General features: G+C 42.0%; 3 long non-coding RNA genes across 3 annotated transcripts; all 3 read left to right on the forward strand.

Annotated features, from left to right (window-relative positions):
* Positions 1 to 1,460: 1,460 nt before the first annotated feature.
* LOC148324963 (uncharacterized) lies at positions 1,461 to 56,349 on the forward strand. The gene is made up of 5 exons (XR_015846262.1): positions 1,461 to 1,546; positions 4,756 to 4,874; positions 50,187 to 50,292; positions 55,058 to 55,222; positions 56,226 to 56,349. It is a non-coding gene; the product is annotated as an uncharacterized LOC148324963 (long non-coding RNA).
* LOC148324964 (uncharacterized) lies at positions 24,255 to 25,215 on the forward strand. Its single transcript, XR_015846336.1, has 2 exons — positions 24,255 to 24,322; positions 24,854 to 25,215. It is a non-coding gene; the product is annotated as an uncharacterized LOC148324964 (long non-coding RNA).
* On the forward strand, positions 31,447 to 32,943 carry LOC148324965 (uncharacterized). Its single transcript, XR_015846349.1, has 2 exons — positions 31,447 to 32,050; positions 32,582 to 32,943. It is a non-coding gene; the product is annotated as an uncharacterized LOC148324965 (long non-coding RNA).
* Positions 56,350 to 72,089: the final 15,740 nt, after the last annotated feature.

A 72,089-nucleotide genomic window follows, 5' to 3' on the forward strand; every position in this document is an offset into this window, starting at 1 on the left:
CAGGACCGAATCCGATGTTGTCACTCTGGGGTGTCAAATGCGGGTCACTTCGTAGTTACGCTTTCCTTCGGAGAGTCATCATGACGACTGTGAAACTAAATAAATGGTTTGATCACCTCTTATTGCAGTAGTAAGTAGTAATAACCGATATTTGAAGCCAATATTCATTGGTTGAAAAAAGGGGTAAAATGGTGTCCATATTTTGATTAATACAAACTCGAAAAGTTGCTTGTTTATTAAACAACTTTAGTGATTTACAATATGTTAAAGCTTTGTTTTTTAAATCTTAGAAAATAGACAACTGAGTTTTAAAAGTCAAAAAAAGAGTGCGCAGCGGGCCAATCTGCTTCTGCAGGCAGGGCCACGAGCACACGAGCACAGCAGAAAGCGAGAGAGAGAGAGAGAGAGAGAGAGAGAGTTGTTCTGTTCAATCCAAAATAAACTTAAATAAGGTTTTAATTTATCGGTCTTAATTTTTTTTTAAAAAGGCCGATACGGATAATCAGCGGAATGCCAAATATCGGCCCAGATAATCGGTCTATCGATAATGTCATCTATATACGTTTTGTGTTTTCAAAGTTGTCGAGCATCCTAAATAATGTCGCATTGTATTGGGGTGGGATCCTCGTTACCACCGTATCATATGCAATCAATTAAGGTGAAACTGAATCCTGTCTCGTATTCTTTGCAGGATGCTGGGAGGCCCATTTCCCCGCCCTCGCCGCCCGTTTGTCGCTAAAAGCTCCTTTTAGCGGGCGTAGTGCAGAGTGCTTTTTGCTTTTAGCAGTCTACGGGTTATTCTGGTAATTTTTGTTTGCGTAGCTTGTTGGATCCTTTTCCCCTCCGTTTGTCTTCTGAATATGAGATGGGCGCGCTCTCACGCTGAAGTAAAAAGGTTGGAGCTACGGATGATCCACTCGGCGCCAGTGTGCGTTAACCGCTAAGCGCGCGTGTCGATGGCTGTCTTGATGCCCGGACGCGCTACGCCGCGGCTCCACTTGTTAACAGCGTGTATGTTAATGACTCCACTTAGGAGATGATCGATGTTCTCGCAGCTTTGAAGGAGCAACCGCCGATCGAAGCGCAATATCGCTCACTTCAACTAGTAGACAGTGTCTACTAGACACATAGCCGGCAAGCACACACTCGAGATTTCTTGCACTACCTCGATACGCCAAATATATTCAAGCTGTCAGACCTACTGCACATCCTGTGAACTGCAAAAGATGTTGGTCTCGTTAGGCCACAGATCAACATCAAATAAAGGCAAAAACAACAGACGACTATTTAGGATACAAAACTTTAGGATACAAGACAAGCCCTTGAGATCCAAAATGACCGGTACATATGACATCAAGTAGAACAGCATTTGATAATAGGTGTAATGGTTTAGTTGGTGCAATGTTATGTTTGCATGAAGTTATGTTGAGTTTAGCACCCTCGAGTGGTGAAATGTGTAATGTGCACCAGGTCGAGTTTCGATGACGTCAGTGTTCAATGCTGAAGAATAACACGTACCCAATGTCGTCTTGTCCCACGTACGGCTGTAAGTCACCATTCCTGATAAAATGCATTTTTTCTCCAATCTGCTGTGTTAACAAGATAGGTGTTACGTGCGTTTGCGAAGGCAGATGTTGTTAAATCCATGTTTAAAACGAGTCGTTTCTGATGTTAGCATTTGTTAGCATCGTATGCTAGTGGACTTTATTTTGCTAATTGGGTTAGCTTACCTAAGTTGTATTAACCGTCCTTATTCAGAGTGTATGTTCTATAAGGTAATATTCACGCTCTAAACAACTTAAATACACACTTTGTGTTTTGATTTGTATATTATGTACTACAATAAAGTGTAATTGCACCTCCACTCCACTAGTTGGCAGTGGCGCGCTCCTTGGCTATTGTGCGCAGCAAGTATTAACTCGAGGGTGTTGGTTTGTTTTAACGAAAATTCTATTATTTGTAGTTGTGGCAGAGAGTGGGCTGGGGCGCGAATAGTTTTCTTCTTGCTAGGGGGGCGTAACAGAAAATAATTGAGTAGCACTGGACTATATTATATTATTATATTACTAAATACAGTAGGATATAGGACCACATAGATTACATTGAATTAGGGCTGTGCAATTAATCAAAATTCAATTGCGATTATGATTATTGCACTCAACGATTACAAAAATTGTAAAAAACAATTATATGATAAATATATTTTTAGACATAAAACATTGTTAAAATAGTCCTCATTTTACAATGTCTAATACTATAGTGAGTACACTTGAGTTGAAAATTTGGGCGTTCTATTGAATTGAATTGAATTCTATTCTGTGGCGATTTTGCAGTGGATAGCAAGTCGAATCCAATGCGCTGTGTTTGTTTATATAACGGAACCATTCTAGAATTAATTCACCATTTTTTATTTCAATATAACATGAATTTGATTGGATAAAAATATTTACTTTATATCTCATATGTTTGTAATTTATGTTGGAAGTTTTGAAATTCTGCGTTTGCCGCATGGTCAACTTAAAATGGATGTCAGACACACGCATAGACCGACAGACAGACGGACGGACAAAGAGATGGCACTGCTGTATACATCATCATGATATTTGCTGCGCTCCCATGACTGTCAGCAGACGCGCGTCAACATGCCAAGCACACATCAAAGCATGCGAAACAAGGCGTGTGGAATGAACCTCATGCATGAAACTAACATCCCACGTCCTTGTAGTTGCAAAGACTCACACAGGGACACGAGGGTTTGGTTTATTTACGCAGAACATTCCTTCATCACATCGCTAGATATGCTGTAAAGCAAAATTTTGCTAATTACATTTTAGTATGACTCGAGTGCAGTTACAGGGTTACACGTCAATGCTAATGCTAACGCAAGAGTACATGCTAGCTCTGTTAGCTGCAATGCTACATTGGGCTAAGAACAAATTTTGTCATACCGTAGAGTAAAAAGTAACTTTTGATTTTAATTTTCTAAAAATATGATTAACCAGATTGTGTTGCTCCGTGTAAAATAAATTCAAATTAGAGAGAGAATTTAGCATCAGCACAATTAGCTCATTTCTGTGGAGTCATGTAGCTGACTTTTTTATAAAGCATCGTTTATTTGACATTTAATCGGGGGAGACGTCGTCCAATTCTGGCGCCTACATTTCTCGTCTGTTATGCGTGTGTTTGTTTGATGAGAGCGAGTTGAGAAAAAGGGCAGATCAATATTGCATCAAGTCATTTATTGTGTATTTACAGAATAATGAGCCAGCAATCAACGTAATTAAAGGCTGCATCGTTGTTGGAGTGATTTATTACTTCGCTCTGCGGCAAGAAATGTTTCCGCGGCTCCCGGATGAATTTTTCATGTGTGAGTTGAGGAAGATGAAAGGCCAAGTTGGGACATCAGCGATTTGAGTTTAGATGCTAGCTCACATGCTAGCTGACACACAGAGGTGGCAAAAATAACTCGTATTTGATGGAAGAACTGATACTTGTGGGAAAAAAATACTCAAATAAAAGTAAAAATACTGATTTGAATCCTTTACTCAGGTAAAACGAAAAGTTATTGTTTTCTCTGCAATCCAAAAAAGTCAGGAAAGGAAGGCTAGGCTACGCTAGGCTAGTTGGGAGCATGGTGCTAACTGAGACAAAACGTATAGAGTGGTTTTCGTCAAATGCATTGGTTTGAAGGGTCAAAGTAGGGTTTCAACCTTGAGTTTGAAACAAGGGTTAGGGTTTCAAGCCAGGATTAGGATTTTAAAGTCGGTTTAAAAAAAAAAAAATCCAATTCTTGGTTTTCGAAGTATACATGAGTTACAGGCTTTCAAAAAAGGGCCAGGGCTTCGAAGTAGGGCTTTAAACAAGTATTAAGAGTTAAAACGTATGTTTTCAAGACATGGTTCAATGGTCAGGTTAAGGCTTCAAAGTAGGGTTTTAAAACCGGATTAGGGTTTCAAGCCTTTGTTGGTGGAAATCTTTGATGCGGACTGAACGCACCTCCTCCAGTCGCATCAGAACCCCCCACCCCCCAAACATCAAGAAGCAAACGTTTCAATGTTTTACGAGGGAAGAAGCTGCAGCGCCCCGCAACATGTATACATGCATGATGGCCTTTGCTGTCGCCACGGTGGTGCCGAGGGGCGGGTGGGGGGGGGCAACGTGGACGAGTTGAGGGCGGGGGTCCGACCGCTGTGATCAGGAGCCCGTGCCCATTCTCTTTGAATTGACAATGGCCTCATTTTCATTTTCATGGAGGCAACAAGGGAGTTTGGGTAGGGTGGATGGGGGGGGGGGGGGGCGTTACGGCCTGCTGGAGGCCACGGGGGTTGTCGTCATAAATCAGTTTTTAAAATTTGGACTTCTTGGATTTGAACGTTACCTGGGGATTTATAACTTTTTTTCCTCCAAAAGAGATACAACTTTTTAATTTGGTGCAAAAAATCTATCGTTGATAAATTTACCGAATACTATACATATTTGACTTTTTTTTTTTTTAAATGGAGCTTTATAGTAAATTTTTTTAGCAGTATTTGTAACTTTTTTTTAACATTGAAACTTTCTCCTCATATATATATATACATATATATATATATATATATATATATATATATATATATATATATATATATATATATGAATATGTGTACAAACAAGCGAGTGTGCTGTTTGGAGCTATTGTGATGTGTGTGTGTGGGGGTGTGCGCGTGTGTGTGTGTGTCGAGGTTGTGTTTCACATGCGATTTGCAATTCCGACAGATTTGCTGATCAAAAGGCATCTGGTAAAGTGGCAGCTGTTCAAAGCGACTGGCAGGCAACAAATGTGATGTGACCCGGCCTAGCGCAGTCTCATTAGCCGCTCAAGTCACCAACGACAGGTAGGCCCCGCCTCCCCCGAACCCCCAATCTCTGCGCCCCCCCACCCCCTCCGCCCTCTGTCCCTGCTGAACAATAATTTGTTTGCTTTAGTCGCTGTATTTATTTTAGATTTCTGCATGTGTGTATTGGTTGTGGTGGGGTGGGGGTGTGGGGAGGGGTTGGGGGGGGGTTTGCATTTGGCACACCGCCTTCCTATTTCCTTTTGTCACAAACAGTCGTCATGTTTTCAACGTTCCCAATGCGGCTGGAAATTTGGCATTCGTTATGTGCGAGTTCATCAGGCGCTCTATGGGACAATTGGGCCTCGGAACTTGGAGATTAGTTGAACAGAGTTCAAATGTTGAAGTCAATTATTGTCTACTTATTATATGTAATATTAAAAAAATGTTTCAGTAAAAAAAAAAACATCTTCAGTTTGGTGGAAAAAAAACAAAACAAAACTAATTCACTGCCAGCCCAGGTAAAATTAATGGATTTTTTTTTACGTCCCTATCCGTCAATGGCAGTGAACCTGGAATTGTGTATATTTATTTTTTTAATAATTATTAAAAATGCTTTTTAATTTCAGAATTTCTTTTATCCTTAACTTCTGTTTAACCGACATTTGATTTCGATCTAAAGTTCTTTCTTATTCCTTATTCCATTAACATTGCAAAGTTTAGCGCGCATGCTAGCTGGAACTGCGCCGTTGACGAACCATCGCAATCTTTGCACGTGTTTTTCCCACAAGGCTTTGCGTGACCTTGAACGCACGTCGACCTCCAACGCAGCTTGCTCGGTCGGTGACTTTTGTAGTCTTTTTGTGCTCGGAGGGTCCATGAAATATTTAAAAGCCAAACCCGGCTGCCGCAACCCCTTCCACAGATCTGGTGGCGGTCCGGTCCAGAGTAGCCCCCCCACTCCCGCCCTCGCCCCACCTTCCCAATTCTGGAGGGGGTGAACGCGTGCTGTCAATTGATGTCCAATGGCGAGGCGGTGCATTATACAGCAGTAAGCCGAGCGCTTTGTTTTATTCACAAGCTGTCACGTTGAGAGGAAAGCGGCGCGGGGGGGTGAGGGGGGGTGGCGAGCAATACGGCAATGGTCTGAGAAACAGGTACAAATGAACTATGTATAAAAGCGGCGGTAAGCTACAGCCTCGGGCCAAGCTCGGCGGGCTAGCACGTTGCCCCCCCCCCCCCCCCTCCCGCTGCACCCACCCTCACCCGAAGACTCACGATCAATTCTTGGCTCGCACTCGACAAATGTTTATTTTTGCTCGGCTCGACGCGATGACACGTCGCTTTTGGGCGCTTTGCTCCACTTTTTTACTTTCCGCTGGCCATGCCGACGCCTTCGAGTGGGGTTGGCTCACATAATTTAACAGAAGTTTAATGTCACATAGTTCGAATTTTTAATTTGGAGGGGCGGGGGCTATCATCTTTTAAAACCTTTTGAGATTTTTTCCCAACTATTACAATTTTTTAATTGAGTGAAAGAAAAATCTATTTATCTCAAACTTTTTTCTCATGAAAAGTTGGACTAATCTCAAAAGATCCAATTAAAAAAAGTGACTCAAAAGAAGTTTTTAAAAATAAAAAAAATCTCAAAATATTAAGTGACAATTTCAATTAAAAAATAGATTTTTTTCATTTATTTTATTAATTTATTTAATCCCCCCCAAAAAACCATTTGATGTCCCAAAAAATTGACTTGTCTCCAAATATCATCAAAAAAACCCCAAAATTTTTATCTTGGAAAAACAAACCAGACTTTTCTGCCTCAAGAGATGACGCAGTTTTTTTTTCCAATCTGGAAATAGTATAAATATTTCGTGATTTTTTTTGGACAGATTGCTATTAAAACTTTTTTTCCTCAAAAACTGAATTTCAAAATCATTCGATAACATTTTTTCAAATTTTGATTGTGATTGGCTGGCAACGAGTTCAAGGTGCACCCCGCCTCGTGCCTGAAGACAGCTGGGATAGGCTCCAGTCCACCCGCAACTCTCGTGAGGATAAGCGGCTCAGATAATGGATGGATGAAAGTCTGCCGCCTAAACGGGCTGCTGTGGACATACAACATTAAGCCATGTAATTAAAAGATCTCCAACAATTCATGGATGTACTGACTTGTATGACAAGTGCTCATTTTTCTTCCCTCAATTCCATCCAGTCCGGAGTCAAAATCAGACCCGTCGCAGCTAACAGGCGGAACATATTACATCCCCGTCCCGTTCTGCCGCGTCCAATCGGGAAACATTAGCACCCTCATTAGCATTCATAAGTGCTGATGATGAGCTTTCCGGCGCCGCCATTATTCTCGGTTCCCGAGCCACCCTGGCGAAGGGAATGGCGGGAATTCCGCCTCAATCACCGAGTCCATTACCCCGCATGGATGTGAACCATCTCCGACACAGAGCGCCGTGAACAAATGTCGCGCAAATTGGAAAATGTCGTCCACAAATTCACTTGCAAGCATGAATGAGGGCCTCGAACTACTGGAGGGATGCGTCTGCTTGAGGATATAAATTCAAGTGCACAAACACACACACACACACACACACACACACACACATGCTCACAATGTGAAAACATTTCGATTGGGTGACATAAATGACATTTTATCGGTGTAAGTAATGTGTCGCCAGGGTTAGAATTTCAAACTTTTGCCCGTACATTTCCACCCGTACGTGAACGCACCTTGACAAAATGTAATGCAAATGCCTCGCCACAATTGGTGATTTTTAAAAATCTATTCACAAAATTTAGATTTCGTTTTTACTGTTGCATGACAATTCACTAAAACATTTTTTTTTTAAGTAATGTTCTGTTTTTGTACATTTTTTTGTATTCTTTTACTGTTGAGGAAGCTACATTGACTATTATTATCTTTATTTTAAAGTTTTCCAATACTTTTTTAAAAGGAGCTTTTAAAATATTTCATGGTCTAAAAAAAATACAACCTGTGCTGTCTTTAAATAAATATTCACCACCAAATAAAACTTTCTCCACTGTGAATTCAGGGATTTAATAGCTGGCGTTCAATGATGTCTTAAAAAAAAAATCCATAATACCTTAAAAATTGCACAGTCTTAAAAAATCACAAGATATCTAAAAAGAAAATCATTGAAGTCTTCAAAAACTTGAAACTTGTCTGATCTCTTAAATGCGTTTGAGTTCTTCAAAATATTCTATAATATCTTGAAAACATTCCATGATCTCTTGGAAAAATGTCTTTGAAAAACATTCATGATGTTTTAAAAAAAATAAAATAAATAAACATTCTCAACTCTCGATGGTGTGATTCCATGATGTCCTGAAAATATCTCATCGTATTTTATAAATCCAACATCTTCCATAGCTAAACCATATTCATGTTGAAGAAAAAAGAACTCATGGTCTTAAAACAAACAAACAAAAATATGTATGTCTTCCACGGTGGAAGCGGCGCTTTATTAGTCATGAGTCCTTCCGACCACTGGGGGGCAGTGTGTGACTTCCGATGCCTGTGCCGCTCCAGCCAATGAATGAATCGTGTCCATTTGAAGTGAAATTGGTGTGATCCTCTCATAAGAGCATCATTCACAGCATAATGGCAGCCCATTTCAATACGAATTTAAAATCATGCCCAAGAAATGTTCGCACGCCTGCTCCACACGCATCGGAGGTATTTCACGTCTTACATGCGCCTATGCATTCGGAATCATGCCAATGGACATCAAGATATGTCCGAATAAGGCAGGGACGAGGAAACGGGAAGGTGGGGGAATTAAGGGCCCAGCACCCGCCAAAAGAGGGTGAATTTTGATTAGTCTGAAGGAAAATGCCTTCCATTTCATTGACTGTAATGTTGGTCTGGTCTCATGCAGACACACCATTGTCACCGTTGTTTAAAAAAAAAAAAATGTGGAATGCAGGAGGAAACCGGAGTACCCGGAGAAAACCCGCGCAGGCCCGGGGAGAACATGCAAATTTCACACGAGCAGGCCAGAGTCTGGACTCTGCATTGTGAAGCGGACGTATGTATTCAATGTACACTGAAAACACACATTTACGTTGTCACATCAGCGAGCGCGCGGTTGCCGATGACTTGATCGAACACAAAAGGTGGCGCGCTGCGGTGCGACACAAACAGCTGCCTGCCAGGCTGCCTCGGTTGCCTTGATCAGGCGGCGCCGGCTGGCCGGCCTCCTCTCCTGGGCCGCCCCACCTGCCTCCGCCCGCCGCATCAATAATGCACGCAAGACAAGCATGGCCACCGCAACACAAGGCGGGGGACGCCACAAAGTAAAAACACGCGGCACATGCAATACACGATGTGCTTGCGCAAGGAAAGAAACTGATTGGATCAAGTGTTGTTATTGTAATGGCTTATAGTCCGCAAAATATGGTCATTCGAAGTTTGTTCCTATTACGATGGAACCCATTTACAAAGAACAAAATGGCCGACCAACGTGAGCAAAAAGGCCCAAGCTTACCTGTAAAGAATAAATTTACGATAGCCCGTTTTGGACGGCACATTTTACAGGCAAGAGTGCTTCCTTGACTTCTTGCTCCTCCCTCAACTTACGTTACATTTTTTCAAAATAACTCCTTTTGAATCACGCTTGCATGTGTAGAAGAAGCATTTCCGCCATCGGTGTTCAAATTCCGGGAGTAATTGCGTGTCTGGGCGCTTGCGCGCAAAAAAGTCAACAGGCAGGAGGCGTGCTGGGCGGGTAAATAGGGCGTATTATTTCCTAATGTAACGCCGCTAAGCCCGAGCTGCCGTTTTCTGTCGGAGAGCAAACAGCGAGCGGCGTCCAAATGGCCAAAGTAATTAATGTTGGCGCGCGCCGGCGACATATTAGAATGTTAACAGTGTCGGAGTCGTGTGCCGGCGAATACCGAGTGAGGGCTTTATTACGGCGGGCCCAGACGGGGGGCGACATCCCACCTAATTGGGGACATCACACTTCCCGCTGCTGAGTCTTATCCTACGCTCTTCTTCTTTTTCTCATTTATCCATCCTCTCTCTCTCTCGCTCTCTCTCGTCCTCGCAGTCTCTCTCGCCCCTCATCTCCAGTATCTGCTCTCATTAGCAGTCGACTACAAGACCCCCCCCCCCCCCCCCCCCCCCATCCTCGTCTCCCTTCTCCCGCCTCGTTTTGCATTTCAAGTGGAAGAGAGGGGGAGCTGTCGTACGCCGACATCTGGGCCCGCTATCTTTTTCTTCTCATCCCTCCCAGGAGCGCCGGCGTGTCATTAACGGGATTAATCTGGGCCCTAATTTCCTAATGATGGCTCTTTTAATGCATGTGAACCGGCGCAGTCTCTTGACTCATTAGCCACAATTTGCCCGCCAACATTTATTTTTGCTAATATGATTTTTTTTTTTCCCCCTCCCTCCTCCCCGCCCTGCCCTCCTCCTCCTCCTCCTCTTCGTCAGTAGGCACTAACACCGGGAGAGCAAACACATTTTAATTGTGCTCGGGCGACTCCCAATCAGCACGCACTTAGTATGCACTTCACTTCCTCGTAAACTAGTGAGGGATGAGACAAATATATCACTGGAGATGCCATGTGATTTCTAGCTCTGGGAAAATAAAAGGAAGCCGCTGGCTGCAAAAAAATATTATTTTCTATGATCGTACGTTTTGTACCTTTATGTTTGTGCGAAGTTAATGTAAAATCCCGTGAATAATAGTCATGAGAAGATCCCAAATCGAGTTGGGGAGGTGTGGGAAAAGAGCATCTGCATTTAAAAGCATTTACATTTTCTTGGTGCGTTTTGAATATTTATCCATTCATATTTTTGATTCTGTTCGTAAAGGATTCCAGCAAATCACAAGATCGTATTATAGAGAAAAAACAGCTTTCTCAGCGTGATTTTTTTAATTGTGTGTTATACGCAGGTGTGTGATGTTCATGGGATTGTAATATTTTGTTTTATTCCATCCATGATCTGAGCCGCTTTTCCTCACAAGGGTCGCGGGCATCCTGGCGGCTGTCCCAGCCGTCTTCGGGGCAGCAGACGGGGTGCACCCTGAACTGGTTGCCAGCCAATCGCAGGGCACGCAAAGACGAACCACTCACGCTCCCTCTAGTGGCAAGCACAAGAATGACTCAATTACATTTGAAAATTTTGCATCCAGTGCAGTACTTTTGTTACAAAACAATACAACTTTATTTATATACGTCTAGTTCACTTGCATTTACTTTTTGCAATTATGGGCGATACAATTCACTGTGACTTTCGACACTTAAGATGCAAAATACCGTATTTTCCGGACTATAAGCTGCTACTTTTTTCCTCGAACCGTGCGGCTAATACAATGGTGCAGCTTTTTTGTGGATTTTTCTTTCACCAGTAGGGAAAATACGCTCAATAATTCCCGATTTCTGTTCTGTTTTAATGAGCAAAGTTGTTGCCGCCTTAAAAGGCTCTGTTTTAAGAATCTGTTTACGTACCTATATGTGCAATCACAGTACATAATCGTTCCGTGCATGCAGTAAAAAAAAATATTTCTTAACATAGAAAACTGCGGCTTATAGCCTCGTGCGGCTTGTAGATCATTTTTTTTTTAATGGTAATCACAATACAATTAATGAAGCAATACGATTTCTTTTTATTTTGTGTTGGCTCTCAGTGTATCTAATGAAGTAACTGGTGACCGTCCGTTATATGAAACATTGATGACACGTTTCTTCCAAATCACATGGGAGGCCCCGACCTCATCATGTTTTCCACATGCCAGGGACGCTGGGAGGGCCGGGGTTAAAGTTCAACCGCCACAGCAGCCGCCCAGCATCCTCCTGGGTGACGATCTTTGGGATTTTTTTTTTCCCACGTAATCCAACACGTCGGCCGGGCCGGCCGGGAACCCCGCGGCTGCCTCGGGGCGTGAATACAAGCACACGTTAGCCGGCCACTAAAGCGTGACGCCTTGCCGCAGGCTGCGTACTTGCGTTGGCGTCGCTTTGTTGGGATACGGTAATATTGTTTCGCCGCGCACATCCGCGTCTTTACTTGCTTATGAAAAGCAGAAGTGGCGGTGATCCCCATATCGTGCCTGTTGTGACCAAATGATATTTCAATTGGAATGATTGTAATTGGAACAAATTGTATCGCATTGTTGCAAAAGCTCACACTCACACAATTTGGAGCGTCCAGTCAACCTACCACGCATATTTTTGGAATGTGATGTCTTTGCAATATTTATGTTACTCGAGCTAATTTCTCCATTTTTTTTTTTTTAATATATCATAATTTTTTTCTATATATTTTGCGCAGCATATTTTACGCCAATTATGACGTGTTCCGTTTCAATTATGATGCACTTCCATAAAGTCACAAAGGTTTATCATAAAACACAAAACAGGAAAATTTGTCAACCCAAGCAATTGATTTTGCTTTGAAACTCTACTGGTGTGACTTTGAGTGACATTTCCAGCGCGTTTATCACTTTTCCATTTCAGTGAAGTGCGTTCGCTGCTCTTCCGCTCGTTCGCGACCTTACCTGTATGACTAAATATTCATTAAAAGTCCTTCAAATGCCAGATGGCTAATTGGCTAGCACCTGCGTATTCCGAGATAATTCTGCAATGAACCTGCCTCTGAGAACTGCTATCCCCCCCGCCACAAGCCCCTTGAGCCCCCCCCCCCCCTACGCTTCCACTGCAGAAAGTGCTGGTACAAGTGCGGAAGTGCCGAGTAAATATTGAACGTGGGGACTAAACTCCTGCTGAACACGAGGACGGAGATGAGAAGCTTTCCTAATTAAGACGCACTAATCAGGTTGCCAGACGGGGAGGAGGGGGGGGGGTTTGGGCGCAATCCCCTCCTTCCAACCTCGGTGTCATTTATGATATGAAGCCCCCCCCCCAAGGACCCCCCCCTCCCTGCAACTTGTTGTGCTCCGCTGAGCTAATCCTGTTTTAATATCGCGGCAAATATGCAAATGTCCATTCCAATATCGGCAAACCTGCGCCGGTGGATCCGCTTTTAATTCAACGCAAGTCAAGAGCGCCACCTTGTCACTCAAACGCCACCCTTAGAACAACAATAATGTTTTCCAGTGAGGCCCACCTAATGAAGGATTGGACTTTTTATTTAGGCGTACTTCCAAGGGGAAGAAAAAAAAACAAAAAAACCTCAAGGATCGTTCGGCGTGACCGCGCCACAATGAGACGGCGGCGTTTAGACGATGAATAATGCACGACGAGGCCGCGTCTGCATCTGCATGTCGCAGAGTTAAAGCAAAGTGCTCGAAGGTCTCGAATCTGCGGAAGCGGAGGGGACACATTTCCACTTGGAGGAATATGAGCAGAGCAAGGCAGAAAAAGTTTAACTCTCTGCCAACAAAGTGAAGCTGAAGGATGCTATTAGCAATTAGCCGCTTGAAGCGCTTTGACAAACAGCTCTTGTGTGGCCTCCAATTTATTTCTTGTGTTGGCCTTCAAGGGAGATGTTTTGAGGAGTCAATGCTGCATTGTTTGTCCATTCAGGCTTCTAGCGTGCTAATCACGTTAGCATGTACCATGTAAGTTAGCATGATGCTAATTGCAATGTTTTTGACAACAGTGAATATTTGTTGGCACGGTACAAAACACTTTTTACTCACAAAATATAAGTACTGTATCGCACATCTTTGCGTATGTGTTAACTAGTCAAATAATCCATTTTTTCTTTACAAAACTAGTTATAAAATGTTGCGCTAATCATGCTTGTGCATTCATCGCAAGTCCCATGTCAGCTAGCATGATGCTGATTGCAAATTTTTTATTTCAGAAAAATAGTCTTAATACATGAGAAATAAATGATATTAAATATTTGTCACGAAATAGTGTCCTCCGCTTAGTCTCACATCTAATTGACCTATTTGCATATTTTCTGGGAGGGAACCTATTTTCCGCCATTCAGTAAAATTTGCCATTTTTGTGCACCGGCCAAAGCTATGTAGAATGAAAATTGTCTTTTTAGTGACATTCTTTGGCATCTTGGTCTCAATGAACTCTGTTGAAATGAATTAAGGAACTTGATGTAGTGCTTTGCTGCCATCTTGTGGCATCTTGCTGACAAAGAACTATGTTGAAGTGAGTGGAGGAACTTGATGTGGTATTTTGCCGCCATCTTGTGGCAGCTTGGTGCCGAGGCACTACGTTGAAGAACGCTATGTAGTGTTTTGCTGCCATCTTGTGGCATCTATGGGCATTTTTTAAACTTTCACAGGGGGTGGCAGACTTTTGGTGTTCCCCGTGCGACCATTGTTGTTCAAGTCTCATTTTATTTCACTAAGCGAACATTTATGTTTGTTTCCCTTGAAAACGGTGTCGGAACGTGAGCGCAATTCTAACGTTTTCCCCGACACCCCCTTTCCGGCGTTTGCGGAGAGCGTCACGAGCCACGTCGGGAAGCGACATGAATAGGCATTGGGCGCCGCTTGACAGATGCTAGGAGGTGTTACCTACAGCAGGGGGGTGCGCCGTCGGGCTATGACCCGAGCGCGGCGTCAACGCTGCCTCCCCCGCGGGTGCGAATGAGGTGAAAATGAGGACTGGGTGCGAGCGGCTGAGACCATGTGTTCCACCGTGTTTGTGTGCGACAACAAGCATGTCGTGTGGATGTCATGATGCCTGCCATTTAAAATGGGAAATAATATATTTGTATATTAGTGGTTTGTCATTCATAAATTTGCCTTTTTTACTGATTTTTCAGGGAAACCAACTCTGTAATTGGTTGAAAAAACTCATGTTCGTTTTTTGGTGTCAAGGAAGTGAGTTGAAGAGTTTTATTCAGACTCAGGGCGCGCTTTGCTGTCAACATCTAAAAGTAACCGCAAAAAAGTATTACAATGCTTTTTCCACATTTTATGTTACAAAACGAATTCACTCCATTTTGGAGATTTAACAACGAAATGTAGGAAAAAAGTTAAACGCTGGGAATGCTTTCCGGATGCACTTTAACTTGAGTTGTGGATTTTGGCTATTTTTGTCAGGTCTTGGTTGATAAATAATTCACTCTTATTTTGAAAATCCATCCATCCATTAATTTTCCGAACCGAATCTCTTCACACGTGTTTTGGGCATGTTGGAGTCTTCGGGCGGTAGGCAGGGTACAGCCTAGACTGGTCGCCAGCCAATCGCAGCAGTTTGAAAATGTATTGTTTGATTAGTTGATTTAAATAATATTAATGCTGAGGGGGAGAACATGTTTTTTTCCCCACCGTACTACAATAAAGTGTAATTGCACATCCACTCCACTAGTTGGCAGTAGCGGATTGTTTTCTTCTTGCTAGGCAGGGCATGACATAAAATAATTGAGAAGCACTGGTTTAATGAGACAAATGAATTAACCAGTTTCATGATTTTGAAAAAAAAAAAGAAAAAATAATGCAACAAATGTTATAGGACCCGGCAAACGACGTTGGGGAAAAAAGCTGCTTTAAATAGCATCTCCCTCATTGACTGTTCAATTATTGATTGACAGTAAAAAGCCGCTGGCTTCATTATCATCCGAAAAGTGCTCGGGGCGTGGTGGGGTAATACGTGTAAAAGTGGGCTAACTGCGCTGCACTTGAGTCACAGATGGCTCGCTAAGTAAGTCACCATGGCTGCGAGGAAGAAGACGACGACGACCAAGAAGAAGGGCAGACGGGAGTCGTCGCTATCACACGCGAGCCGGTGTCGGTGCGCCGGCGAAACACGGATCCGCCGCGCGGCGGCTGACGATCTGTTGTTTGCGCTCGAGGGGAGCTCGGAGCAACGTCCCGGCGAGATCCTCCTCCCATCCCTGCTCGTGTGCTAAGACGGACTCTTTTGTCGGAAAATGACTAGCTCGCACGGAATGCAGTAAACGACGATGTCTGATGAACACAAATTGTTCAAAGATGATTTGCGAGAAACAGAAAAAGATTTCACACACCAGGCAGGGAATGAAGCAAACAAAGTTTTTCAAGATGAATTTGCTGCGCGTCACGTTACAAACATACAATTGTTTTTGTTGTCTGGCAAGAAAAAAAACAAGAAATACAGTGTTCGGGGTTTTTTGTACGACATCTTCTTATTCTGCAGTCCATTTTGGGCTGTTTGGCGATCACAAACATAAAATTGTGCATTGCACACCTTGCAAGAAAGAGGAGAAATCGTACAAATCAAACGTAGAATGCGGCAAACAAAAAAATGAAATGAATTGACTTGGACTAAACGTGGAGTCACCTCGTGATCGCAATTTAAAAAAATCTGAATAAGTGGTTTGATTTTCTCTCTTAGGTAAGTGGAATATGCTTAAAGGACTACTTCATTATAAATACATATATAAAAAAGAAAAATAATTAAAAAGTCATTTATGTAGGTCACTTGAAGTGAGTGCATTAAGATCTATGAATTATTCATCAGAATTTGGGCACCTAGAAGGTTGAATCAAAATGGAGGATTTTATAGTCGACATCTTATTATATCACAATATGAGTGTACGACGTCACCGTCATAATGTTGTTGGAGGAAATCGAATTGCATCGTAATTGAAGTGAATCAAACCGCATCAGAGAAGCTTCATCCATATTGGGAATGGCATCATACCGATCATATCGTTGGAGGCGTTAAGAGCATGTTGAAACTGGAGGTAATCGCGTCACATTGGAATGAATCTCAATTACAGACGTAGGGGCGGCACGATGGCCTCACAGCGTAGAGGTTGTGGGTTCAATTCCCGCTCCGGCCTTCGTGAGTGGAGTTTTCATGTTCTCGCAACACAGCAGGGTATCTTTGGAAGTATCGGGAGGATAGAGAACTAGCGTCAATTGGATCGCAGTCACTTTCTAAAAGTGGTGGGCGGTCAAGGCTTTCTCTGCTGGCCTAACATCATCAAGAAATCCTGATCATATTGATGTCATATTTTATCCTAGTGTTGAATTTTTAGGTAAGAGTTTTTATCCAATCAGAATTCAGCTCGCTCGTGTTGCCAGGCAGATTTCACAACACCAAAGGCACGCAATATTTGTCCGATTTAATTGGATTTAATTGCAGATACACTTCCGAGGCCCGCCACTGCTTTCTATGTATCGTGAATGCACAATCTTGAAATTGGCATGAATTGTATTGTTATCGCCGGTGCAAATCCAATCGAATTGTGACTGGAGTGAATCGCATCTTCTATACATTCTTCGAGTGAATCGTAATTGGAGTGAATGATAGCAGAATAAAAATGTTGTCTACGCTGACTTGTTGTGTACGTTGATAATTACCATAAGCCTGCCACAGAACTCCCCCCTACCCCCCCACACCCGATCTGAGGTGGTCCGGGTTAAATTGGGTTGAAAATGAGATTGGATCTAGTAATAGCAGGGAGCTGAACTTGGCTGTGTGCGCGTTAATAGAGTGCGAGCGCGGGAGAATTCGGGTGTTACGCCGCAAATGGGACGCGAGCAGGTGGAGGGTGCTGTCGTGTTCGTGAACAGACATGAAGTCAATTAGGCGGCCGGGCGGGAGTGTGAAGAGCGCAGGAAGAAAGGAAGGAGTAGGGCGGAAGGAAGGCGGGGGGGGCAGCCACCTTTGCCAAAGAGGCTTTACTTAGACCTTTATGAAAATGATTTCTTTCTCAATCTTGGGCCGAATGTGGTGGCTTTTTTTGCCCAAAGGTCACAATCTGGCGTGTTCCTGGTGTGGCCGCAGAGCAAGTGAGGGAGTTGATGACCAGCAGACATTTGGCATTTAGCCAATAATCGACATTTGGCTTTTTTTTTTTTTAACTTTCAAGGCCGATAAATTAAAAACTGGTTTATTTCGGCTCGCCGTAGCACACTTCTCTCTCTCGGCTGTGCTGGTGACCCTGTCTGCAGAAACAGATTGGCCCGCCCACGGGACCATCTGATTGGGTCCTTGTGCAGTGGTTAGCAGCCAATCAGTAAGATGCCTGTTTGCTTTTTCACCTCGAGTCACACGCGCTTCAACAGACTTTGCCGAAATTTGAATAAATGTCAGTCGACTACAACTCACAACTAATATAAAATTATTTGCCGTAGTAAACATTAAAGAGATTTTGTTTTCATTGAACTGTAAGACAGATGAGCCTGGGAGCTCCGTGCACTTTTTGTGAGACTTTTGAAATTAATTTTTCTATTTACTAAGATCTAAAAAAGCTTTTACATGTTGTAAATCGCGAAAGTTTTTAATGAATGTGCTTAAAGTCAATTAAACTAAATTAAGTTTTGGACTTGCTGTTATTCAAAATTTGGACACCAGTTACCCCTTTTTTCAACCAATGAATATCGGCGTCAAATATCGATTATTGGCCTCCACGACTACTAATAATCGGTATCGGGCCTGAAAAAAAGCATATCGGTCGATCACTATTGATTATAATAGCTCCCAAGTGCGTGCGTCTCTGCACCGCCTGGGGGAAGCCAACTGACAAAAAAAAAAAAAAAAAAGAGTGACATAAAGCGATATCAAAGAATGTCTCTTCATCTTTGCTCTCTGCTGCACCTTCTCACTGCATTTTAATTTCAACCGCATCGCTTCTCTTCTCCTAATTGTCACTTATTGCATTTTCATCATTTATTTACTCTTAATTCCAGTCGACTCCCAACGCCCCGCAAACGCGTCTGAACGCGCTCTCTTTGTTGAGAAGCTCTTTGATGCGCGCTTTTCGGCGGCGAGGCGCTCGTTATTAGCGTTTGTTATTATTATTAAAGGTTGAGAGAGAGGTAGCCTATCGTGACAGATTGGCCACCTGTGTGTGCGTCTCCGCGGGGGAGTCGCTTTCAATTAAAGCCCGCTGTCTTGAACAGTGCAAATACGCAATTTAGCTAATTGCTACCGCGGCTCCACGGAGGATGACGGCCAGCGACGGACCTCTTTTCCCGGGCCTTCTCGCTCGCCATTAACTAAGACGGACCCCCACCGCTCGCCCCGGCGGGGACGACACCGTGACACGCTCGTTAATAATACATTAATGAAGGTGGCCGCCCCTTTGATAATGGCGGTGTTGGAAGAGGGCCAGGCAATCACCTCGCTGTTGTAATCCAACCTCGGGTTAAATAAGCTTTTGTTAGCAGGGGAGCCGAGTGAAACATGGAGGTGGCGGGCTTTGGGATTGGGGTGGCGGCATTTGGGGGGCAAAGTGGGGTGGGGCCTTGCCCAAGGAAATGTAAATGACTCTTTTGTCTGGGACGCAGGTGGAAATGTGAAACGGTGAAGAAGCGCCACTTAAAAATTGTTGTCTGCAGGCGTCGTTGTTGTGTGATTGTGGTTGACGGTTGAGGTGGCGTCGGGTGGGGGAGGGGCCGGTTTGATATTTTATGGCAGCGGGGTGTAATATTTGAAGGGAAGAAAAAAAAAATGAGGTTGCATTGATCACCTCTTCTTGATTTAGATTTACTTCATTCCATGACCCAAATTGATTATTAAAAAAAATAGAAATTAATGTATTTATAAAATATGATGAATAGAGACTGCATAAAAAAAAATCATTGCTAACAATTTTAAGATAGCATTAGCACTGTAAACTAGCCGATGTTTGCTGCGGTTGCCGTGTTGGTAACGTGACATATCTCAAACTAAGTCAGTACTTCTCAAATAGCGGGGCGGGCTCCCCTGGGGGTGGCGCGTGTGACCCCGGGAACATGCTTTTTTCCCCCGCTGTACTACAATTAGGTGTAATTACACATCCACACCAGTAGTTGGCAGTGGCGCTCTCCTTGCCCATTGTTCGCAGCAAGCATTAACTCTACGATGTTGGTTTGTTTTGCAACGAAAATTTTATTTATAGTTGCGCTGGAGAGTGGGTGGTGGTGGGGGGGCACAAATTGTTTTCTTTTTGCTAAGAAGAGGGAGCGTAACATAAAATAATTGAGAAGCAACTGCTTTAAGGGCCACTTAAAAAGAAAAAAAAATATCACCAAATTGACCAACATTCAAATACAGCAGTGTCGTCGGCCCAAGTTTTCATAAAAAAACGACGGAGTTTATATTCCTACAAACTATTTCTTGTTAGAAGCTACAATGTACTTTGCACATTCACACTGCACCTAAATGTTAAAATTTGTGACTAAAATAATGTTTCGATTTAAATATTGCACACAAAAGACAACCAAATTGTATCTCATGAAATAATTTGACAAACCTTTCTCATAGATCAAATGTATGGTCATAAAAAATGAAATACAACTGAACTGTATCGACTGTAATTATTACCTGTACCATTGGAGGGAGCCTGCGTACCACCGGTGAGATCAGTTTGAAGTTTTATTTTTTTAGGTCTCGTCACTCTGCTTCTGATTGTTCATCTTATTTATTTTCATTTTCCGACGGTGGATATTTCGCAACAGATTCAGCAAAGCTCAAGATACCACATCAGGGCAAGTGTGGCAATGGAAAACTCATTTTTAAGGACACACGCATGTGCACACAATACAAAAAAAAAATACATACATGTTATGTTGTGCCGTACGATACGACTTTGAGTGAATCGGGATCCATACGTAACAACGTGCAGTGAGATTGTTGCCGCTGGACGTTGACGTTGTTTTTCACGAGCGCCACTGCTGTCTTTTCCCTGCTTTTCAAAGTGTGCAATCAACAAACAAATCCACAATAAAGCAGTCACCGCTTCAATATTTTAAATACCCGCTCTTCTCGCGCCATCACCTCCCCCCCCCCTTGTCCCGTCCCGTCTCACACCGCGTTCACTTGTCGGTTTTGGCAGCCTCTCGCCCGCCGTGTAGAAATATTGCGGGTGATATCAGAAGGAGATTCTAATCACAGGGGTGTTGTGTTAGCGCCGGCACAAAAAAGCAAGAACAAGAGTTTCCCGCCTGTCAGCCCTGGTGCACGCCAGCCTCTGTCAGCCGGCGATACGCCTCCAGACACGTCTGCCGCCGCTTGGCAAAGTGCGGTAAACTTAACAGCGGCCCGGGAACAAAGGGAATGAGAAAGTGACGGGGAAAATAAGACGAGATGCAATGTTTCCTAGAGTCAAATACAGTATGTTGAAGCAGAGCCTTGAGAGGAAGTCTTCAATGTGTGTGTGTGTGTGTGTGTGTGTGTGCGTGCGTGCGCGCGTGCGTCAAGGTAAACACAACCATTAAGTTGCTAACTGGGAGGGAGCACGCGGGGATTTGTCCTTTTGTTTCTCGTCCCAGCACACCTTTTGTTTAGTTTTCCCGCTCGCGCTGTTGCCGCCAATGTTACACATCCCACAGTCAAGCGTTTAATTGGAGCGTCAGCTGACAAAATGCAGCCGAAAGCGCGGCAACGTCAATCCACCAATCACATCAAACGCTGCCAAAACGGCAAACGCCAAATCGGGCTCATATCACTGATTTCAAGACCCGAGCAATTTCCGAAGTCAAACCCAACTCACACCCTGAAACCGAATACTGGCCTTATTTGAAACGATCGGGTACTCGTACAAGCGGCTGATACCAAGCCACCAATACTTAAGGCAAGTTCGCCGGGCCGGATTAAAACGCTTAACGGGCTGTATGTGGCCCCCGGGCCGTAGTTTGCCCACGCCCGGTCTAAATGAACCTAACCTAATTCAAATAAAATGTAGCATCAAATATTTCTCGGAAAACGATTTACATCTTTTTCTTTGAAAAATACTCCTTTTTTCAAACAAAAATATTTTTTTATAGGGAAAAAAATACAAATTTCTCATTCAACATCTGATATTTTTTTCTAATAAAATACTAGTTCTTTTTATAATGTGTTGATGGTTCTTAATAAAATGCTTATTTTGATCCTAATGAAACTCCTTTTCTCTCCAAAAAGTACAATTATGAGATTCTCATCATAAGAATGCATTTTTTATTTTCCTTCAAAAAAGCAAACTTTGCTGAGGAAAAAAAATTCAAATTTACTATTAAAAAAAAAGAAAAAAATCAAATCCGATCTGGCAAGATCTTAGTTCTTGATCCTGTTGGCATCCTTCATTTCCACCGTAGTAAAGACGCCGGCAGCGAAAGACGAGGCGCGTCTGTGATAAATAAGTCAGCGTGCAAATAAAACCAGTGGCGAGTGGATTAAAACCAAAGTCAGTCGCGTCCAATTAGATGGCAAAGAAGCAATGTTCCTTCTAAAGTCGAATAATTCCAAAGTCCCTCATGTTCCCTCCCCCTTGCCCCTCGCTCATCTCCACATGAAAAGAAATTGTCCCAAAGTAAGTTCTTAAAAGAGCTCGAAATCATTAAGTGGGACTTTTCAAAGCGCCGCTGATGGAAAGCCAATGGGAAAGTTCTGCCACTTTAATGTGAAGGAGAAGAAGAAGACGGGGCCCTTTCACACCAAGCGAATATATTGAATGTTTGAAAGAATCACAGAGTGCTTGGCGTCTTTGGTCCTCGTGCCCACTGGGAGCCGGGCGCCAACCAGTCAAACTTTCAACAGCATCCCTTCAAGCCAGACCCCCGCCAGTCCGCTCGCTCACTCGCACCTCCTCGCCGTGCCGCCAAAGCAACACCGACGGGCCCTCCAACCTAAGTTGATTTATTTAGCAGGTCCACTCGGCTCCCCAGTGATGTGATGTGCGCAAAACCCCCACCGGCCCGACCCCCGCCCATTCCTTCCCGTCCATCCTTCGCCGTCGCCGCACCATCGGACCAACAGTCCGAGTGGTGGGAAACATCACACGCCAGCGTACCAAAATCACACACGCACGTTACACTTTTTAACCCCTAAATTAAGAATATTTTTGTGGTATTTTTATTCTCATAAGAAAATGGTTTTCAAGTTCATATTAATCATTTTTCTTAAAATAAATTCAGAACATTTTTATGAGCTGTTTAATGTTTTTCTCTTTTTTTTTATTACGTGGATTTGTTGTCATATTTGTTTATTTTTCTCCTAAAATAAAAACAATGATGTTGAAAAAAATTATTTAAATCTGATTATGCGCTCATTAGGTTAAACATTTTCCAAATATTTCCGCTTGACATTTTTCTTTCCTACAAAAGGTACAATATTTTTTATTTTTAGTTTGCTTTTTTCACAAGACGTTTTTCTTGAAAATGAAAATTGACAATGAAAAAAATATGGCTTCATTGGGTTTTTTTTGTTTTCTTTTTTACTTGAATTTTTTTTTTTTAATAAAATGTTAGTCTTAATATTATTAATTATAATATTTTATTCATTTATAGTAGTATTTTATTTATTTTAATTATAATTTAATAACATGTTATACTTAATAGTTTGTTTTTTTTCTCTATAAAATATTTTGGGGAGGAAAGAACTTAAACATAAACTTAAAAAAACTGAATTTAAAATATGCAAGGATGGAAAATCAAAATCCAAAGTGCAGCTTTTTTTCATGGATAAACTATGAATTTATTTGCATAAAATGAAAAGAGGAGATTTTTCATATCAGGATTTTTTGGGGAGAAAATAATAGATTATTATTTTTCTCTGGAAAATGTCCTTCTTCAAATATTACAAAAACAGCTTATATAGTTTTATATCATGTATATATATATATATATATATATAAATATATATATATATATTTAAGAAACGTCAATTTTACAACAAATACGACTTTTTACTCACTTGCTAAAAAAAACCCCAACTTTTGCCTAAAACCCACAACCCAAAAACCAGACTATCATTTTAAATCAAAATAGACTATTTAAAAAATATTACATAACAAAAACAATAAATAAGACTTCATTACTTTGTTGCTAATTCCAATTGGCAGCGCCTTTCGATACTAAAGCGCCGATCTTCCTGAAGACCTCCCAAATTGTTTGCCTTTCCCCCCCGTCGACGCCCGTTGATCTGTTCGGACAAGGTCGGACCTGAGGTGGTGGGTCCGAGTGGGCGGCGGTGTCGGGTTCAAAAGTCAAAGGTACCGCCTCTGGGATACGGCGGGTCCTGCTTGTCGCGTCAATACTCCTGACAGTCTGGCTAACACCTTCCTGGCGGCCGCGGGGGTTGGCGGGTCCTTGCATGACAGTGGAGGACTTGTTGACCTTGCCGCCGGCCACCAGTGTCGCTAGCGGAGCCGTCCATAGCCGAGTGCCGTCACATTAGCGCTTGAAAGCGCAGCCTTCGCGCCACTTCACTGATGTTTGGACGCTGTCTGGACAGGTTGGTGTAACCCAGTAGAGAAAACACCATTTTATTTTGAAAAAACATTTATTTTGTTAAGAGGAAGTGTATATCTCTCGTCTACTTGATTTCCTGTTTGGAGTGTCATTCATCTGATTATGACTTTCTGATTCGTCAAAGTCAAGTTGTCCCGCCTTCTCGAGACGCTATCTCGAGATTAGCTGTGTATATCGTTCTTTTCCGCCTGGACGCCCAACTGAAAGGTTGCGTGACGATATCAAATGCTAATGTGCCGTTCGGTGAGTGAAATACTTATTGAAGTTGATATAAATGTGACCAATAATAAAATGTTAATTGGGAAATGTTTTATCTCAAGTGTGGATACCAGTGAGAACTGAGGGTCTGTGACAAATCGACCGTGTTCGTACTTGAACGTCGTCTTGGTGAGTCGCCATGCACTTGCTATGGACTGTCGTAAAAACGTTTATGTGAGGCTAACGCTAAGCTAACGTTAAGCTAATGCTAATCGCGAGTGGAAATGTACTGCTTGTTTACAGTGAGAGTTGATTTTACTTGTTTTAAGGTCTTTCTAAAGCAAGGTTTATGTTGACAAACAAATGTATAACTGCTCATTTTGATGTAATATGTGTTAAAAGTGAAATGTTGAATTGACTCAGTTATGTTTGTTATACAATTATTTCTTTATTGAAGTGATTGATATGTAAACCATAAAACATGGTTATTGAGAAATTTGACATATTGAGAAATGTGTTTATTGTTAGCTCATGAGTTCATTTCATGTGTTACAATGACAATTTGGAAAACATGCATGTAAATTAATAACTGTTATAAATGTGATATTTAGATGCAGTATTTATGATAATTGAAAACTATAGAGCTATAGCGACTGATGATACTGGAAAGTGATAATAGACTTATTAGCTGCATACAATAATTTCATTATTGTTATGCAGGCTAGGTTTTTTGTCTTGGCATTAAACCAAGATCCGAAACTGAATGGATTCTCCTTTGATGGAGATGGCGAGCCTGAGCCCAGAACCACATCTGCGATAAAGGAACCACAGTCTTCACCAACTTCTTTGTGAACATCACGTGGTAACACACCTAATTACCACCACGACAAGACTTTTTTCCCCAAGACTACCGGAAAGAACATTGACTGACTTAAACAAAATATTACTGAGCTCAGTAGGACTTTGGGATTATTATTTCTAATTTTTGGGATTTGTGATTTATTTTATGTATATGATGCCGGCTGTGACTTTGTAAATAAATGTTTTGTTTTCCATGTTAATACAGTTATTGTTGTTGCTCATTTCTGCCTCCAGCTATTTCATTCACACACCTATCAATTATCACTATTGTAGCCTTCGAGAATCTAGAGTCTGGTCCAATTTATTAAATATCAAACTAACACTATCTTTAAGTAATCGGGGGTTACAGTAAGTTTTGGCGAGCCAGCCAGGAGTATTTTCTCGTAATACATAAGCTCGAATATATTTCCAAATGGATATTATTGAACAGCAATCTGTTAAAATTCCAAACTCGGTGATTGTCATTGGAATAGCTGGAGATGAGCAATGTGATGAGGTGGTGGAATTCCTTAAACAATATGGGTCAATTGCAAGAGCCATAAAAGTAGATGATGTTAATTCCAAGTATTGCGGTAGCGTAATTGTGGAATACAACTCAGGAGCCGCTGTCGACTCTATTGATCCTTTGCCATTGATACATGTATCGGACAGCGGGGTTAGCTCGAAGATACAGTCTCTTGCGAGTGTTTATACACAAAGTATTGGGAAAAACACAACGAAAGCATATCTTAGTGATATTCAAAACCTTGCCAAGATGAGTGGTAGAGACTATGCAGAAGTCCTGAAAGACATGATGTCAGAGATAAACGATTCAATTAGAGATCTTCCAGAACCATTCGAACAAAATTATTTACCTGACAATCCGCCTGTAACTCTGTCAGTAGAACCACAGCCCTCTGTAGTTGAGAGTAACATTGGAGGTGCACGGCAGACCGTTACTAACCGATCACTTTGCAAGCCAACAATTTCAGAACAAGATTTAAATCCCCCAGAAGTTCAACGTGTTGTAGTTGAACACATAGTAAAAAGAGATGACTTTTCAGGGCCACAATTCTCACAGAAGCTTAGAGCTTTTTCAGGGAAGGATCCTCGTCCTAATTATGAGCCAGATTATGATACTTGGCGCTCTAGTGTAGAACTAGTCATGACTGATCCATCAGTGTCGCAACAGCAACAGACCCGGAAAATCATTGAGAGTCTTCTACCCCCTGCTGCTGATGTCATAAAGCACCTGAACCTCAACAGCTCACCTGCTGAATACCTCCAGTTGTTGGATTCAGCATTCGGAACAGTACAAGATGGAGGAGAACTATTCGCTAAGTTTCTTGACACATATCAAGATACGGGAGAGAAACCATCCTCATATTTGCAACGCCTACAAGGAGCTTTGACGCTCACTGTAAAACGGGGTGGTGCCGCTAGCGATGATTTTGAAAGACTGCTACTCACACAGTTTTGTCGAGGTTGTTGGGATAATTCCCTTTTAATAGACCTCCAGTTAAAACGAAAGAGAACAAATCCCCCAACGTTTGCTGACCTATTGTTCTTGTTGCGCACCGAAGAAGATCAACATGCTACCAAAACTATGCGAATGAGACAGCATCTGGGAAGTGCAAAGCAAAAGGTGACTTCTCATGTGCAAATAGCCGAACCCGTCACTGAAAATGATAGCAACATTGCTACTCTGAATTCAATTACAAAAGAACTTTCAAGCCAAGTTGCAGAAATCCAGAGTCAGCTGGTGAAGCTAACTGCCAAAACACAGAAAAGAAAATCTCGAAATGCAAAGAATGTACCCAAACCGAAACAAGAGAAACTAAAACTGAAAGTGAATACAAAAGAACCCATTGGACAAACCAACAATACTCAAACGAAAGCACCTAAACCGTGGTATTGTTTCCAATGTGGTGAAGATGGCCACATAAAGCCAACCTGTGAAAATGAACCAAATGCCGCTTTAGTGGCAGAGAAGCGGAAATTTTTTAAAGAAAAACAAAGGAAGTGGGAAGCTGAAAACCCGTCAGCTACTACTGCACATTTAAACTAAGTATAGTCTCTGTTGAGGGGCAAATGGAGACTGTTGCCAGACAATCACGTCCCACGAAAGAAAAGCACAACGCTAACCTTAAACAGTCTTTGGCTAAGCAGCAAAAATGCAGCTTGCCAAAAGGCCTAGTTGGTTCAAAATGTACCGCTACTGTTAGCATTTCAGGTGTTAATGTTAACTGTCTTCTTGATTCTGGATCACAAGTGACCACAGTCACAGAGTCGTTTTTCAAACAGAACCTTCCAGAACAAACCCTTTATCCACTCTTTGACCTTTTAGAGGTAGAGGGCGCTGCAGGACAGCCTGTACCTTATTTAGGCTACATAGAAATGACTGTTACCTTTCCAAAAGATATTTTAGGGACAGTGATTGATATACCAACGTTAGCTCTAGTTGTTCCGGATATACACCCAAATAGTCAGACACCATTGTTAGTTGGAATGAATGTTCTTGATGTTCTTTATGAGATTTATTTAGACGTCAAGACTATTGAGCACCTACCTGTTCCTTATGGGTTCAGAGCCCTTCTGAAGACTCTTGAAATCAGACACATACAACACAAAGATGGCAACATTGGGTTTGTCACCCTGGCAGGAAAAACAACTGCTGTTGTCCCAGCTGGTCGCTGTGTCGTCCTGGAGGGATCTGCTAATGTTCACTGCACATCAGTTGATTCATGCGCTATAATTGAACATCCAACTCAATCTTCCCTACCAGGTGGCCTTTGTGTGAAGAGTTGTCTGATAACTCTTTCTTCCCGAGCTCCATACAAAGTTCCTGTTGTGATCACCAACGAGACAGACCAAGATGTGACCATTCCATCTACCTGCGTGATCGGAGAGCTTGGAGCGTTCCGTTGTGTTGTCTCGCAGCATAATGTCACAAATTCGACAGAGCCACCCATGAACAAAGAGGCGTCTCTGACTTTCAACTTTGGAGATTCCCCAATACCCCAGAATTGGAAGGAGAGAATAACCAAACAACTCTCTGATATTCCAGAGGTATTTGCTCACCATGACCTTGATTTTGGGTGTACTAGTAAAGTGAAACACTCCATCAAACTTCTTGATCCAACTCCCTTTAAGCATCGTGCACGCCCATTCACCCCCAAGATCTGGAAGCAGTCCGTAAACACCTTCAAGAACTGCTTTCTGTCGGTGTGATAAGAGAGTCACAGTCACCCTACTCCTCTCCGATTGTCGTGGTGAGGAAGCGGAACAATGACGTCCGTCTATGTATAGACTTCCGCAAACTTAACTTGCAAACAGTTAAGGACTCATATGCCCTTCCAAACCTGGAGGAGACCTTCTCAGCGCTTTCGGGATCCAAATGGTTTACAGTCCTTGATCTCAAATCTGGTTATTACCAGATTGAAGTTGAAGAAGCAGACAAAGAGAAAACCGCATTTGTCACTCCACTTGGGTTCTGGGAATTTAACCGGATGCCCCAAGGTGTAACCAACGCACCAAGCACCTTTCAACGATTAATGGAACGTTGTGTTGGTGACATGAACTTGAAGGAAGTACTTGTATTTTTGGATGATTTAATCATCTTTTCAAGTACTCTTGAGGAACATGAACGACGTCTCATGCGAGTACTTCAACGTCTGAAAGAGTATGGACTGAAATTATCATCCGAAAAATGCAAATTTTGCCAAACAACAGTGCGTTACCTTGGTCATGTAATCTCAGAGAATGGTGTTGAAACAGATCCCGAGAAGATTCAGGCCTTAAAAACCTGGCCAAGACCCACAAACCTCAAAGAGTTGAGGTCCTTTTTAGGATTTTCTGGCTACTATAGACGTTTCATAAAGGGATACTCATCTATAGTGCGCCCACTTAATGACCTGACACGAGGATACCCACCATTCAGCAAAAAGTCCAAAGAAAAAGAATCAAATCATACCTATTATGATCCCAAACTGCCATTTGCCAGCCGATGGACACCTGACTGTCAAAGAGCTTTTGATTCCATCATTGAAAAGCTAACAACAACCCCGATCTTAGGTTTTGCAGACCCAAAGCTACCTTATTTGCTTCATACCGACGCCAGTACGACAGGCTTAGGAGCAGCACTCTATCAAGAGCAGGAAGGTCGGCTTCGGGCCATAGCATTTGCCAGTCGAGGGTTGTCCAGAAGTGAAGCACGCTATCCAGCTCATAAGTTAGAGTTTTTAGCGCTCAAGTGGTCAGTGACAGAAAAGTTTCACGATTATTTGTATGGTGGTAACTTTACTGTGGTGACGGATAGTAATCCACTCACATATATATTAACCTCTGCTAAATTAGATGCAACGGGATACAGATGGCTTGCTGCTTTGTCAAACTACAACTTTAAACTGCAGTATAGAGCAGGCAAACAGAATTGTGATGCTGATGGACTTTCCCGACGTCCTCATGGAGATCTTGTCAATGATGCACAGTCAAGGAAAGAGCAAGAACGAGTGAGCCAGTTTGTCGAACGTCATTTAGCCGACGACGACATGTCAGAGCTTGTTGATACAGAAGTTATGCAAGCAATTTGTCAGAACCATCTCATTAAAGCCAAGAACCCCAATAACTACGGTGATGTCACACTTGTGGAGACATTTACCATCTCAGCAAGTGCAATCCCTGACGCCTACAGTTCCGAAGAATTACATGGTCTGCCAACACTTCCTGCTTTGTCCACCTCTGAAATTAAAGACAGACAAAGAGCTGACTCAACGATCAGTCAAGTGATTGCGCAGATCGAATTTGGTCAAACACCCCCTCCAACCTCCCGGAGGGAATTACCGGATCTTCCTCTCTTACTCAGAGAACTAAATAAATTGGAATTGCATGACGACGTGTTATACAGAAAACGACGAGATGGAGACCAAGTGACTTATCAACTTGTTCTTCCTGAAGAACTCAGATCATCTGCACTTCAGAGTTTACACAATGATATGGGCCACTTGGGTATTGACAGAACCCTTGATCTGATCAGAAGCCGATTCTATTGGCCTCGGATGGCAACAGATGTTGAGCACAAAATAAAAACATGTGATCGCTGTATCCGTAGAAAGAGTCCTCCTGAGAGAGCAGCTCCTTTGGTCAACATCGCCACCATGCGACCGTTAGAGTTGGTTTGCATGGATTTCCTCAGTCTAGAGCCGGACAGCAGTAACACAAGTAACATTCTTGTGATGACCGATCATTTTACTAAATTTGCCCTTGCAGTGCCCACACCAAATCAAAAGTCCAAAACCGTTGCCAAGTGCTTGTGGGACCAGTTTATCGTTCACTACGGCATACCTGAACGTCTTCACAGTGATCAGGGTCCTGATTTTGAGGCAAAACTTATCAAAGAATTGTGTGAAATTTCTGGCATAAAGAAGATACGAACTACTCCATACCATCCACGGGGTAATCCCGTTGAAAGATTTAATCGAACGTTACTCAGTATGCTGGGAACTCTTGAAGACAAACAAAAATCCCATTGGAAAGAGTATGTTATGCCCTTGGTGCACGCATACAATTGCACGCGCAATGATGTGACAGGATATAGTCCATATGAATTGATGTTTGGTAGGAAACCCAGATTGCCAGTCGATCTTGCATTTGGACTACCCTTGAACAAAGATCAGAAGATATCCCATTCACAATACATTCAAAGTCTCAAAACACGACTGGAAGAAAGTTACAAGATAGCTTCAAGAAATGCACAAAAAGTAGCAGATAAAAACAAGGCCAGATTTGATCGTAAAATCTCTGTCTCTGAACTTGAAATCGGGGACAGGGTTTTGGTGAGAAACGTGCGACTGCGTGGCAAGCATAAGCTTGCAGATAAATGGGAAACTGACATTCATGTTGTTGTGAAACGAGCAGGGAACTTACCGGTTTACACAGTCAAACCAGAGTCGAAGCAAGGTCCTTTACGAACCCTACACAGAGACCTTTTGCTTCCGTGCAGTTTTCTTCCTGTTGCCACAGCAGACCGACCTGAACCGACACCTGTTAGTCGTCCAAAAACCCGGCTAACGACTGCAACAGAAATTCCTGATGCTGATGAATCTGATCAACCTGACAACGATGTTATGATTCCATGGATTGATGATTCCCAATGCCAGGAGATTGCCAGATTTACCACTGTGCGTGACTATACGACAACCCCAGATGCAACAAAATCCTTGGATACAACACCAACATTGGACAGAAACTTTCCTGAAAACATTGGAACTGAGAACCTGGATAACGGAAATGGAGATGGGGATGAACCTTTGGAAAATGTTCCAGATGCTATCAACAGTGAAGTTGAAAGTGGAAATTCCCCTCTGACTCCTGACATACCTGAGGAATCCAAATCACCTGCAAGTACTCCTGAGGATTCAGTTGAGGAACAAACTATTGACTTATCCAAGAAACTGAACTATGATGATCCTGTGACCACTCAACCATTGAGGCGATCAGAGAGAGATAGAAGACCGCCAATGAGATTAGACTATCCTAATTTAGGGAATCCCCTAGTGACAGTTGTAAAGTCTTTATTTCACGGTTTAACTTCTGCTTTCACCGACTCTCTAAATAATCCAAATGAACAACATTTGCGAAACATGCATCGGGACATGCATGGTATTTTACAGGGGAGGGTGTAACCCAGTAGAGAAAACACCATTTTATTTTGAAAAAACATTTATTTTGTTAAGAGGAAGTGTATATCTCTCGTCTACTTGATTTCCTGTTTGGAGTGTCATTCATCTGATTATGACTTTCTGATTCGTCAAAGTCAAGTTGTCCCGCCTTCTCGAGACGCTATCTCGAGATTAGCTGTGTATATCGTTCTTTTCCGCCTGGACGCCCAACTGAAAGGTTGCGTGACGATATCTAATGCTAATGTGCCGTTCGGTGAGTGAAATACTTATTGAAGTTGATATAAATGTGACCAATAATAAAATGTTAATTGGGAAATGTTTTATCTCAAGTGTGGATACCAGTGAGAACTGAGGGTCTGTGACAAATCGACCGTGTTCGTACTTGAACGTCGTCTTGGTGAGTCGCCATGCACTTGCTATGGACTGTCGTAAAAACGTTTATGTGAGGCTAACGCTAAGCTAACGTTAAGCTAATGCTAATCGCGAGTGGAAATGTACTGCTTGTTTACAGTGAGAGTTGATTTTACTTGTTTTAAGGTCTTTCTAAAGCAAGGTTTATGTTGACAAACAAATGTATAACTGCTCATTTTGATGTAATATGTGTTAAAAGTGAAATGTTGAATTGACTCAGTTATGTTTGTTATACAATTATTTCTTTATTGAAGTGATTGATATGTAAACCATAAAACATGGTTATTGAGAAATTTGACATATTGAGAAATGTGTTTATTGTTAGCTCATGAGTTCATTTCATGTGTTACAATGACAATTTGGAAAACATGCATGTAAATTAATAACTGTTATAAATGTGATATTTAGATGCAGTATTTATGATAATTGAAAACTATAGAGCTATAGCGACTGATGATACTGGAAAGTGATAATAGACTTATTAGCTGCATACAATAATTTCATTATTGTTATGCAGGCTAGGTTTTTTGTCTTGGCATTAAACCAAGATCCGAAACTGAATGGATTCTCCTTTGATGGAGATGGCGAGCCTGAGCCCAGAACCACATCTGCGATAAAGGAACCACAGTCTTCACCAACTTCTTTGTGAACATCACGTGGTAACACACCTAATTACCACCACGACAAGACTTTTTTCCCCAAGACTACCGGAAAGAACATTGACTGACTTAAACAAAATATTACTGAGCTCAGTAGGACTTTGGGATTATTATTTCTAATTTTTGGGATTTGTGATTTATTTTATGTATATGATGCCGGCTGTGACTTTGTAAATAAATGTTTTGTTTTCCATGTTAATACAGTTATTGTTGTTGCTCATTTCTGCCTCCAGCTATTTCATTCACACACCTATCAATTATCACTATTGTAGCCTTCGAGAATCTAGAGTCTGGTCCAATTTATTAAATATCAAACTAACACTATCTTTAAGTAATCGGGGGTTACATTAGCATCAACTACGTACGGCAATTAGGAGCGCGCTCACGTCAACAATATGGCGGATTTTTTATTTATTTTTTTTACTACAAGCTGCATTTATTTATTTATTTATTTTATTATATTTGTAACATTTTTTTTTTTTAAATGAAACAATTTTCATTATGCCTTATATCGTCCCAAAAAACAAAACCAAATTCTCAAAATATGATGACGTTTGTCCATAGGTATTAAACTCTGGCCCGCGGGCCAAATTTGGCCCACCGTGTAATTATATTTGGCCCGCGAGGCTAAAACAAATGACTACATACCATTTTACATTTTATATGATAATAGTAACAATTTTTCTTGCTAGTCCATGACTTGGGCTTGAATGGTTGATTGAGTTATTATTATTTGTTTATTTATTTTTTAATAATTATTTATTATTACTTATTTTTATTATCAAATACTTTGTATTTGCGTTTGACACCTCTGCCATAAAAGAACAAAATCATTTTCAGACTATCAAAATAACACGTTTTACTTTCTTTATGTTACTAATGTTACTTCCTTTTCCCCAAAAATAATAAATTCATAAAATATTAGAGCTTTAAAAAAAAAATCCACTTTGCGTTTCACTTTTTGCGGCTTCAGTGCGTCCCAGGTTTAACTTTGTGAGCTGATTGGCTGCGCATAATCCGAGCGTCAACCCTTGTCGTAGCCGTCAGTCGCGTCCACATTAATAAACGGCACTTTTGAAACTCAGAACAATATTCAAATGTGCCGTTCAGTCAGTCAGAGTCAAGCTTGCTAGTAAAGAGCTGTGTTCAAAAGCCAAATCGTCATACATCACGGAAGCAAGCCAGAAACAAGGTGAGCGGACGTGTTGGCCTCGGAGGCTTTTGAGACTGACTTCCATCTTCAATGGGACGGAAAAAAAAAGATGCCATCACGGCGAGGGCGGCAAGCTCATCCGTCATTTGCGGAAAAGGTCAAGATTTTGCAGGTGGAAGGCGGCCGTCGCCGGGATTTTTCCGCTGCTGTGAGCAGCTAAGCAGCGCTGGCTTAAAACGCATCTGCCAGTAAACATTTGGCCTTGACTGCGGGTCATCTGCGGCCTGAGCGCTCGGCCGAGCGTGAACGCGTACCTGCTGCGGAAAAAAAAAAGAGAAAAAAAAAAGCAGCTCACCGACTTCCAACTTTCCTTTTTAGCCTCAGCGGCTCCTCGCTAACTGCTCGTCCACGCGGACACGACCGTTTTTTTTTTTTCCCCTCCGGAGTTTCTACTTCAACATTCCCAGGTAGAGATCCAAGGATTAGGATGTGATTTCAATACATCGTCAAACAACTTCCGATCTTTCGTGAAGCTTTACAAATACGTAACAGTCACAACCGGAATAATGAATACATTTCTCAGAAATAACGCCATCTATTCTGTGTGTGAATGCAAAATTGCAGCCTCATCCTGGCGTTTCCGCTCACGGTTCCCTCTGGTGTATCGCAACAACATAATGAGGCTCCCTCCAGTGGCATTAATGGTAATGACAGTTTGACGAAGACGGACTGTTTGTAAAAAAAATCAATATAAGAAGCTGAAGACACAAAAGCACATTTGAATATACATGTAAGTCTATAACCCGATTTAAAAAAAAAAAAAAAAAAAAAAAAAAAGTATATTTGGGGCAATTCCAGCACATTAATTCTTCGGTGGGGTAAGTTGATTTGAGATATGAGCGATGGTCATGGAACAAATGGAGCTTGTAAGTCAAGGCACAACTGTGGTCACAACAAACAGTTCATGTAAAAAAAAAAAAAAAAAAACAAGCACGGGGCAAGTATGGGTAATCCAAGACGTGCCAACAAATATTGAAGAAATTCAGAGAGAAGTTGTGAGTGGTGCAAATGTCATCCCAAATGACACCTCATTATCCGACTTGAGCAACATTTGGGAAAATGGAGAGGAAATGGGGCCAAGCAATCACCGCTGAAGCCTTGTGACGGCTGGCTAAGTGCCTCTTTACCTCCTTCAAGGCCACCTTCTGCCATTATGGATGGGTTGGGAGGCGTGGGGGGGTGCTCGGGTGTGGGGGGGGGCGTCAGTGTCGCAGAGCACTTTGCGCGTTCCAGAGCAGGAAGCCGCCGAGAGGAAGATGATGCTGATGAGGAGGAAGATGGGGCTGCATGATGGCACGCGGGACAGATGTGGACGCCCCCCCCCCCCGCCCCGGCCCCTCGGGGTGGCACACTCAAACATCTGGAGAATTCCCACTCGGGATTGATCGGGATCTTCCAAGTGATGAAAAATGAATGTTCCCACCGAGATGTAAACAGCAAATGACCTGAGCCAAACATACGCAAATAAGCCACAAAAATGTTTCTAGTGTCTATTTTTTTTCAGTGAAAGTAATTACAAATCCAGACACTTCCAGACAAAAAAAAAACCCCAACAAAAAAACTGTCTCGGTGACTCCAAACCAGAAGCAGTTGTGACTGGTGGTGGTTTTCTTCCCTGTCACTGGGTGGCGCTGTGCCAGTTTTGTTGGCTCGTGGCTGCAGGCCGACTATTTAGGAGGCAAGTGAACGCACCTCAGCTTCTTTCTTCCGCTCATGTCACCCTTTGGCATTGTTGACAACATACTGCAAACTCCTACCCGCGTATCACCTGGACGCGTTTAATTAAACACTTTTTTGTTATTCTGTTGTATGAACGACAACAGGTGGATAAACAGGCTAGCGTATTATTAATTATTCTGCTCGTCACAATTCATCGCCAGCATAATTAGATGAACGACAATATTTTTTTTCGAGTAAATAACTCATGATTTTCCGACCCATGAAGTGAAATTGGATCATTTCCCGCGCAGTGGTTGCGATTTAAAAGATTCCGCTGAAGCAGCGTTGTTGCGTCGCCATGACGATGCATTAAACATGAATGGTCGGAAAGGGCAGCAGACGGCGTAAAAGGATGCGGCGGTGGTGAGTGAACCGATCTGCGGCTTGTTTAGAGTGCCGTGATTTTTTTTTTTTTTGGAAGATTGCCACCCCGGGGGGGCTGGCGGTGGGGGCGGCCTGAGGGCATCCGCTGTGTACCATGAGCTCGCCATTATATCTTCAACTCCATTTAACATCACATTTCAGCCTTAGCGACCACGCAAGCATGTTGACTAACTTAAGTGGGGGAGAAGGAAGCACTTTTGGAAACAGTTTCAAATGCGACACCGTGTGCCACTTAGCGCAAGCTCAAGTATGTTACAATCTATACTCGTTGGGACCAATGAAATAAGAACAGTTGTAGCCATCCATTGACTCACAGTTGGAAAAAAAAAATCACAAAGAATTAAAATCAAAATCAAAAGACAAGTGTATCTAAAAAAAAACATTGAAAAAAATATTTTGCAAAAAAAAAAATGTTGAACAAAATGTATAAATAATTACTATGATCTATTTTCTATTCCCTTATTTGGGAAAAGTACTTTAGAACGTCTACCAGAAAACTTAAAAAAAAAAAAAAATTAAAAAGAAGAAAAGCAACAAAAGTAAATAATAATAAAAATAAATAATAGTAAAAGATATTTCCCCAAAAATGAAGAAAACGACTTTTCCAAGAAAAAAAAATAAGAATGAATTCATTAAAAAAAAATAAAATAAGAATCAAAATACATATGACAATATACATTTAACTATGTCATTATTATTATTATTATTATTATTAATACTCTCCAAAAATGTATTACAAAAAATTGTTTGGATTAAAAAGTTAAAAAGAATGATTTAATATGGTGTGGCTGACCTCCAGCTGCGTTTCTGTTCAAGTTCCACACTCCGGACATCCCCCCCCCCATGCCCCCCACCCCCACCCAAGGGACATCTTCATTATGTGTCATTAAATGTTTTTAAGTTTGCATAATTGATCGTCTCCAATAAGTCCTCATTGATTAATGGAGGTCTGGCATGAAAAGGATTAAAAATTCATAACCTTTTTTTTTTCCCCGTGCATCTTCACAATCCATTAGGCTCTCCGCTCTCGCCATTGATTGACCTTGTGCATCTTCCCGACTGAGTGTCCGACTTTGATTTATTATTTTTTTTCTTTCTTCGCCCGTCTCCGAGTCAAGTTTACCTGCGCCCAGTCGCCGTGGAGACGGTGAATAAATAAATGAAGCGCGCCCCCGTAAACATCTTTCCGCTATTATTTAAGATCGCAGGAGCCGACAACCTCAAAGACGAGTGTGTAAATTTTCTAAAAGGCTCTGAATCTTTCATGATCATTTCAGCCAATGATGGATAGTCGAGCTCTTACTTGTAATATTTATACGCTGCGCCTTCAATCATTCATGCGACAGGATGTCAAATCAGAGCTGCGGGACGTTATCAACCTCTTTGGCGGAAAATATTTGTTTTGTTTTGTTTTTTTTGTTTCTTTTTTTTTTTAAACAAGACTCTTGTTAGTGGACTTTTATTTTTAATCCGAAAGGTCCTGCTTGGATTTTAATGTCGATTGTTTGCAACGTCTCTGTAAAGTTAGACTATTACGGAAGCCCCGCAGGAGCAATCATGATCGATCAAATGTTTTGGTTTTTATTTCGTAATCTTTCTTCCTGTTAATGTGGTGTTTAGTACTAAGAGTGAAAAGTAGGAACAATATCAATGATGGATTCAATGTGTTAATACAGAAAAGGAAAAAAAATATTTTTTTGCAGCGTTAACTTGAATTTTGGAAGTAGGAACCTCAAAAGGATTAATAAATGACAAATAAAAATATTATTTATGAATAAAATATATCTTATTTAATGTTTGGGTGTAATTTTGTACTACGGAAGCCCTTACAAGTGCAATACAAATTAAAAACAAAATGTCGGAATATATTTCCAAATATATTTTTTTATATTCGGGAACAAAAATTAGGTCAAAATTGGCAAGAAAATAATTTTGGCAAGTACAAACGTGCAGTAAGACCAAAGATGATGGAGCAAATGTCGTAATATATTTAAAAATATTATAATTAATCATTTACAAATGATTATTTAGTGTGGGGAAAAAATGTTGTAAAAAGTTGTATTTTATGAAGTCGTCCAGGTCCTGCACTGACAAAGCAGCCCCACACCATCACACTTCCGTCACAATGTTTGACTGTTAGTCATGATTGTATTTATTTATTTATTTATCAAATGTTGTTTTTACAGCAGATGTAATGGGCCAAAACGTTCAACATGAATTCTGTCAGTCTCTAAAAGTCTTGAGGATCACCAAAATATTTCTTGGCAACGGACATAAGATTTTATGTTCATTTTTTTTTTCTCCACCGTGTGACTCTTCCATGAATTTCCTTTTTGGACCTTGAAGCGTCTTTTCATAAGGGCGACCTTAACTGAAGCCAGTGAAGCCTGCAGTTGTTCATGAGCAAATTAATATTTTTTTGGGGGGGGGGGCTGGAACAGATTAACGGCATTTCCATTTATTTCAATGATGAAAGATCCCACGGCACCATTTTACTTAAAAAAAGTATTTTAGGCTGCCTGCACAAAGTTTGAGAAGAACCAGTAAGGAAGCCCAGCAGGACCAGTAAAAATCCAGACTCCCTCGTATCCAATCAACAAAGAACACTGACAAAATTGTGTATGTTTTGATATTGATGTACGTCAAGGTGCGAGTTGCTTCTTTTTGGCCTGTTTACCGTGCCGACGCCGGCGTCCTGAGGGAGCGCGGCGCTCTTTCATGCTCACTTAGTGCACTCGAGTCTGGTCCGAAATGGAAAAGACATGTTTGACGTCTGCCGAGACACGAGAGCCGCTGGCCGGCCGTTGTTCGCAGCGTCCCTCAAATGTCACGGTCCCAAAAGATCCCCGACTCGACCGCTGCGTGCAATTTGCGCCGCGGTCGGTGATGCAAAAATGGAGGCGGACCAACAGGGCCAGATTTGAAAAGCCAATGAGGCATCTGAAAATATCCATGTCATGAACTACCACTACTGAAATACTGCTTTGTACAACACTTTTGTATATAATACTACTACTTCTATCTACTAGACTACTCCTAACTACTGCACTACTACCAGTACCATTGCTACTACTACTCGTATTTCATTGCACAAGAATTGGGCAGTGTTTCAACTTCCACAGTTCTGTATCTATCAACTCCAATCACTGCTTCCGTACTACTTGTAGTACTACTGAGTACTTATGTACTGCCACTCCTAGAATATTTTGGTTGCTACACACATTGCAGTAGGCCAGTGCTTCTCAATCATTTTCTGTTAGCCCCCCCCCTACCAAGAAGAAAACAATTTGCGCCCCCCACCATCACCCACTCTCCGTATTATAAATAATAATAAAGTAATCGCATTTTCGTTGCAAAACAAACCACCGTAGAGTTAATACTCGCAAGGAGAGCGCCACTGCCAACTAGTGGAGTGGAGGTGCAATTACACTTTATTGTAGTACAGCGGAAAAAAAGCATGTTCCCAGGGTCATACGCGCCCCCCCCCAGCATTGCACCATGCCCCCCTCCCCCTCAGGGGGCCCCCGCCCCGCTATTTGAGATGCACTGGGAGTATTTGTACAGTTGTGGTAAAGTAGCTGAGTTGCAGTCGGTGTCGCGTTTTAGTAAGTGCGCCAAAAGGATGGCGCTACCGCCGATCTTCTTGCTGGCACGACTAATTAGCATGTTTAACGTTCAGGCGTGCATGCATGGCCAATATGGCAGTCCATCGGCCACGCGCACGCCACTTAGGCGTCCGCCATTGTAAGGGGGGGGGGGGGGGGGGTTGAGGGGGAGGGTACGTAGGAGGAGGTGTTGTGTGTGTGTGGGGGGGGCGGTCCACTTTAGCCGGCGGCGTGATTGACAGGCTGCTGCATCTCCTCAGAAGTGTGTGAAGCAGTCAAGCTGCTTAATAAAACATTAGAAGCAGGCAGCGGGCCCGCCAGGCCCCAGAGGCCCGATGAGGAGGAGGATCAGGATGAGGATGGCGGTGGTGGTGATGCAGCGCGTGCTACGGGACGTAGGGGGTTGTTATCGGCCGGGTAGGACGGGGTCACGGCTGTTCAAACCCACACTGCCCCTTCGCCACCCCCCCCCCCCGCTACATCACAGGGGGTCTGCGTGGCCTCATTAAAAGATCACATGGACGGACCAGAAGACGACGCACCGGCCGCTCTCGGCCTCAAAGCCACCGGCCGCTGCCGTCGTCCTCCATCTTGTTCTTCTTCTTTGCGCAACTCCTGTGACTATTCTTACAGTACTACAACTATCATACTGCTAAGACTATTACTGCACTAGTATCATCACTATTACAAATTAACAACTGCCGCAAATGTCACTACACGACTACTACTCCTACACTTAAGTAGTATTAATACTTTTACAATAAACTACAACTGTTACTAGTATCGTACATTATTACAATTAGTAGTAGTTTAATCTTACAGTGTCATCGAATGTTGCATTCAAGAAAGGTTTGAAAAAAGTGTTTGAATCTTTTCGGCAATGACGTGACATCATCGTGACATCACCAGCTCAACTTTCAACTCCTCGTGGGGGAAAAAGTTTTTGTTTCCACTGTTTGAATTGCGGGAAAGCGTAACACACCTGTCCAGCATTCTTGCGTGTTTGTTTGTTTACGGGTGGGAGACGAGGGGGAGATTGTTGGCGGTTGGGGGGCGTCCGAGGGTTCGCGGTGGCGAGAAGCGGATAATTAAGCTCCACCCTGCCTGCCGGAGTTGGAATGCTTTCCGAAAAGTGACACGGGAGGCTGGGAGCGCCGTGACAAACGTCGGGTGACAGACGTGTCGTGACGTTGACACTGCGTGTGTGTGTAATGTGTGTCTCAAGTGTGTAGATGGGCTAATGAGGACTTGGATGCACACTTTTCGACTCGCTCACACCGCGACTCACTTCCTCCATCCCGGCTTCCTTCCTGTCAGCGTACCTCGCTTCACATACAAGATGGCCTTCCCATAGATGACAAGTTTACTTACTGCCTATATGTGCGTGTGTGTGTGTGGGCGTGTGCGTGTGTGTGTTTGTCACTATATGAGTAATACAGTATATAAGTATACGATTGTGTGTTTGTGTATTTGTTTATTTGCAGCTAATCTTTCTTTCACCACTAGGGGCGCTCAGCAGTTCTAAAAATACGCTCAATAAATCTCCATTTTTTTTTTTTCTTGGGTCTGTTCTCTCTTAATTAGCTAAGTTGTTGCGGCTTATATACGAGATCGTCTTATAGTCTGGAAAATACTGTAATAAAAATGGTTTCTACTATTTTTTGTGAAGCTTTTAACAGGTATTTAGTTGAATAATATCTTGTAATTTATGTAAAATCACCAAATATGTAGCGTGTTTTAAATCAAAGAGTGGAGTCGTCTTTTCAGGAATTCTTCTTAGAAAGAATTCTCAAAACTTTGTGAGGCTCAGTGGTAACTTAAGCTGGGTGTTTTGTTCTGCGATGATGTGCTAAAGTTAGACAGCTAATATGGTACAGTGTTTCAAATCAAACTGATTTAAAAAAAAAAAAAAAAAAAAAAACGAATCTCAATTTTACGCTTTCATTTTGACAGCCCGACCATTATGACATGACTACTGCAACTACTCAATTGCTTCTACTGCCACTAGAGGTGTGAGGAGATATCATTTATTTCACCTGTGACATGTTTTATTTGATCCGCTCTTTATTTTCACCGTGGAGGTTTGCCTTAGATGCCAACATGCTAGGATTGGATTTCTTCCTGGAGGGGAGCTTGTGTGGACACGCCGCTCGGTAATTGTGTGTCAGAAGTGTCAAAACAGGCGCGACGCGGCCACCTCACACTTCTCGGTAAGAGCCAGTGTTTAGATGCGCCTCGGCTTGCGAAGAGGTCCGGTTTTTGGGAAGGGGCCGCCATGAGCTAATTGTGTGTATGATCGCACCTTGTTGGCCCGGATGTTGCTCAACCGCCACCAAACAAGCCGGGACGCCTTTCAACGCCTTTTATTGGCACGTGTGAAAAGCTGACAGCTTTGTGCATGTCACTTTTTCCGCCCCGCCGTTGTCCTGCCGATTCCGAGAAGGTGCAATATGGACCACCTTATATGGACCACCCGCCACTTCTTGTGAGCTCGCACATGACCACCATGGCAAGGCAGGGAAAAACGAGGCAGCTGTCCAATCAATACTTTTATTCACACGCTGAGCTGGTTAAAAAAATAACAGAGCCGGCCGATTCTATAAGTGATCCTTACTATACTAACAGCTAGCATGCTAATAAAAATGCTAAAAATTGGTATGCTAATATGTAGCAAGAGAACCGCCTGATTACCAAAAATACTAAGTCAAATTGACAAAGAAATACATCAACATCAAGTATTTAAAAGATCCATGACTGATAATGATTTTCATCTTGCCCCGTAGACTCATGAGTCTGAATAAAATTTTAACATGCTAATAGATGGGATGCTAACATTTAGCAATATAGCAACCTAATTAAAAAAAAAAGTGCCGAGGCAGAAATAAGATTTCAAATTTTACTGTGGTTTGCCATTATTTCACGAGACTTGGCGAAAAGCTAACATGCTAGCAGCTGCTACGCGAATTTATAGAAACCAAAGTCGAGAAAGTGCCAAAACAGATCCATGAAGTCATTACATTCAGCCTTGTTAGTCTGATTCTACGTCATATGAGACTTTTAAATACTAACATGCCCTCTGAGGTAGTGTCTTACATGAGATGTGTTAGCATGCTAACAGTTGCTATGCTACAGATAGAAACCCGAGTCGAGAAAGTGCTTCATAAAAACACAAAGAATTTGTAGGTTGGTTCTGATAAAAATGAGACTTTAGAAAACACTTGCATGCTCTTTAGTCATGTACTTTTTGCAATTAGAATAAACCAAATGCTTGCATAATAACAACTGCTATGCTAACAGAGCAAATTCAGTTAAGATGTCTCGGCATGTGGATAAGGACTTGACATCCTGCTCTATAGTCTAGTACTTATAAAATGCCGATATCCCCTGCAGTCGGGGATCATTTAAAATGAGAATGGATCAAATGCTAACACGCTAAGAGTTGTTATGCCAGAATATAGCAAGAGACAGCGCTAAGGATGTCAGCGGAGCATGTCTGAGTCTTGCTGACAGTGGAGACATGGAGCATATGCTGATACTTCCTGGCAGCTCTCATCTCTTTCAAAATCCATCAGTGGAGCTTTTATTTTCCTCTTAAGAGGTAAAACTCTGACTTTAAATAATCTAGCGTCGGTGCTAACGTTGGCACCACTGCTAGATTATTTAAAGTCCGAGAGTTTTAGCCGGGAAATGGGCAACGTGTTGATGAATCACGGCGGGGATGGCAAAAGCTTTTTCCATGCTTTATTTAACAAAGCGTCACTCTGATTAGCGCTACACGCTAATGGCGCGCCAGACCCGTCACGCGCCACCCAGGCAGCTTTCAATTAAGACTCATTTGCTGCCTAAACGAGCTTCAGAAAAAAATAAAGACAACAGCAAGCACTGCCACAGAGTCAATGGCAATCTTTGTGTGTTCCAGGCCCATCACATTAACATGCTAACTGTTGCTATGCTAACATCCGCAGCAACCTCGGTTAAAACAAAATATATTTCTTCATTCACCCGTTGTTCGTTACGACTGCTAACATGCTAACAACTGGTGTGCTAACAAAAATGTCAGATATTAGCTTCTTGGGACTAGCCACCGATTGAGGACAAATGTCTTCTGATATTGATTGTCATTTTTGAGTGTACCTTATGAAGTGCACAGAGACTATATTTACGCAGTCGGCGACTAATAAATCACCCCATCAATCAATCAATCAATCAATGACGTTGATGTCTGGTGCTCAGTCAGACGTCTTGAGCGGTCGCCATCGATCATCTGCCGTGAGACTCAAATGTCAATAGGAAGCCTCTTTGGGGGCTTTCACACGTCAGCTGTAGAAAAACAACAACAACAAAAAAAAAAAAAAACATTGATCAGTTTTGGCTGAGAGCTCCTCAGCTGGACAATTTGGACGTTCGCGGTGGATAAGATGCTAAGACTCACTTTGTGCTTCGCTAGGCCTACCTGTCAATCACTCACCGCCGTTTTATTTTACTTTCTCTTATTAATAAGATGCATCATCGACAACAGGGGCTTTGTGACGCTTAATCTTAGTTAAGCTAACGAGGCAAGCTAAAGCTACCTGTTTCAGAGAAATTGAAAGCACATTTTTCAATTTTTTATAGTGTTAACTAAATACTATTTCCGCAACGAGTTGCATAACACTAGCATTTACAGCTAAAACATTTTGGGAGGTATTGAAATTACTATGTGGATGACAAGCTACTGATAGCTCTTTAGTTTGTTTGTAGTATAACGTTAGCATTTAGTTATTTCATGGATGACACATTACTTGTTTTGTAACAGCGTAGCAGAGCATGACTATTTCACAAAAATCAACGCCGTGTGGCCAACTGCATAGCTTTAGTGGTTAGTAAGCAGAAACACATTAGCATTTGAGCTAACATTAGCTCATGCGTGACACAAGTAAATGTGTTTTGATTTTTTTTTTGTTTGTTTTTCCCCAATGTATTCATTTGACGGATGACGGCCGCATCGCTTTAGTTTTTTTTTTTCGCTGGCTAGTAGCATAACATTAGCATTTGCGCTTTGAAGATAATGCTAGCACGTTGGTTACTTTAGCACAGATGTGACTGATGAGGGGTTTATGTCTTCACCTCGTTAGTAAGTTAGTTAGTTATTAGTTGATCCATGAGCATTTCATTTATTTCTTAGTAGCATGAAATTCACATTTTGAGCTAAAATGACATAACACAAATTGTGCCCTTTGATTTTTTTTATTGTTTCATATGAGTAGATGGACGATTGCATTTATTTAATTTGTTCATTGGTTAGCAGCGTAATGTTCTCATTTTGAGCAAAAATAACCTCATAGTTAAGACTCGAGTCCAACCTGAAAGCTGGCAGCGTAAAACACATCGCTTGTTTTGTATCAGAGTAGCGTAGCATAGCGCGACTGCACCGCAAATAAACGCAGTCGCATTATAAACGTCATCTTATTATTGGCAAAACGGGGTCGTGCGCGCAGTTGGAAGGAATGATGCCATCGCCGTCACAAAATGTCCACCGTCTTTCCACGTTTTCTTTTTTTGGCGACAAAGAAGCCATCGTGATCAAGCGCGGGAGCGTCACCGCACACTCTCCCGCCTCTTCCTTTCTCGCCGCACGTCGTTCTCCCGGCGACATGTTTTTGAAGCGTCTGTCGTCTCGTCTCATTAAGACATAAAAGCAGGCGGGGGGAAAAAAATGAGAATTTTGAATCAACTGTTTACGGTGCGGGTTTAAAAAAAAAAGAAAAAAAAAAGTGCAATTTAGCCGCGACGCCTCGTCGCAATTACGCCGGGTTGCGTCTCCCACGTCCATTTAGCATGAGTTTCCCAAACAAACCCTCTCGCAAATCATCTCGCACATCAAAAAAGCTGCCTCACACGCTGACTTTTAAATATTCAAATGTGCGCCGCTCAGAAATCATCAAAGAGTTTTGCTTTAATTTTTCTAGGCCCGCCAACTCAGAAACACGCAAATGCCAATTAAATATCACTCACCCGTGGATATTTACCTCGCTTATATTATAAATACATATCATTATTATATATATCTATTTTTTGTGTGTTTGTACGCATTAGAATGATTGGCCTCTCCTTTCCTTTCGTCAACATGACAACGGAAAAGTCGTTCATAAAAACGTTGCACTCTCATAATTCAACAATAATTATCTTCTATAAGAGAACAAATAAATCCAAAATTGTCTCGTGTCAAAAACTGTAAATGTCCCATTTAAAGAAAATGTAAGTTCTTAAAAAAAGGCTTACCATATTTTATTTCTAAAAACACTCTCTCTATACATATATATATATATATATATATATATATATAAATTTATTGCTAATCATTTAAGATAAAATTTTGTAAAATAATTTAGCAATTACCTTGAAAAAGATAAATCTCAAAATCAAAATTTTCAATAAACGATTCATTCTCTTGAAAAAAAAAAAACCAAAAAGAAAACGTCATTGAAATCAATAAAGCTTTTGCCACTGGAGCTTGGCACCTTGTTTTTTTTAATCGGTTTAAAAAAAGTTTTCAGAAGGAAAACGATCGTGACGCTAACATTTTCCGACACCATTTGCTACACGTCACGCTCTATTTTGCTCGTTTGAGACGTTTGTGAGCTAAATCGTCTGCGATAGAAAAAAAGGAGCAAAGCAAAAGCCACACACACGCACACACGCGTACCTAAAAAAGAAGAAAAAAAAGAAAAAGTGGCTAAGTTTTGCGTGTTTGTGCTAACGCGACGTGACAAGTCATCCTCCCGGAGCGGCGGGAAGAAATGGTGACAGTTTATCCCGTACACGGCGCAGCTATTGACACGTTTCCGTCTGCCGAAAAGACGACAAAGCAAACGGCGGCTTCAGTCACAAGACATTTTTTAAATGTGACAAGCACTCGCTTTCATCTCTGCTTTGTGCCGCATAATAAAAATAAATAATAAGGATCCGCCGCAATGATGATGACGACGACGACGACGTGATGTCGATGTGTCTCGGCCGAAAGAGTTTTTAAGCGGGAGACAGCTGGAATACAACGCGCTTTCCCGAGCTTGCAACAGAGCTTATATCAGTTAGAGGACGTAAACAAAAAAATAGTAAAAAAAACAAACAAACTGGAGAGTTTGATTTACTTAAAAAAATGGCATAGTTTGCAAATTTTGTGCCATATGAGCTGTACAAGAGAAAAAAAAATTGTGATTTATTTAGCATATTTTTCTAACCGTAGAGCGCCCCTAGTGGTGAAAGTAAAATCCACAGAAAAGCCGCACCGTTGTATTAACCGCACGGTTCAAAATCTAGGAAAAAAGTTACGGCTAAATACGGTATATGAATCATAATGCAAATATGGTACATTTGATATGAAATCTATTAAAAATAAGGTACATTAGGGGTCAATGAAAGGATAAAATTATAGTACTAAGGTACATTAGGGGTCAATGAAAGGATAAAATTATAGTACATTAGCGATTTACTTCTAATTTAAATTTGCTACATTAAAGTTTTGCAATGCTTTTTTTGCAACATTTAATATGATTTAAAGTTGATCCATCGGATGCATGACGTGATGTGTTGCCCAAGTTGATGTTCACTGCCACATTAGCGCGTTAATCCTCTCACGGAGGGTAAAAGACAAACAGTGCGGAGCAGTTGATTGACCCCCGAGGAGGCTCGCCAATGATTTGTCAGCGTGCCGTCTCGGGCGCGACTCCGGATCGATGAGTCGCTGAGCCCTTCATTACGGGACAAAATCAATAGTGTCAAGCGTCCGGCGCAACCAAAGGTCCTGTCCGCTTGTTAACACGGCTGGGACAAACGCGGCTTTGTAGAATGGAGCGGACGTCGGCCGGTTCCCAGGATCCTTCCGGTCCTTTCCGTGACCTCCCACCAAGCGGAAGGTCACCAGGCCAACGCTCGCTCGTTAAACAGAAGCTACGCACGGCAGCATTTGCCATCAATTTTCAGGAGAAGTCGGCTGGACTGGTCGCCCGTCAATCAAAGCTCACATTCCACACAAAAAGTGGACTGGTCCTCAAGTCAGTCCATGATCAATAATGACTTGGCCAAACTTGATCAACTTTAATTAATGTGCACACCAGGACACATGGTGGACTGGTCGCCAGTCAGTCACAGTGCGCATATGACATGGTGGATTGGTCGCCAGACCATCTCAGCGCTCATGTTGACAAACAATTGATTGGTCACCGTTGACAATAGGGTTCCAATGGAATTTCATTTTATTTTTTATTTCATTTAAAAAAAAAATTTTTTTATTTAACACATTTTAGTTCACAGAGCGGGTTTGATAGTTTTTACTAGTTTTAGTTTTAGTTTTACTAGCATCTGTGGATAGCGGTCAGATGTGAAGATGTTGAGGTTGTATGTTTCGAACCAAAAGATGTTTAATGAGTCAATGCCCTCTAGTGCTTGATAGTTCTTCATAAATGGGCATACTTTTTCTGTGAAAAAGCTCAGCTTCAATTTTCCATCATCATTAATGTGATCATGGACAAACATCGGCATTTGCAGAACCCGTCGCGTCCAAAGTCATTGGATGCAACCAATCATGCTCCGTTAGCGATTAGCGATACGTCCTGAAGGAATCGGTGGCGCGTCTCGCTAATGTGTCGTTCACACATTCGGCAACAACTGAAGGCAGGGGGACTTGATATATTAATGGCATTAGCATTATCGCGGCTAATCATGCATAAATTGAGGAGCGCACTCGGGAGGACTTGGTGGAATCGTACGTGGTTCATTGGCCAAGGTTACATTTGATCACTCATCAAAAGGCAACTACATTAAAGTTCATTCACACCTAGAAACTTTTCAAAATGTTTTTAGGTTATCCTGCTTTACTGTTGATTTTTATTTTCATGTTTTAATCTTGTTTTTAATGTTTTGCTTGGCTGAAGTGCAAAACAATTCGTTGACAAGCGTTTTGTATCCAAAATGAAAACATTTGCAAGGAGCATGGTGCAGAGGCTCACATCTGCCAACGTGACTGATTCAAGGTTTGCGATGTCACCCACGACTAGGCCACAGGTGTCAAACTCAAGGTCCGGGAGCCAGATCCGGCCCGCTACATCATTTTATGTGGCCCAGGAAGGCAAATCATGCGCGACTTTATGTTTCTTGCTAAAATACCAAAATTGCAAATTGCCTTCAATTTTAATAACGTTAAATATTGCAAGCATTTTTTTTTTTACCCATCACACTTTTAATTGGATTGGATAGGAGTTGAATAAAGAGCATTTTCTTGGATTCTGATTTGAAAAACTAGATATCCATCATTTTGTTGTTTATATGTCATAATAATATGAGATATATCCCAACGAGAGAAAACAAAACTATTATGTGGCCCGTGAGAAAAATTACTTTGACACTCCTGCACTAGGCCAATTTAAATTTTAAGTAAGTCTCATAATTTCACCTCCTAAAAACGGTTTATTTTGTGTCTTGTATCTTTATTTACTTATACTTCGCAACCACAAAAACAAAATTCTCATGAATTTTTTAGTTTTTTTATCCAAGATGGCGATTCAGAATCAGAATCAGAATCAGAAATCCCTTTATTGTCATTGTACTCAAGTGTGCAACGCGATTAGCTATGTAGTAGTGGAGTCCGCAGTTTGGGTGAGTACACCCCGAACATTTCAAAATGGCGTGCTTCTCCACATTCTGCCTTTCTGAAGCCAAACAGTGAAGGCCAAAATAATTTGTTTCTCTTCAATAAAACATTAAAGCGCACCAAGCTGCGTCCTGAGCTCGCGAGCGCCCCGCAGGCCCCCTTGCACCCCGCCCCCCCCCAACACCCCTCGCTCTCCGGCCCGCTCTCAAAGGTCTTGTTAATGTTTCAAAAGTGCACATAAGACGCGGCAGGCAGACGATTAATGTGAAAGATACCCACAGGCTACCTGCAGGATTTGTTATTACGGCTGCTGCCTGCTTCTGTAGCGTAGCGCTAACACCTAGCGTAACGCTAACGAGAGTGCTGGGAAGGGGGTGGGGGGTGACGGTGGTGCGTTAAAAAGGCTACAAAGCACAGCCTGCAGTTATGAAGCGGCTTCAAAAAAATGAGTCGTTTGGCGGCGGAGAGAAGTGGGTTAAATGTTTTAAACGTGCTCGCGTGACGTCGATGCCGCCGCGGCCCGCCGGCATTTTGCCGGCTAATCGGTGGTGCGAATCGTCTTTTATATATATATATATATATATATATATATATATATATATATATATATATATATATATATTTTAATGAATCGGTTGATTATCGTAATTTTATTCTGCCAAATATTGGAATCAGCCTCAAAACATGGGACGGGCGGTAGTAAATTTGCTCAAAAATTGTGTTTCAACGTTGGTGCTACCCTGGTTCTAAAAACCTTTTTCGCATCGAGAGGATGAAAGAAATAACGTGTGCGACATGACTCGAAAAAAATGACATCATCAGTCTAATTGTGATAACCATCCGTTGACGGTAAGGCTTGTCTTATATATTTTTTAAAAATAGTTTTTCAATGTTATATCTTTTTTGGGTGCCAGCCAGCCAGACGTACACGACGTATTTATCCCAACGGTTGCTGTAAGAGGCCACCAGGTGGCAGTGTTGCGCTTCCTCATCCCTAGACGTTAGTCAAACATTTCAAAGGTGAGTATTATTAGTTTATCTTGACTTTTAACGTTAATGCGCATTTGACCGAATTAAAAAAAACAAAACATTTAATTTCAATGAAGAATTTCACAAAAATAAAAAAAGATGTTTAAAGTCAACATCTTTTATTTCAACACATGATTTCCTATGTGGTTAAAAAAAAAAAAAGTGCTCAAATAGCCGTTGAACGCCGTCGTTATTAATCTTGTTTACTCAATTTTCTAAACGATCGTTGATCCGATTCAAGCTCGCTGATTTAAATCAAGAATTCTGCTCACCGGCAGTGAGGAAATATATAAATAAATGTGTAAATATTGATGCTAAATGCTCCAAACAAGCTGTTGGAGTTTTATCAGGAATACTTTTAACGCACGGCGAGACGCCCAAGAGGCGGTCCGCCGTCCTTAAAAGCAGAGACGTACTATCGTAAAAAGCCGAGAAATATGAACCTAGATATGCTAATATCTGGAGCCAGGCTTTAACCGGCCTCCTCTAATGGCCGACGCCGGATAAATACTTGAAGCCGGCGCTAAATAAATGATTTATCGCAGCTCATAAATTATTGGCGCTAAATATCCCAGAGCACTTTTTGCCTCATTGTACATCTTTTTTTTTTTTTTTTTTTTCCCTTTCCTCACGTCTGCGCTCGGGTTTATCTCCCGATATCACACATGGCAAACGTCTCGTGTAAATATGTATACGGCTCCTTCTACTTATTTATTTTACACGCCTCATTTGAATATTTCATCCTCAGCATAAACTGCTATTTGTTTCCCACGGCGTGACGACGTCAAAGACGGACAAAATTCACACTTTTATGAATCATTTACAGCCAGCGCATTTTTTTTTCCGCTGCGGTGCCGAGCCCGGGCCTCGTTTAGCGCTTGGCAAATGAGCATTTTGGGTTTGTAAAAAAGAAAAAACAAGGGATGCTGCCTGCCTTGTTAGCTCGTCGGGCTGCGAGGTGAGATGGGGGGGGGGGGGGGGGGGGGCAAAGCATATGGTGACAAACATGCACCCCCTGCAAGCTACTCAGAAGATTTTCCATTTCCAATCCTCATTAGGGTCACGGTCGAGATCGTCTCTCATTGGGCGAAAATTTCAAAGTAAGGTTTCAAACAAGGGTAGGGTTTCAAGCCTGAGCTCGGATTTCAAGACAGGGTTAGGCCGTCAATTAAAGGTTGGACTTTCTGCGTAGGGTTCTCAACCTGATTTAGAATTTCAAACAAGGGTTATGGTTTCAAGGTAAGGTGTAATGCCATGGTTAGGGTTTCAAATGATTGTTTAAAAAAGGAGTAGGGTTTCAAGACAAGGTTAGATCTTAAACCAGAGGTTAGAGTAGTAGGGCGTCAATCTTGATTTATGGTTTTTAACAAAGGTTAGGGATTCAAAGTAGGGTTTCAAGCAAGGATTAAGGTTTCAAACAAGGGTCAGGTTTTAGGGCAGTGTTATGGTTTTAAGTCAGAGTTAGGTTTTCAAGAGAAGGTTAGGCCGTCAAACTATTGTTAAGAGTTTTGAAGTAGGGTTTCAAGCCTTATTTCGGGTTTCAAACAAAGGTTAGGGATTCAAGTAGGTTTTCAAGCAAAACATTTGGGTTTCAAACAAAGATATTTGTTTCAATTTTGGGTTCTTAAATACATTTAGGTCCTCAACCAACGTTTGGAGTTATTAATCGGATTTCAAGATTTGTTTTAGGTTTTCAAACGAGGGTTTGGGTTAAAAAATAGGTTTTCACACCGGGGTTAGGGTTTCAAGCTTGGGTTAGGACTCAAAACAAGGCTTAGAGTTTCAAAGTTGTTTTTTTAGCCTGAGTCAGGTTGTCAAGAATTAATCCCTTAACCAAGGGTGAACATTTCAGAGTACGGCTTCAAGTCTGGGTAAACCCAACTTTGACCAAACCAAAACCCGAAACTGAAACCGAATGCTAACCCTAACTAAACCTAATCCTCATTAACTAAAACTTACGTTTGCGTCCTGTCGTCTTCCTTGATTGGCTTGGTCTGGCGTGAACGGCGCTCGCTCGTCATCTTCAAGTGACACATTAAAGATGTCAAAGATGTTTCATTACGTGAGCAAATTGACGACAAAACACGGCGCCGTCCGCTCCCAGAGGAGCTTGTCGCCGCGTTTGTCCCGCCTGGCAGCTCTCAAATTGAATAATAAGGCGACAAGTCGTCATGTGATCCAAGCGTGGCCCGAGCGGGACGAGTGTTTTTGATGCGCGGCGGCGTCAAATGTCCGGCGTGTCCCGTTTCAACTTTGCCGTAGCGTACGTGTTGCTTTCATCATACCGCCGCGCCGCAACGACGTTAACGCCGCCGCGCTAACTGCCGCTGTCAATGCAATGAGACGTTATGCAAATGAGCACGTTCACATCTTACACGTCACGTCACACGCTAGCCGCTTGATTAGCACCAACGGCAAATAAAGGAAATGAAGCTTACACGTCCAATCCAAATGTCAAAACCCAAATCTTGTTTTAAAACTCTGATTTGCGAAACTTTCACCAGAATGAGGTGTAACGCAAATGAAGGCGTTCACTTTTTAGATCTCTGCTCACATGCTAGCGCTAACATGATTAGCATGATGAGCTAACATAGAAAATGTAGCTCATATCATTACACTTGCGTTTGAAATGGACGTTCTGGTTTGAAACCTTAATTCAAAACACTCATCTTAAATTTAAAACTCGGTTTTTGAAACCCGAATTTCACCAAAATGAGAAATTATGCAAATGAAGGTGTAACTCTGCTTTAAACCTTTTTTTGAAACCCTGGCTATTTGAAAGCCCAACCCTGATTTAAACGTTATTTTGAAAAAAACGTAAAGCAGTTTTGAAACTTTGGAAATTTAATTTAATTTAATTTAATTTAATTTGCAAAAAGATCAGTAGTTTGAAATCCAAATCCAAGAATACAAGTCTACCTTGAGTTCATATCCATGAAATTATTAAAAACCAGTGTCAACTTTTCTCAAGTTATGCTAGCATGCTAAAGTGATTGTGGCCATTTTGCAGATGTGCAAATGACATCACTCCAAACCCTTAAGAAGAAGAAAGAAAATTGGTGGTAGGGGGGAGGGGGGAGTATAATTTGGGAGAGCTCTGAACTCGTTCTGATAAAAGTGTGGGATGGCAAGTGTAAAAGTACGAACACGACGGGCCTTTCAACTTGTCAACTTCAAAGTTGGACCTGCAATTAGCCCGTCTTTGATTGCGGCGTCTCGCTGGCTCGAAAGCGCCATTCGCTGCCTAGTAAATCAAAGCATCGATGATGTCATCACAAGGCGTGCTCATTAACGCGTGTTAGCTTGCTGCTATGCTAAACACAAACAGCTCGTTTCCACTTTTATTTTTCGTCCTTGTTTCTCGGCCTTCCCTCATTATTTTTTCATCTTCCTCCTCGTCTCCTTCCTTCTGTTTTCTCCCTCCTTTTCTTAACTTCTTCCTTCTTTTCGTTCCACTGTTCCTTCCTACCTCCCCTTTTTTATCCTCCGAGTTCATCCCTTCTTTCTTTCCTCGTACTCCCCTTTTCGTCCTCCTCTTCTTCTTTCCATGACTCATTTTTTCTTCTTCAATGCTTCTTTCTCTCCTTTCTTCCTTCATCGCGTGGCTTTCTTCTCCTTTTTCCTTCATTGTCCATTTTCTCCCTTTAATTCCACTTTATTCTTTGTACTTTATTTTTATTCTTCTTTTCTTTTCTGAATTCTATTTTATTCTTCCTTCTCCTTCTTTACCTCCTGCTTATTTCCTTTTCCTTCTTCATCACCTTCCTTTCTAGCGTCTCTCTTTCCTCTCCCTCATCTTCCTACGATGTTTTCCTGCACCTTCTCCAATAAGTAAGGCCTTTGACTTAATTAGCGGCCGACTTTTACGGGTCAAACTAGTGGAGGAAACGAGAGCCGCCGTGAGGAGATGAACAAATGATTTCAAATGATTGCATCATCATCATCTTCATTCCGGTGGCCGATTATTTAATGGGTGTCGCTGCGGCAACGCGCGCCCAGACTAAAGGCTAAATCAGTGTGGCGAAAGAAGTCCTAACTTGAATGAAAAGGATTCTTTTGAAAGAAAATACGGTCATAACAATATAGCATTTATTTGAATATATTTTGTAAATTTTTGTAATTTTTTTGACAGCATTATATTTATTTAAAAAGTTAAATGAATCAAAGTAAATTAAAATGAATTGTACTTTTTTTCTAATTATGTGTAATAATTTTTTTAATGAATATAAATTTTGAAATATAGATTAAAATAAAAGCAGTACTGTAGTGCAGTTATACTCTTCAAAGGGAAACCTCAATATAAAATATATTTATGTCTTTGAATTATTTTTAAATAATTTATAATAATAAATAATTTATCATTTTTTAAAAATCCTTTAAAAATACGACCACTATGTATACCAATTTATTTACTTTTTTTTTTTTACTTAATCTCAAAATAAAAACAATTTACTTTTTAATTCAGTAATACAGTTTTGTTGAAATAAAAGAAGTATTTATTGTTCACAATTTCTTTTTTTCCAAGTGGAATTAAGCTTGCGTAGTTAATAATAATAATAATTTAGTTCATATAATATTTCATGTCCATGAAATAAAACACTTTGAAAGAAAAACATTGATGTCATAAAGGTGTCAGCCATCCAGTTACAATCAAGGATTTCCCTAAAGATAAGAACTCTCTGTGTGTATATGAGGTGAAGCCAGTGAGGCCTTTAAATATTAATACCTTTGTTTTTTTTTTCCACACTTCAAAAAGGCAAAAATAATCCGGGGGTAGCGAGGATGAGGAGGAGGAGGACGACGCCTCTCAGAGGAGCTCCGGTGTCCCGTGCTAATTAAACATGCATGGCCGTGTTGTTGTTGTTGTTTTTTGACAGGACGCCAAAACAAGCCCAGGTGGAGGCGGGCGTGCAAACAACTTGTGAGTACATGCATCACACACACAAATTAAGCACTTCGGACGCTGGGATATACGTGCGGAATGTAGAACCATGAGCATATGTGACATCACTGCACCAATTTTTAGAACATAAAATATTGTCTCATCATCTATTATCTCTTTGTATAAACAACAACAAAAAAAAAAGCTGTGGGTCAACTCGCGTCCAATTTCTTTTGAATTGTGTGCTGTCCCAACAATACAAGTCTACCTGTCATACTCAAGTATGACTGCATGGGGCAGCAGTGAGTTATCTGCTGGAGAACAAACTGCAGAAGAAGAATTGGAGCCACTGGGATAAACAAATACGAGTTGGAGTGAGGGTTTTTTTTTTTTTTAATATTTTATTTCATATTTTCTTCATATAGTTTCACTGTACTTCGTGTTGATGTTTATTCCGCTTTTGCTAAGTCACACCCCCAAAAATGACAAACTGGCCAATCACATCCCAGCGTTTTCAAGTTTTACACATTTTTGCAATTTAAAAAAATAGATAATTATTACAGTTTATTCAGTTTTTTCAATTAGTCTCGAGGTGTCCGGACTCGAGATTAAGCAAAAAATTGACAAGCACACCTATCGCTGCAGCTTGTGAAAAGTGTTAACTCAAAAAATGTTAGCTCACAATGCTAAAATGATGCTATTTATTAACGAGTTATTGAAGTTATGTGGTTAGCAACATCGTCAGTTTTGCTCCGCCTACTTACTGCCATGTCATCAGCAGTCGGGTGAATTAAAAAAGAAAAAAAAATCAGTAGGCCTGCTTTGTGTTTTGTTTATTGCTCAAAATGCACAAGCACAAGATTAGCAAGCTAAGCTAATGAGACGAGTTACATGTCCTTGGTTGTGTTAGTAAATAGAGATCTCGCCAGCTGTACAGATGGGGCGCCTGCCAACGCAGTGAGAAAAAAAAAAAAGCCACATTTTTATCCTGAGGTTGTCAGGTGTGAGTAATTGATACAAGAGCGTCTTCTGTGGCTTGAAGGCTGCCAGCAGCAGGTGAAAAACAACAACAACAAGGCGGGACGTGCAGGGCGGACGACAGATGGACGCACGGGGGCCTGGCTTGGCGGCGGCGGCGGCAGAAAAAAAATTGATGGTGGAAAATGGATGGAATGGACAGATGAAGGAGGTGCAGGAGAACGAGTCGATACAAACATCTCACGGGGTTCAAGTGCAAGCGGCGGAGTGGGGGGGGGGGGGCGTCCCCTCGGGGCTCCTGACACAGGGAGCCTCACTTTTTCTTCCTTGTTAAAATGTTAAAAATGTCAATTGGGTGTAATTAAAGGTTCTTTCACAGGCACAGTTCACTTTCGCTGGCTCCAATTGGTTGTGGGGCGTGGAGGAGGGTGGGGCAGGGGGGGGGGGGCGGTAGCAAGTGCAAGTCAGTTGAGGGCTATCCTGACATGAAGAGGATCAAATTGTCAATTGGGGTGTGATTATTTTTTTTCAGTCCCCAACAGTTGATGGTCGGTTTGGGACTTGGGTTGGAGTCAGACCCGATTAAGTGATCGTGAAAAATGGATGGATCGGACAAAAACAACAGTCAGCGAAGAAATGGCAAAGAATATCCCAGACAGTGCAAGTTGTTGTGGCACACAACAAATCAACAAACAAACAAAGATCTCATTTTCTTTGTGGTCGCAATCCGTTAATTGTTTGTGTGGTTGGAGTGCGGGTGGGGGTGCCTCGCGCAAGGCAGCAGAGAATCCAGTGAAATGGAGATGGATCAGACAACAAAAATAAAATAAGGCAGAGGAGAATGCGGGATGAACTTTGATGAAGACATTCCAAATGGAGCAAAGGCGGTTGGCCGCTGCCCCCCAGCAGGGCATCGCCTCCTGACTCGAGGATGTTTGTTCAAAATAGCCGCAGGGACATAATTAAGGTTCTTTCACACAAACCTGGAAAGTTCACGTTTTCCCGTCTTAACACTTGCTGTTTTTGGGTGTAGTTGGCGGTCAGCAGGAAGGTGTGCAAAAAGGATCCTGAAAAGACAGTTGGGCGGGGGGGGACGGATAACACCAGGCTACAGAAAATGTCAATTGGGTTTAAATTAAATGTTGCTACGTATACTTCAAGTTATGCGGTCCCAATCAGGGAGCAAGAACCGGGACGGTGGTGATCGTGAAAAATGGATGGAATGTACAGAAAAAAGCAGTCAGGGGAGAAGGAGTGAAGAAGTTTCAGTGTTTGAGCCGATGCAGACGTTTCATGTCCAATTCGGTGGGGCGGGGGTGGTTGGCGGCTGCCCCCCCACGGGGGGCGCTCCTGACACGGCGAGCCTCCCGAAGATTAACGGCATCACCTCGGCCATGGTTAGAAGGTCAAGAAATTGCTCCCATTGCACCCGTCGCCCCTGCCCCCTCCCTCCCGTTCCCTCTTAGGGGTTGGGGGGGGGGGGGTCACGTGACAAGAAAAGAAGAGACGGCACTTTTTTTTTTTCGCCTGACGTTCCAACTTCCTCCACAGACCTTTTTCTGCATGACTTGTCCCTAAACTCAAGAAAGTCCACGAAGGGCAGCTGAATTATGGATGGCGGCTTGCTGATGAAGTTGTGCGACATCTAAGCGACACACAACGCCTCCCTGCGGACGCCGACCAACCCCCCCCCCCCCTCAAGCCCCCTCGGATACTAATTAAGGAGCGCTCATAATTAAAGTGAGTTAAGAACAAGGCGGGATATCAATAAGTGATGGATTGTCACTCAGGGACGATCCCGCGGAGTCGTGCACTCATCTAATAATGAGCTAGCTCATTAGTTAGCATGCTAGCTATCTAGCTTACACGAGAGCAATGTTGTTGTGCGGCTAAATAATGGATCGCGCCGCCTGTTCAAACGCTAACACGTCCATTTGCGTTAAGCCGCAGCAACGTAACGACACTCCCGCCAGGCTATTTCCCCCCCCCCCCCCGCAACTTCTTGGGTGTTGCAGTAAAAGCGGGACACGCCGAAGCGAAAACGCTTGTCGTCTTCGGCGCCCTAAATTACATTAGCGGCGTATCCTCCCGGCGACGCGGCATCCAACATTGATGCCTCCTTTTTATGCTTTTATCACCTCGTAAGTGAGGACTCGCCCGCCAAAGTAAAAGGCATTTCTGCCCACCACCAAAGTAAAACTCATCCTCTTAGCATGACCGCCGCTGCTTGGCTTTTAGCGTTTAGCGTCTGGCGCAATCACCCGGCTGAGAGCTAACAAACACGACACGGTTGGGTTATTTATGAGTAGAAGAGCACAAGCAAACAATATTTAACGATAAAATTGATATTGTGGAAACATAGCGAGGGAAAAAAATGTGAGTTCACACGAGCGTTACGGAACAGCTCATCAATCAATCAGCGTCTGGCTATTTTTTTGGAAAGCTGCTAATTCAAATATTCTTTAATTGTATAAAAATGCTAATTTAATTTGTCATGCTCATCTCGACAGTTTTTTTTAAATTTTTTAAAAACAATATAAACGCAGATTTTTTTAATAGATTTTTTTTTATGATAAGTGGTTTTATTAATACAATACAATGTTTCGTTTTTAAAATGACTACTATGGTTTTGAATGTGACTATTATCATATAGAATGTAAAATGGCAAAATAGTCATTTGGCATAGCCTCGCGGGCCAAATATAATTACACTGCCGGCCAAATTTGGCCCGCAGGCCCGAGTTTGACACCTATGCCTTAGGTAGGAGGCCGTTTCCAATTGACTCATCGTGTCACTTGTGCATGCTAATATAAAGTAGCCGAAGATAATTGATAATAGGGACATCTTCCTGTGTGTCGAGCTACATGTGGCTAATGCTAACATTTGAGTAACAGTTGTCAGTGCTTGGTAAAAGTGTCTTTTTCTAATGATGCTGGTAAACTTGCTGAATGCCCAAATTTACAATCCATTTATATAATTACGTAGAACAACTTCAAATACAGTATTTGGTGGGTATTTGTACGTATTGTGTGAGCTAAAACAAGTGACTTGTGATGTTTTTGAGTCATTGTCCTGACGGCCCATAAAGGCGCCTCACCGTGCCCGACTAAGTAACCTGCAATTATTTAATAATGCCGTCGCTTGTGTGCGTTAATACGAAGCAGCGTGTTAGCGTGTGAACTGAGCGGAGCGCACGAGGCATTCGGGGGGATGACTGATCTGAGGTTGTCTTGAGGGAAACCCTGGCTACACGTGCTAATGCTAATCAAGACCTGTTCGCTGCCATGTCGCGGCGCCGTAACACGGCCGCGCTCCCGTGCCGGACACGCGGCGCCTACATTAGCCCGCCATGTTCTGCAGCACAGGAGAGCGTTTCTATTACGCCGCGGAAGAGCAGCCCGTCACGTCGAGTTAGGTTGAGAGGAAGTCATGCAGACGTGTAATTGCTGGATAAAAAAAAAAAGAAAAGTGGCGGCGTTGCGGGAGGCTTTTTAAAAGGAAGCTGCCGAACATCACGGCGTGTTTGAGACATTAGCCAGCTTTTAGCAAAGTGCCGACCTTCAGGACAAAGGATTCCAGCTCGATTTGTTTATTTATTTATTTATTTTTACCCGTCTGACCGCCGACCTCCATTTGCCGCAGAGTTTACCTGATTGCAGCGTTAGCTCTACTGTGAAATGCTCCAGCCTTAGAGGTCAAAAAGACGAGAGATGTTTTCCCAGCGTTCCTCGCCTCCGAAATCTCAGAGCGGAATCACTTTCCTGACAATAATTGATAAATAATGCAGAGTGTGTGTTTGAACGGAGAAAGGCTTTCGTATCTCTTCCATTAACTCGGATTAAGATTTCATTGTGACGCCGGGGAGAATGCTAGCAATATCCCGGCTGACATCAAATTTTTATTACCGCTTTTTTTTTTTTTTTTCTCTCTGTACGACATTCCTGCCGAGATGTCGGAGACGGGACGCCGGACAAGAACTCCCCTTTGGTGCCACCGCCAACCTCAATATTTTATCAGTTGGCTGTAAAATGCTGAGATTCGACTGCGGCGGAATAAACGGGACAATGCCGGGAAGATTATTTGTAACGTCAATGTCTTCAATTTTGAACAGTTCACCACAACTTTTGGGGAAGTCTGAAAATGTTGGGATGTTACATTGGTACAGAATTACATGATGATATATAAAAAACAAAACGCATTGACTTCTGGGTAATCTGGGAAATACGGTAGAATCCGTCACGGTGGACGATTGGTCGCACGTCACCTCACAGTGCAGAGGTGCAGGATTTGATTTCGGCCTTCCTATGTGGAATTTGCATGTTCTCTCCGTGCCTGCCTGGATTTTTTTGGGAATACTCCGGTTTGCTCCCACATTCTAAAATCATGCATGCTACGTTAATGGAACACTCAAAATTGTCCCGAGGTGTGAGTGCGAGCGTGAGTGGTTGTGCTCCGGCCAAAAGACCTCAAATTCTAGCATTTTTAATAGGATAATTAATTAATGACAATATTCTATTTATTAAATATTGCACTGGCTCCATCTCGGGACAAGCAATAATTACGCCATAGCCTTGTCTAAAATGACTCTGCCGCCATCTTGTGGCATTTGTAGGCAGTTACAAACCATTTTCAGCGGGCGTTCATGTCACAAATGTCACATACATTTTACAGAAAGTATCAAACTCGAGCGTTCACTAGCTTTGCTATTTGCGTGAAATAAGTGGGGTCCGGAAAAATCCTTTTTTTTTTTTATTTGCAAGTTTTGCACCACTTTACGTAAAGCGGCATCTGAGTGGCAATGGGAAAATGTCGACGTTGGATATGAATATTTGATGGGCCAAGTCAGCCGTGAGATTCCCGCGTAAAAGAACGGAATAAGTGCTAAGGAATACATCGGGAAAAGTGACTCCGAAAAGAAGGAAAGGGGGCGTTTAGATGCACACACCACTCCATTGTGGCTCCAAAATGAATCCCCCCCCCTCCATTTCCCCCCGGGCCACACGGGGAGGGGGGGTTGGGGGTTCAAGTGACTTCCATTGTGAGTACTCTTTAGCTTGAAAGCTAATGGCTAATGCGCGAGAAGAAAGTGGACATCCCGTTCACATTTCTTTCTTGAGGCTGCGTTTTTTTTCTTTGAGGCAATTCCAAGCATTTGGAAAAATGTCCATTCAGCCAGGTCACATGAACTGGAGAATAATAAACAAGAGCGCCCCCCGAAGGCATGTGCTGTCTCGTCTTTGTGCCCGTTGCGGAAAGCAGAACGCTTAGCGCCCAAGGCCCCGAAACACTTTGACACGTTTTTTATTCTTTATTCTTTCCTTTATTATATGATTTATTCTCTGTGGTAAAAGTGGACTCAAGTGGAAATATTGGTCTTGACAGTTTACTTTATCCTCATTTTTGTTATCATGAGGCCTCATGAGGTCAAATTCAAGCTTTTAAGATGTCACATTTAGGCACAATTGAAGCACTTTTCAACTTGGAAATGGAAAACTGAAAGTTCAAGAAATTTTCAGTTCTTTTCATTTATATATATATATATATATATACATATATTGTGATTCAGAAGATTACCAGATTTTCCTGACGATAAGGAGCTACTTTTTTCCCTTCATTTTGAACCATGCGGTTAATACAACGGTGTGGCTTTTCGGTGGATTTTTCTTTCACCAGTAGGGGACGCTCTATAGTTCAGAAAATACACTAAATACATCTCGATTTTTTTGTTGTTGCCGTGTTAAAAGGCACTGTTTTAACAATCTGTTAATGTACGTTTATGTGCATTCACAGTACAAAATCATTCTGTACATGCCGTAAACAACATTTTTTTTTTTAACATGTGAAACTGCGGCTTATAGTCTGGTGCGGCTTGTATATCTCTCTATATATATTTACGCTTGAGTGATGTATTTGTTGTGTGTGCACTGGGCACTGCGTGTACACTATTTATCACTGGTTATTATCAATAATAACAGTGGTCCTCTGGGGGGCTGGAGGGCTAAGTATGCCCCCCAGCAGTGCAGCCCCTGCTGGACATAAGAGAGCGTCCTCCCGAGGGTTGGCGCGCAACACATTAAGTGTCAACTCTGGAATATTAAATCAACGTCGACACGTATTCTGATGAATGGATGCGCCGCTTTCATAACACAGAGCGAATGTGCTAACACGCTAGTTGCATAGGAATTAAATTGCATTTATTTATTAAAAACAATACTTGAGTCCAGGAATATGACATATTTTTTCAAGGGTGAGTTTACATTTTTCTGTGGATACAATTGACTGTTATCAAAAAAAAAACAAAAAAACATGATTTTGTTTTATAAAAACATGACTTTCTTTTCCTTCGGTGGGGAAGAAAGTGACTTTTCCACTCAAGTCAGAAATTTTGTAAAAAAAAAAAAAAAAAAATAGAATGTTTTGTTAAATGCATAAAAAAAGGAATGATTTTTTTTTTTTTGGGGGGGGGGCTGCTTTGACCTCCATACTGTCATTGGCACTCATCTGTCACTTCCTATCCTAATTAATCCTAATCCGCTATTGACGCGGCGCAACTGTTGCCCTTTCTAATTAGCGTTAGCGCTTCAGACGTAGCCGAGACAGGAAGCGGCCTTTAATTATCTGGACGCTGGCGGGAGGAGGAGGACCGGGGTTCCGTTGGCGAGGGGAAATTAAAGGCAAATTTTTGAAAGAGAAATCCATGCATACATTAGAGCGTAAATGACAAACTAATTGAATTGATTGCTGCTATCGATAGCCAACGCGCTAATCTGACCTGATTCCTTCAGCTGCCACGCTCTGTGAGAACAAAGCCACTTGACGCGCTAGTTAGCGAGATAGTCAGGACAATTAATAAAAGATATGGTAATAGGCAGGCCGGGGACAATTAATAAAAGATATGCTAATAGCGACATAATTGTTTGACATGGAAAAGTGTCAGCGATACAGCCGGCATGTGGTCGTCTTTCCACGGTAGTCGGAGTCTGATGTTTATTTTTGCATTAGCGACGTGGCTTGGCCTTTTTTGTTTGGTAGGAAACAATGGCAGCATGTGCCTCCTTGCCCACCCCCGAAAGACAAGCCCCCCCACCAAGATGACATTTAAATAATAACAACACAATCTCAAGCAGACACAACAACAACCAAGCTGGTGGCTTTTAAAACGACTTTCAAAGCAGATTTTTAATGCATTGAATGGGGGAAAATTTGTTCGCGTTAGTTTAACTGAATATGAGAATTTTTTAAACTATTGATGAAAAAAAAAATTACAATATTATTTTTTACAAATCGAATAAAAAAAATACAGCTCATTGTTGTAAAATTATGGCTTTTTTTTTTTTAAAAAGAAGACACATTTCAAAAACATATCAATCATAATGATTTTCAAAATTATACAATAAAAGATTACAAAATTTTTTTTTTAAAAAAAGCTCCCCGTAACTGGGTATGTAAAAATGTCCTGGTTCCCTAAACTTAGCTCATTAGATACTATTTGCATAGTTTGCTAGCCACTTTTCTTATTAGCTACTGCTAACATAGCTTGTTAGCCACTTTTAACTTACAGTAGCTCATTAGATACTATTAGCCGCTGAGCTAGGTGAACATCCGCTGAAATGCTAATATTTGCTGATTAGCTCATTCGCCGACAGCTTAACAGGCTCGGCTTGCAGTGTCTAAAGAGTTATTATTCAGTGAAATTTCATTTAAATCCGATTAAGTACAGGTCGTGTCCAATAAACCAGTTAGTCTCAAAGGTGCCACTCGTGTTTTATTCATCGATTTATCAGACTAACACGGCTACCCCATTACTGATGTATCATGTAGCGTAGCATATGTGGTTAGCTGCATTTGAGACCCTTTGTATATGTTTTTATTGGTTTGTTCTGTGTATTCACACAAATGTCAAAGGAGAAATTGCGGCATATGAAATGATAGGGAATAAAAGTAAAACTGGCGCTAATATAACCATAATGGCGGGATAAGTATCCTCTGAGCGCCTCAGACGGGAGAGAGAGAGAGGAAAAAAAAAAAGACAACACGTGCTCGCTATCATTTCCGTCAGAAAAGGTCAACGTGAAAAAATGTTGCTGGATTGACGACAATTGTGCGGGAGAGCAAGAACAAAGTCAGCGCTTTACTGCTTCTTTTTCTGTTATTTCCACAAACTCAAAAGTGCCCCAATTTTGCCTCCAAATAAGGACAATATCGACACGAAATTGTCCCGTACATCAGAGAGCATGCAATTGGAAAAAGTGCATCCACGCGGCAAAGCATTAAAGACAAAATCTCGTGCACACTACCATATATAAATGTACAATATTTCTTATATTGTATACAAATATGCAATCAATAAATAAATATTTTTCTATGCTATTTTATTATACAATATCAATACAATAAAACTTTATTTATATAGCGCATTTCACAATATTATGTACGTATTTTATTTCCCATGTTGGAGCCAATACTTGTTTGAATTCAATTTTGATTTGAACTAATGAGAAATTGCGCCACCTACTGGCCAAATTGTGTCGTTTCTTGTTTTGTTTTTTTTCATGACAACAGTCTGTTTAGATCAGGGGTGGGCAAACGTTTTGATCGGCGGGCCACAATGAGTTCTAAAATTTGACAGAGGGGCCGGACCACGAGTAGATGGATGGAGTGTTTTGGAAGCCTCACCTCATCGGTGATAAAAAATACATTTAATTTTAAATGAAAGTGAACCAAAGCATTACAACAATATATATTATTTAAAAAAAAATAAATAAAAACATGAACAAGGTCTATTCATTTAATTTTTTTCAAGTTTGACGTGCCGGATTAAAGCTTTTAACGGGCCGCATGTGGCCCCCGGGCCGTAGTTTGCCCACACCTGGTTTAGAGGATTAACTTATAGAATCTGCAACACACTTCACTATTAGATGGACAAAGGACCTTGGGAAGAATGTGGCATGAAGACTAAAGTCATCTCAGACAAAATTCTTTTCCGTCGTGAAGCGCGTTGATACTGAATATCGATATAAGCAATGGCTGCTTTCGTATCGCAAACTCGAAACTTTTGTTGCAAAAAGATCAAATTGCGCGGGAGAGGACATCATATTCTTGAGTTCATTTCCGTCACTGCCATCTTTCTATCTCGACATCCTCACACAATTCTCGAGAGGATTTGTATCTTTCCACTTTTGTTGTTTTTGTGCAGAGTTAAAGGCGGAATCGTGAACCCCCAGCGGGAAGGTGTGGCATAATAACGCGGGCAGGAGCCGGTGGATTTAGCCAAAGCCTTCGGAGATGATGGCGGACGTCTAATGGCTTCACCTGGGAAAAAGCGCAACGCTATCGCGCCGTGGCGGCGGCTCCTTCCGGGCGCAATCCCCAACAAATAACGGGAATCTTGTGCTTTGCGGTAATCTCGACTGAGAGCTTTGTTGTCCCCGACCTCCTCCTGCTACTTCTCCCGCCGCTACACACACAAGCCCGACATGTGGTGCTTGCTCTCATTTCCGTTACGTTTGCGCGGCGACGGCTAAAACCAGAAATCCTGTGAGAACATTTCAAGTCACAGAATGGAGTCCAATGTTTTTTTGTTTTTTTTAAAGACCAATACCGGTTATGACTGGATAATGTCATTTCTGTCCAAATTGAAAGAATTTGAGACTTGGAACGATTTGAATCGTTCAAAAAATGTGTGAGGAGGTAAATATGTCAAATATATCATCATTTGTAAATTTTACTGGCATGTTTCCGGACTAGGAATATTTCGAGTCAGGTGTGAATGTGAGACTTAAAAATTGCAGTGGTTTAAATAAGAAAAAAAAATGGAAGATGGAGGGAATTTTATTGCGCAAATTTGGAGACCAAGAATGCCTTCAAAGATGTCAGGAATGAGCGGAACAATTTACAAAAGGAATGGTGTGACTCAATCAAACAATTATCAAATTTGGGACTGCTAAATTATCGAGAATGAGCGAAACAATTTGAAGCTGGAATGGTTCGAAGAGGTTCCGAAAAGATTGTGACTTTTAAAACCACTTTGTTTGCGTGTGTGAGGGAAGCGTCTGCGAGTGGTTTGAATTGAGAAAATATCCGGTGTGGGTGGTAATGATAATGGCGGCCTGTAGGGGGTGCTATTGAAAAAAATGACTTTGGCCTGTAGGTGGGGGTAGTGAGGTTGTTCTTGCAATGGTTTGTGGTCGAGCAAGGAGTGGGAAGACTGGCTGGGTGATTTGTCCATTGGAGTCAGCTGCGAGTGTAATTGATGACGTCATAATGAATGTTGGCTGCTAAAATCGAGCTACCTGGGAAGCTCGGATGAAAACCCTCCGGTTGGCAAAAGGAACGACGATTCCAAAATAGGTTAAAATTGTCAATTAAAGCAAAACCGAGATGTGCGCAAGTGCGTATGAGCCATGTGTTCAGGCTTAAAAGACGGCCAAAGCGCTCGGCAAGGTGCCGCTTATCCAGACTGACAACCCGCAAATTTAAATCGTGCTTGGTCTGCTCCCGTTGTCACTCGTCCCCACATGGACAACGAGCCGGGATACGGATGGTGGAAGGGAGAGAAGAACATCGGGCAGGATGTTTGCCATGTCCTTAACTTTGGCTCCGGGATACCCGCTGGAGTGCCCATACATAATGACGTCAGAGACTTGCGGGAAACGGATCGTGAACGACGAGATGAGGAACTCTTTTCTACGGAGTTCTTTCGACAGACGAAGGACCGCCTCTCTCAGGTCAGACATTGTTTTATTTAGTTCATCTTGCGCCATTATGCACCGGATCCGGTGACCGGGGCTAGCCCGGCGGGCTAGCAGCGGCTAGTCTGGAGTATGCTAGCTGTATGACTGTTGGCCGGTTTGCAGGTGGGAACGTGTCCGGAGATAACAATTCTAAAAACAGTCACTGTATACAAAAAAATTAAAAAGTATATCCAAATGGTAAAAGCTTACAACGCGGTGAAGAAAACAATTGTTCTCTCCGATGAATGTTACTTCCAAATGCACAACATGAAAAATTTCTTCATTTGGGAATGGTGAGAATTTGGGAATTTGTTGCACGGGAATGGTTCCGAAAATGTCAGGAATGAGCGGAACGTTTTCCTTGTGGGATGGTTTGAAGCAGTCTCAAACTGTCAATGGAGAAAATAAATGTATATAATTTGCCGTTCACATTTTCTTGCTTGCAAGTTAAAGCAAAAAGTAAATAAATTGTACAAATAATGGCTCGTATCTCAAGGCACCACTGTACTCAAGTACAGCTACTTTAAACATATACTTAATGCAGTACTTGTAATTTGGTTCGTCAGCATTTGTTTTAGTGCCCTTGAGCGTTAAGAAAGAGCCTGTTAGTCTTTTTGTGACTTTATTAAAGTCCATTTTGACCACCATTAATCTTTAATGACGGGTGACCTGTCGGCACTGGATTCAATGTGGTCTTTTTTACCTTCATTGTTACGCAGTTTTTTTTTCTGTTTCTGGAGAAAAATCCAATTATTAGCAAGCATCCAATTAGCTTCCACTCGCACTCTGCGCCGCAAATCCGAGGTTGGATTTTCGGATTACTCGACTTTTCCCATGCGCTCCTCCCGGGAGCGGCAACACTGTCGACTTTTCCCAGTCTAGTGGGGAGGGGGGTGATTGGGGGGTTGACACGATGATGACGGCAACTTACGAGGGGCCGGTCGTCTCGGCATTTGGGCAGGTTCAGATGTCAAGTAAGAGCTGTCGATGACAAACGGCGGCTAATCAAGTTGTATTGACGTTACCGGACGAACTGTTGTGGCGTTTGTAAATCAATTAGTGGGGGGGGGTAGTAGTTGGAGGATGCGTTTTTGGGGAGGGGTGTCACATGGTCACGCTAATGCTGGTCCGTGACCTTTCAACTCGTCCTTCAAAGGACGAAAACAGGTCGGCGTGCGACCGAGTACAGCTAAGCGAGTTCATCGTCACATCTGGCATTCCAATCGATTTATTGATTGCTCTTAATAAGAGCTTTGCACCTGACAATGGAAAAGCCAATATTTTGTTGCTTGGTCCCTTGTGGAGTTATTAGTTTCTTGATTTATGGCGACTCCTCAAACTTTGCTGACATGCAGTGACAAAATTTGTAATTCTTTACATTTTAGCGCGGTAGCTTTTCTGGTATGTGTCTTTTAAAATTGTGTCATTATCCCACGAAAGGTCCGGAAATGGCTTAAAATGGTCCATAAATTGCAGACCTTTTTTTTTTTTTTTTTTCAAGCATGGCTTCTTGAGAATTTTTGGTTGGTTTATTTATGATAAACGTGCCTACCAAATTTCATGTTGCTGAGTAAAAATGGCTGCCCGGTCTGCATTTTTAAAAGTCTTTAAAGCGCAAATGAGACGAAAACGGTTGCTTGAAACCAAAATGGCAGACTTTCTGTGTGACAAGCATTGCTTTTTGAGACTTTTTTTGTGGGCTTATTGGTGATTGACAGGCCAACCAAATGTCATGTTGCCAACTCAAACTGGTTTGGGGGGGGGGGGGGTTTCACCAAAATTTCAAGGACTCTGGAAATGGTGAACATAACGCTAAATTGGCTGCTTCGACACCAAAATACCAGACTTCCTATTTCTTTCCGGGCGTAGTTTCTTGCAACTTTTTAGTGGCTCGCCTCTTGATAGACACACTTTCCAAAAGTCATCCTGCTAAGTCAAAGTGACTTGGGGGGGCTAATTTGTTTTTTGAAAAAATGCGGGTGTCGCTAAATACAACACTTGAGTTTTGCTCATCAGCGCGGCGTGGAAGGCAAACATCATCCGTCGAAAAGCTTGACAGGCTTCATTGGACTTAATGCGAGTTGACAGGCGGCGAACGGAACCTGCTCGCAATTCTCCGACGGAGCGTGTGAAGTGTTGCCGTGCGCCGTTCGCTATTAATATGACTGGATTAGATGCAGTTACATTGTGGCAAAGCCCGTCGTTACCTGATGGATCCTCTTCATTATTGCCTAATTAACCTTATAATAGCCACGCACACGCTGTCACTTTCTCTTTCGCTCCTTTAATTAGGCCGTTATTCCTGACATCCGGTAGTGGGAGGTAACCAAGTACAAATGTGTTGGTGGACCTAAGATTTTTTTTTTTTCTCCTGATGATTTTCTACTTTATCTAACTACATTTAAAAAAACAGATACTGAAGAGATGCAATGCTTCCGCCAGCCGGGTGGCGGCAAAGGCGTCGCGTCGCGGCGGCGGCGGCGTCCGGGAGAAGGCCCGGGGAGATGGTAGTGACCCGTGAGTCTCGCGGCCGAGATGCTGTCATTAATCGTCATAATGAGCCGCTGATTCACAGCCAAGACGCCTCGCTAAAAACAAACATTTCTGGCCACTCAGCAGACTTTCATGACACTTTTACCTCCCCAACCCGACGCTCGGCCGCATTCAAGCGTCGCTAAGTCACTGAGTCACATGATGAGCTGGTCGTTTGAGTGGACTGTCATTTGTACGTCTTGCAGCACATTTGCTTTGTTTTGTGGCTACGTTGACTTTTAGTGCTCTGCTGAGTGCGAATGTCTTCATCGCCGGCCGGACTTGTCTGGAAACTTGCGCAAGGAAAGACTTTCAGTTTTAGGCTAGGATTAGGGATAGCCCGATATGTTTTTTTTCATGGCCGATACCGATTATTAGTCGTCATGGAGGCCGATGACCGATATTTCAAGCCGATATTCATTGGTTTCAAAAAAGGGGGAAATGATGTCAAATTTGTTGAAAATAAAAACTCCAAAACTTGACTTAGTACAAGTGTCTTTAAGCACATGTTTCTTGAACATCTTTAGTGATTTGCAACACGTGAAAGCTTTTCTAGAGCTTAGAAAATAGAAAACGTCATTTTAAAAGTCTAACAAAATGCGCACGAAACTCTCAGGCTCAGCTGCATTCCTTAGAGTTCACAAAAATAAACTTCTCTTGAAAGTTTATGACGGCAAATATTTTCTGTGAGTTGTAGTAGATTGACATGAATTGAAATTTCGGCAGTCGGTTGTCGAGCGTGTGACTCGAGACTGTGACTTACTGATTGGCTGCAACCCAAAGTACAGGGAACCAATCGGATGGGGCTGTGGGCGGGCCAATCTGCTTCCGCAGGCAGAGACGCAGAGAGAGAGATGATCATGTTGATCATCAAAACTGGTGCTGAGCACTCAATTTATTGAACTTTATCGTTTCACCCCAAATGTGACTTTTCAATGGCTGACTTCCTGTTCACTTTTGAATTGAGGTTGCTAAAGATTTTTTTTTCAGACACGTCTACACAATCGGGTGATGATCAGTCGGGCTGGTGATTTCCAACTTTTGAGCCAATAAATTTGCCCAGAATGGCTGCTTCAAACCAATATGACCAATTTAATTTCAGGCATGGATTCCTTTGACTTTTTGCTCTGTCTTGTTATGAAAGACATCTCCCCAAAATTCCAAGATAATCTGCAGAACTGCCGCAGAGGGCAACGTTTCCTTCAAAACTGAATGTCCAACTTCCTTATCGAGCATGACCGCTTGAGAGCTTCTTAGAAAAAAAAACCCGACAGTTTTATTTAGCGGGTTGTGTTTGGGACCCCTAAAAAAAAACCTCTGGATGAAAGGATGTTTTTGTACTGAGTTTTGTGGACCATTTAGGCCCTCGTCAACTTCTATTTCCACCTTAAATCCCAAAGTCAATACCGTGGTGTGTTTTATTGATGCGCGTGTGTCTCGCGGCTGCTGTAATATTCAAGCGCCACCTTAACAAATATGACGAGTTGTGATTTACCGCCGTCTCCCTCCCCCGCGTAACGCCACGACGAGCAGTGGAGCATTTAAGTCGCAGATTTACGTGTTAAGTTGCGGGGCGTTGCGTTCCATTAGCGGGAGGGAGGCGCCCGGGGAGGACACATTAACACATGTGCCGCCGCTGTAGTTAAACGTCAGGGGTACCCGCCACCGTATCTTCCATTAGTCGTCTTTGCCTGCTGTGCATGTAAATAAATCATGGCGACAGCCCCCGAAACACGAATCATCTTTTCACAATAATAGAAAATTAATGCCTCCTTGCCGGCCTGAGTAAATTATACCGAAGAGCAGCCGCCACGAAGGGATGCATTATGGGAGAAGGCAAGTCGGCCGGAAAATGCGGAAATCTGAATAAAACTGCCGAGGCTTTCGAGCTCTTTACAATCACCTCGCGTGGAAGTCGAATTCAGTTTGGCCGCTTATTAATTCATAAGCCATTAGTAACATATTTGGCCAACAAAAAGCTGCTACACAAAGAAAGCGCACGGAACATTTAGTCTGCAGACTTTGAAGGAAGAAGGACTCAGTTTGGAATCAAATATTGGACTCGTGTTTTAAGACGAGTCGTCAAATTTCGAATGACAAAAGCTTTGACGTGCGATTTGTCCTCATCGTGCATCGTTCGGGTTTGGTAACAATCAGACCAAAACAAAAATTTCAAATTAATTGCAGATACACTTGCGAGGCCATTTTCACGATGGATCTTTCAAGAGAAGCTAGCTCGTCTAACACTCAGTCGTGCGGAAGTCTTTCTGTATATTATTTCTGTAGCTGTGGTGTCATAAATGATGCTAATATGAAGGGGATATATTCAAGTCGCACTAAGTACGACTTGACTGAAGGCCGACGTGTGAAATGCACGGCCCGCCACTGTCTTTTAGGAACCCTGGAAATGACCAAAATAACCCGAAAATGAGTGCTTCAAATGGGGTCGAAATTTTCAAAAATGTCTGCGGACAAGTTGCTCTTTGAAGGACCCGTGGAAATTTCCTTCCTGTGAATTTTCAACCCAATCCGGGGGGGGGGGGCGATCTGCCGCCTGAAAAGTCACTGGGCCAGAAAATGCTGAAATCTGAATAAAAAGCGTGGATGCTTTCAAGCTCTTTACAATCTAATTCAGTTTGACTTCTTATTAATTCATAAGCCAT

Source organism: Idiotropiscis lumnitzeri, chromosome 13, assembly GCF_059441095.1.
Source record: "Idiotropiscis lumnitzeri isolate Australia: NSW breed Sydney's pygmy pipehorse chromosome 13, RoL_Ilum_1.0, whole genome shotgun sequence".
Taxonomy (NCBI): Eukaryota; Metazoa; Chordata; class Actinopteri; order Syngnathiformes; family Syngnathidae; genus Idiotropiscis; species Idiotropiscis lumnitzeri.